The sequence below is a fragment of the Diceros bicornis genome, chromosome 7 (genome assembly GCF_020826845.1).
Source record: "Diceros bicornis minor isolate mBicDic1 chromosome 7, mDicBic1.mat.cur, whole genome shotgun sequence".
NCBI lineage: Eukaryota > Metazoa > Chordata > Mammalia > Perissodactyla > Rhinocerotidae > Diceros > Diceros bicornis.
In genome coordinates this window covers 75806934-75877574 of record NC_080746.1, presented here as the reverse complement: position 1 = coordinate 75877574, position 70641 = coordinate 75806934, and the positions used below count along the sequence as shown (strand labels likewise).

General features: G+C 43.9%; 4 protein-coding genes across 4 annotated transcripts; all 4 read left to right on the top strand.

Annotated features, from left to right (window-relative positions):
• Positions 1-16583: 16583 nt before the first annotated feature.
• Positions 16584-18916, top strand: LOC131409152 (serum amyloid A-4 protein-like). The gene is made up of 3 exons (XM_058546307.1): positions 16584-16631; positions 17000-17169; positions 18229-18916. Exons 1-3 carry the CDS (start codon positions 16584-16586, stop codon positions 18389-18391), a joined length of 381 nt encoding a protein of 126 aa, XP_058402290.1. The 3' UTR covers positions 18392-18916.
• Positions 18917-28943: 10027 nt separating this feature from the next.
• Positions 28944-32452, top strand: LOC131408915 (serum amyloid A protein-like). The gene is made up of 3 exons (XM_058546085.1): positions 28944-29035; positions 31613-31751; positions 32151-32452. The coding sequence occupies exons 1-3, from the start codon at positions 28945-28947 to the stop codon at positions 32311-32313; spliced, it is 393 nt and encodes a 130-aa protein (XP_058402068.1). The 5' UTR covers position 28944; the 3' UTR covers positions 32314-32452.
• Positions 32453-35676: 3224 nt separating this feature from the next.
• Positions 35677-46046, top strand: LOC131409151 (uncharacterized). The gene is made up of 5 exons (XM_058546306.1): positions 35677-35860; positions 43866-43885; positions 44232-44341; positions 44740-44880; positions 45271-46046. The coding sequence occupies exons 1-5, from the start codon at positions 35677-35679 to the stop codon at positions 45506-45508; spliced, it is 693 nt and encodes a 230-aa protein (XP_058402289.1). The 3' UTR covers positions 45509-46046.
• A 16522-nt stretch (positions 46047-62568) lies between these two features.
• On the top strand, positions 62569-66623 carry LOC131408916 (serum amyloid A protein). The gene is made up of 4 exons (XM_058546086.1): positions 62569-62622; positions 63204-63298; positions 65900-66038; positions 66433-66623. The coding sequence occupies exons 2-4, from the start codon at positions 63208-63210 to the stop codon at positions 66593-66595; spliced, it is 393 nt and encodes a 130-aa protein (XP_058402069.1). The 5' UTR covers positions 62569-62622; positions 63204-63207; the 3' UTR covers positions 66596-66623.
• Positions 66624-70641: the final 4018 nt, after the last annotated feature.

Genomic DNA, 70641 nt, shown 5'->3' with positions numbered 1-70641 from the left:
TGACAAGCCCTGCCACCCACAGATCCACACACACAGTCAACACAGTCCTGCCCTGTGTGCGTACTCCAACCGCCTGAAGTGGACCCAGTCTCTCCACGGCGGGAGCCCCACACACTCCACCACCACCCCACACTCTCCACCCGCTCCTTGTGCACACCGTGCCCCGCTAAAGTCGGCTCAGTTGCCAGGCTGCAGAGAATCCATTCACCAATCTATGCAGGCCCACAAGTTGCCTGAGGGCTTGTTGTTGGGTGGGGCCGGTCTCTAGGGTGGGCTGCCTGCCCTGGCTGAGCTGGATTAAATCGGTGCTCTAGAGGGTGGGGCAGACCTGGACTAGCAGGCCCCAGGGAGAATTCCAATGGCATCTGTGTCAGCACACCACTGTTGTGGCCGCTGCCAATGTCCCAGTCCCTGGAGAGGTCTCACCCCTCACCGAGATGCACTCAGGGCCTATTAGGTGAGTCTCTTTTCACCACACCACTGTGGACCTTTCTTTCTGGTGATTTTAGGATGCTTTCTGAAATGGGTGAGTTTGCGCATGGGCCCTTTAAGAGCCGGTTTTAGTTTCTTTGTGAACCAGCTTTTCTGGGGGTACTCCCCAATGTTTTAGTAGCAGGCAAAGTCAGATATTATGCCACTGGTCTCGATTGTGCTGGGTCCACAAAATACCCACAGCAGGGGTGCTCCCGGCTCAGGGCCCTGCGCCTCCAGGGAGGGCTGCGTGCCTGTGCGCTGCTCCCCGCGGCTGTGAAGCTTGCAGCATGTGAAGGAGGTATTTTTCCTCTCCAGAAGGCAGTCTCTGCCTCTTCCACCTCAATTAGGATTGTCTGTTGTTGCAGGAGTTCCTCTCATCCAGTTTTCAGTTCTGTTTCAGGGGTAATTTTTCCAGGAGTAGTTGTAAATTGGCTGTGTCCACGGGAGGAGGCGAGTTCCGAGTCTGCTTACGCCGCCATCTTGAGTTCATCTCCCCTCTATTTCTTCTTCATTCAGCTTTGGAACGTTGTATGAGTCTAAGAATTTATCCATTTCTAAACCCCATAAGGCTATCAGCTGACTTCTCAGCAGAAACCTTACAGACTAGAAGAGAATGGCACGATATATTTAAAGTGCTAAAAGGAAAAAACTTACAGCCAAGAATACTCTACCCAGCAAGGTTATCATTCAAAATGAAGGGAGAGATCAAAAATTTCCCAGATAAGCAAAAATTAAAGGAGTTTGTCACCAAGAAACCAGTACTACAAGAAATGTTAAAGGGACTGATTTAAGGGGAAAAGAGAAGACCACAAATAGGAAAAATTATCTATTTCCATGATAAGAACGTAATGGATACAAATGCACAAAAAAGAGGTTAGATATGATATCAAAAACATAAAAGGAGGGGAGTTAAAGAGTACAGCTTTCAGCCAGAGGTCAAACTAAAGTGACCATCAATTCTGTATAGAAGAAGAAAGGAACAGAGAAGGACTACTAAAACACTGAGAAAAAAAAAAGTTAAAAAATGGCAGTAAGTACATACTTATCAATAGCTACTTAACGTCAATGGACTAAGTGCTCCAATTAAAAGGCATAGGGTGGCTGACTGGATAAAAAAACAAGACTCATATATATGCTGCATACAAGAGACACACTTCAGACCTAAAGACACTCACAAACTGAAAGTGAAGGGATGGAAAAAGATACTCCACACAAATGGCAGTGAAAAGAAAGCTGGGGTAGCAGTACTCATATCAGACAAAATAGACTTTAAAACAAAACCTGTAAAGAGAGACAAAGAAGGGCATTACATAATGATCAAGGGAACAATCCAACAAGAGGATATAACACTTGTAAATATCGACGCACCCAGTGTAGGTGCACCTAAATATATAAAGCAACTATTAACAGACATAAAAACAGAAATAGACAGTAACACAATAATAGTAGGGGACTTTAACACTCCACTTACACCAACGGATAGATCATCCAAACAGAAGATCAATAAGGAAACATTGGCCTTAAACGACACACTAGAACAGATGGACCTAGTAGATATATACAGAGCATTCCATCCAAAAACCGAAGAATACACGTTCTTGTCAAATGCACATGGAACATTCTCCAGGATTGATCACATATTAGGCCACAAAACAAGTCTCCATAAATTTAAGAAGATTGAAATAATACCAAGCGTCTTTTCTGACCACAACGGTATGAAACTAGAAATCAACTATAGGAAGAAAATCAGAAAAGCCACAAATACGTGGAGATTAAACAAAATGCTACTGAACAACGACTGGGTTAACGAAGAAATCAAAGAAGAAATCAAAAAATACCTGGAGACAAATGAAAATGAAAATACGACATGCCAGAACTTATGGGATACAGCAAAAGCGGTTCTAAGAGGGAAGTTTATAGCGATACAGGCCTATCTCAACAAACAAGAAAAATCTCAAATAAACAATCTAACAATGCACCCAAAGGAACTGGAAAAAGAAGAACAAACAAAGCCCAAAATCAGTAGAAGAAGGGAAATCATAAAAATCAGAGCAGAAATAAATGAAATAGAGACCAAAGAAACAATAGAAAAAATTAATAAAACCAAGAGCTGGTTCTTTGAAAAGATCAACAAAATTGACAAACCTTTAGCTAGACTCACCAAGAAAAAAAGAGAGAAGGCACAAATAAGTAAAATCAGAAATGAAAGAGAGGTTACAACAGACACCTCAGAAATACAAAAGATTATAAGAGAATACTATGAAAAGCTATATGCCAACCAATTCGACAATCTGGAAGAAATGGATAAATTCTTAGAATCATACAACCTTCCAAAACTGGATCAAGAAGAAGTAGAGAATTTGAATAGACCAATCACCAGTAAGGAGATCGAAACAGTAATCACAAACCTCCCCAAAAATAAAAGTCCAGGACCAGACGGCTTCCCTGGTGAATTCTACCAAACATTCAAAGAAGACTTAATACCTACCCTTCTCAAACTCTTCCAAAAAATTGAGGAGAGGGGGAAGCTCCCTAACTCATTCTATGAAGCTGACATTACCCTGACATACCAAAACCAGACAAGGATAACACAAAAAAAGAAAATTACAGGCCAATATCACTGATGAACATCGATGCAAAAATCCTCCATTCCAGTGATGCCAGAGAGGGTCTCAGAGATTCACAGACCTTTTCAGGCATGGAGACAGCGGCCACGGAGCGGCAGACTCGAGGGCTGACCAGGCTGCCAATGAATGGGGCCGGAGTGGCAAAGACCCCAATCACTTCAGACCTGCTGGCCTGCCTCCCAAGTACTAAGCTTCCCCTTCACTCTGCTCTTGGGGGACGGGGCTGTGAGCCCCCTGAGGGCAGGGACACAGAGTTATTGAGTTCTGTGTCCACAGAAGCCAGTAGAGGGCACATAATTAGTGTCTAATAAACGCTTAAGAGCTTGAATTTATTGAAAACTGTGTGTTATTCTTTGGTTAAGGACTGCCCGTTTGTTCCCTAGGGGTGATGGATGGACACCCTCATGAAGGCCGAGCCTGTGTCTGTGGGTGTGGGTGTAGCGGAGACAACCTCAGCGTCATACAGGACAGACACCCTGCACCAACCCTCTCCAAATCAGACCCGCTCCCCTCTCCAGGCCCCTCTAGTTACATTAGTGCTATTTCCAGGTCCTCCTGTGTCCCGTTTTTCTCACTCCCTGTCAGTTGTGTCCTGTCACTTCTCTGCCTCAGGGTCTCGTCTCCTTAGTTCTGTTCCTCAGTGGTCTCTGTCTGGGGACAGGGGACACAGCCGGGGGAGGAGCCGACGTGGAATCCTGCTGCGGCAACTGCCATCTTGGTCTTCTGTTCATTTCTTAGCAACACCTACAAATCCAATTATTAACCCATTTCTGTCCATGTCGGCCAAGAAATGCCTCCAGAGCACTTTCCCTCCCCCTTATTTTCATCCCTTACACAAAAGTTCCCATAAACAAAACATGTCAAGAAATGGAGGGCTAGTGACAACATGTAGATGACATACTGGCAGACCTTCTATTGCATTGGATGTTGTGTGTCCTGAGAGGAGGTCATTTTCCCTTCCTGAGCCCTCTCCAACAGAGGGGATCCAGCAGCATGTTGTTTCTTATTGAGGAAAACAAGGTCAATAATGAAAAGGATTTGGGTCTGTGAGAGCACAGGAATTATGGATGACTCTCTAATCATGAATTCCTAGGTCAACCAAGAATCTTCACATAAAAATTTGTACACCAATGTTCATAGAAGCATTATTCAAAATAGCCAGAGTGGAAGCAACTAAAATATTTATCAATTAATGGGTATTTAACCAAAATGTGGCAAATTCGTACGATGCAATATTGTTCAATCGTAAAAGGAATGAAGTATTGATACAGGCTACAGCATGGATAAACCTGAAAAACATTATGCTAAGTGACAGAAGCCAGACACAAAAGGCCACATGTTATATGATTTTATGTGTAATGTCCAGAATTGGCAAATCCGAAGAGAGAGAAAGAAGATTAGCGGTGGTCAGGGGGTGGGGCAGGGGAATGTGGGGTGACTGCTAAAGGGTGTGAAGTTTCTCTCTGGGAAAACAGAAATGTCTGGAATTCAATACAGGTGAAGACTGCACAACCTTGTGAATATACTAAAAGATACCACTGAATTGTACACTGTAAGAGGGTGAATTTTACAATATGTGAATTAAAAAATTTTATGAGAACAAACTTTTGTAATAATAGACTAGGGTCCAGGGGAGAAAAAGGAGATGGTATTTATCAAACAATGTGTGCCAGAGCCCTAAAAGAGAATACTCTGCAGTCATTTAAGATAATATCCATATCAAATAGGAAAGTGTTTAACAGTTCTGTTTAGTACTACCTTGATAAGACAACAAAAGAATCACTTGTTCATCTTATGCATGGGGAATTTTCTAAAGAATATTATTATCATTATCTCCTTGTGAAAGAAGAAAAGCAGAACTCATGCTAAGTTTAGTGTAACATATTAATTATGTTTTGGTTAAAAAATAAAAACTAGGGATTCCCAAGATCGGCCAGAAGAATATGTGAATAATAACCATAGTGATAACAGCTAACATTTCTTGAACTTGTACTATTCTTAGTACATCACAAGGACTCCAGGACGTAGATCATCTTCAGGTGAGGACACTGGGGCACAGAGACTGAGTCATTTGCTCAGGGTCACAGAGCCAGTGAGAGGCAAAGCCAGGATCTGAATCCAGGCATGTAGCTTGAGCTCTTCCCTTACCCTGCACTCCTTCCACAAGTATGAGTATTGATGCATAATAATGAGACTCCCAGTCCTTTGAGGGGACACACGGGTAATGGCCAGGCCGGTGAGAGAAAAGACTCCACCACCGACGGAACTGCTGTGGGGAGAGATGGAGGCAAGACCCAGCCCCGTCCTGAGGGCAGGAGCTCAGCAGGGAGGCACTTGGACAGCCCCAGCCTGACCACAGCCTGGACTCTGCTGGGCATTTCATCTGCCCCATTCAGATGGTGCCGAGTCCCAACCCACCCCCTCCGCCAGCTCTTCCAGACGGTGCTGGGGAGCCCATCGCAGCCAAGGTGTGGTCCAGGTAGAGCTCCATACACCACCCTGCACAGGATGTGGCCAGTTCCAGGATCAGGGCAGGGGACAGGAGGATGGCAGTTGTGTCACTTCCTCACTTCCTTTTTATATTTACATCACTCAAAAATAGGCCACTTCAAGCCACCTCTGGTGGCCTAGTGGTTAAGTTCAGCCTGCTCTGCATCGGCGGCCTGGGTTCGGTTCCTGGGAGCAGACCTACACCACTGGGCTATCAGTGGCCATGCTGTGGTGGGAGTTCACATACAAAATAGAAGAAGATTGGCAACAGATGTTAGTTCAGGGCGAATCTTCCTCAGCAAAAAAAATAGTCCACTTCTTTGTTTATTTAGGTTCAAGTTCTTAAGGGGGCACAAAATGGTAGACTGCCAGTCTACACCCACTTTGGGCACCAGGTTGCCTGGACCCCAGGGTTGGGCTGTCCCCTGGATAACCCCAGGCCCCTTGGATCTCTCACTATGGGGAAGTGTGGACGTCCATTCTCCCCTATGTTCCAGATGGTAGTTGGGGGGTTGCCTAGAGATTAGAGATTGAGGAACCTTCAGTACTTTCTACACCAAGCCATGAGCTGGGCTGCATCTGCAGGTAGGGAGGTCAGGGGGCTCCACCGTGGGGACCTGGGGACACCAGAGTAGGGGAAGGGTGAGGAAGTGGGTTCTGTCAGGGGAGAGACAACCAGCCTATTATGATGGCTGAGAATCTACAGTTTCTTACCTAATGGACCCTTAACTTGGATGACAGACTAAGTCTAGGTGTTAAAGCCTCAGAGAAGAGAAGAATCCTCCCACCTCAGCCCTCCTCATCCCACCTCTACCCCACAGTTCTCCGTGTAGGTTCCCAGATATTTTATTTTGAAATGATCCCAGGGAGCAGAAGTGAGAGACGGGAGAGGAACACGAGGAAAGAGCAAGGCCAATATAAGGACAGATTACAGAGCAGCCAGGAGTCAGAACCTCACAGCTGGAGCTCAGTCCCCTGGGACCTTCTGAGGACTGTAGTGAAAACTGCCTCAGCTCCATGCACCAGGAGCAAGAAAAGAAATGCAACTGTCAACTGGCTTCCATCTCCATTGGTCAAGGCTGGGCCCCCCAATGTCAACTCCTGCATTTCTTGGTTGTGCACATGTGAGTGTCCAATGTGTTTCCCTGGGGCATGAAGTGGAAGGTCCCTGGAACAGACTCGAAGCAAGGCGCTGCCCGGTTGCTTCCCCATGAGATGGATCAAAACCACATGGAGCGTATCCCTGTAGCAGCGGCTGGAGAAGGGGGGGTCAGAGGGTCTGAAGCAGCGCATGAGGCATGTCAGATACCACACAACCCAGTGCTTATCTAAAGGTTATGGAGAAACACAGGCTCCCCAAGGCGTGGACACAGTAGACTCACTCGGGACTGAAAGACTGATTGGCTCTTAGACTGAGGATAAGAGAAAGAAGAGGAAAATACACTGGTTATCCAAGACGGGGAGAGAGTAGGGGCGATGGGGAAGGAACAAGAGGTGTAAACTACCGTGGACTTGGGAAATGAGCCAGCAGTGAACCTTGAGATCCACACGGACAGATGCCACCCACGGGGGACGGGGTCTGGAGCACAGCACTCCTTAAGACACTGGGAGTGCTGTGGGGCTTCGATAGGTTAGGGATAAAGTGGCATTCCTACCAACAAGATTATGTCTGCTACACACCACACAATATTTTGCTTAAAATAATGTTCTTTCTTTTCTTACAACAGAAGTAGTTAGAAGTTGAGGTAAAATTAGCATATAGGATGGATCTTACGGTTAGGGGATCCAGGAAACACATGAGCCACAGGGTCCCCAGTGGAGACAAGTCCCGAGGGCGATGACCAGCAGCTTTGTTAGCTACGGTTTGGACTCAAACTTCAAAACCGAACTCAGGAGAGCCCAGGCTGCATTGCCGAGTCTGGCTGGAAGTCTGTGTCTTCTCCTCTAATTCCAAACTCTGTCTCCAATTCCCAGCTCATAAAGGCCATTCAACCAGCACCCACTCCCATGGGAGGAGGGCAACCAGGGAGCCCGAGCTTCTATTTGACCCAGCTGGAGTCCAGTTCCTGGGCACACCTCACAGACAGCTCTTTCTCCAAAAGTATTTATGCCTAAATAAACTGAGAACAGAACAAGCTCTGAGACGACTTGCCCTACTTTGCTTCCTTTGGGTAGGGGAAGGCTAAATTGCTGTAACAAAAATACAGAAGCTTAAGGAATACGGAAATTGATGACTCACTTAACAGTCTGTTGTGAGTAATCCAGCTTCCAGGGGCCTCGGCTCAGGCTGTCTCTCAGATCCTTCCACGTGGCTGCCCTGCCTTCCCATAGACTGAGGCTTCTAGTCAAAGACGACCCAAGGACCAGAAGCCTCAGCATCACCTGGGATCTTGTCAGAAATGCACACTCTCAGGCTCCACCTCAGAGTTGCTGTGACAGCCAGGACCAGTCACGTGACATGTGGGTACAGTGCAAAATACAAACGTGGGTCCATGTCCAGAAATTATAAAGATCTCCACGATGGTGAAAGCAGGACATGAAACCCAGGCCAGGGCCCTGCTGGGCACGGGGCTCTCCACAGGCCTTATGCCATGAGGACGGCAGTCTACCAGAAAAAGCCACACAGCCGGGGGTAAAAACACCGAACCCTCATCAGTAACCCAGGCTGTGCCCACTAAGGTCAGATGTAAATAGTGCCTAGCTCACCAGAGGAATAGATGAACTTGAATATTCAGATTGGTTCAGAGAGTCGCCCATCTGAATAATGTATTACCTGGCAAGATGGGAAAACCACAGTCTGGGGAAACACGCTCTGTATTCAGGACACAGTGGGGCCCAAGAGTATTTTTCTGAACTCTCTGGAAGACCTACCAAGTGGGAAGTTTCCAGGCCTCTCTTGGGATCCACTAGACCAGGCTGATTGGACACTCCAGGCTCGTCGACTCCGCACAGCAGGGCTGTGTTGTAATTCCGCAGTGCTTTCAGAAAGTTTAGTGGTGTCCAGATTCTACTAAATGAAGGGGTGGGAAAAGCTGGTTTTAGCTCTGACCTCACTCTCATTTTACTGCACCTGACACTAGGGGAGATTTCAGCCCCTTGTTCTGCACACAAAATGGTTAAGATGGTAAATTTAATGTTATCTGTAATTTACAATTAAAAAAAAAATTTGACAGGTAGAACTTCATGAAAGGACAGGTCACTGGTGGAATTTCAGCAGGTGACACTGGGGCAAAGGGCACGTCAGGGTTGAGCAAGGGCACAGCCAGAGGACCAAGTACAGAGCATATCCAGGAAACAGAGAACCCAGGATGAGAGGCAAACTTGGGCTCTAAGTTCAGAAAAGGAATTTGGAAACAAGTCCTAGAGGGCCTTGAATGCCAAGCTCAAGGATTTGGGCTTTGTTCTGAAAGCAGAGAAGAGCCCCCGAAAGATTCTGATAGGGAAGAGGCACAATTAAGGCTGTGCCTCAAGGGGACGAGGATTCTGACAAGCAATCTCCAGGTAACTTCCCAGGAGACCGAGACAATCACTCTCTCAGGGGCCTTCGTTCATCTGTGAACTAGGATAACCCTACATCTGAATCTGGGAACAATGTGGGGGGAGGCAAGTTGAAAGAGGTTAAATTCATCCCTAAATCTACAGAGTCCAGGTCTGGGGCAGGACCCCTGGGATCTGTATCTTTCACAAGGTCTGGGGTGATTCTGATGGGCGGCAGTTTGTTTAATCTCCTGACTGGTGGTGCCTGACAGGCTGCTGACATTTTCATGTGCTGAGACTAGTGGTGGAGTGGGGAGGGCAGGGTTTAAAAGTGGAGAAGGAAAAGTCCCGAAGACAGCTGCAACTTTGTAGACAAGAAGTAATGAGAAGGTGGGCTGGAGGCAATAGAGAAGGGAAAAAAAATAACTAATTGAAACCCCCACCAACATAGAAATGAGAGAATTTATCTCCTAATTGGAAGTGAGGGTTGAGGAAGGGGAAGAGGCAGGGATGACTACAAGGTTTTGAAGAATGTAAATTATGTTAAAAATTTAATATGTTAACACCTTAAGGGGCAGTTGGGGCGAGTCTTCTATGAATAGAGTCTATCGATCCCAACTGACTCTGTTCGCGGAAGACTCACCCTAAACTGTTCAGAGAAAATTGAGAACAAGGGAGTGCTACAGAGGGATAAGTTTGGGAGGGTCGGGGTGGAGGGGGGCCAGATGGGGACATGTGTGTGCACCTTGATAGCTGTTTCGCGCCGTAGCAATTCGCGCCATAAAATGTAACTGTCTGAATGTTTTAAATTAACCAATCATGTAAAACCGCGCCAACCTTTTCCCGCTTTATGCTCCCAAATCCTATAAAAGAACTTGCCCCCTAAGGCTCGGGGTCGACCCCTCTGTCTCCTGCGAGGGACACGAGTCGACCCGGAGCTCCGTTCAATAAACCTCTTGCGTTTGCATCAAGTTCGGTCTTCTGTGTCTGTGGGCCCGCGTCATCCCGAGACCTGGTGAGTTGGGATTTCCCTCCCCTTCCCCTTGGGAATCCAACATTTGGGGGCTCGTCCGGGATCCACGCGGTAACCCCAGACTCCGAAGACCCCTTGGAGGTAGGCCTGAGTGACTGAGTGTGTGAGTGTGTGCGGCGCCGCAAAGTATTGTTTTATTGTTTTGGTTTCAGTATCGGGCAGCCGCCGCTTCGGGCCGTGAGGACCGAACGGCTGCAGTGGCAGACGTGCTAGGGACTGCAGGCTGCAACCCTGGGGGACGCCCCAAGGGATAAGGGGAGTCAGGAAAGCCTGACCAACCCCCCTTCCAGGTGGGAAAAGGAGCGATACCTTTTCCCGGGGAGGACTCGGAAACCCCTCCCGTCTGAAGCCGCCTTCGGCTGGCTTGTAGAGACGCCTTCCGGGCAGGGTTGTCTGTGTTTTAGTGTGTCTTTAGTGTTTATTGTTCTGTTTTTGTTCGTTACGTGGACTTCCTTTGACGGGATGGGACAGACTGTGACGACCCCCCTTTCCTTGACCCTAGACCACTGGACTGAAGTGCGAGCGAGAGCGCACGACTTATTGGTAGAAATAAAGAAAGGGCGTTGGCAGACTTTTTGCACCTCTGAGTGGCCCTCCCTCAATGTGGGTTGGCCCCCTGAGGGGACGTTTAATCTAACTGTTATCCTCGCGGTGAGGGCTATTGTTTTCCAGGAGAGACCGGGGTCCCATCCTGACCAACGACCATATATTACAGTGTGGCAGGATCTGGTGCAGAACCCACTCCCGTGGGTTAAGCCATGGGTAAAAGCAGAAAAACTAAGCCCCCGAGTCCTGGCGCTGCAGGATGCGGAGACACGGCAAAAATCGAAATCAACTCGAACAGCGGAGTCGGAGACCCCTTCGGCCCCCCCCGGGGTCTACCCTGAGATTGAGCCTCCTCCCGAATGGCCCCTTTCTCGCCTCCTCCTTACCCCTCCCCCGCTCCAGGATCGCAATCAGGACGGAGGGCGACTGGCTCGGGTCCCTCCGCTGGAACCCGAAGCCGCCGCGGAGCCACTCCGGACGGGCCTGATACCACGGTGGCGCTCCCGCTAAGAGAGTATGGAGCTCCTGCGGGGCCCAACCAGCTGTCACCCCTCCAGTCTGAAGGTAGGGAGGTGCTGTCCGTTTATCGCCGGGCTCTAGTGGCGGGTCTCCGGGGAGCCGCAAGGCGGCCCACCAATTTGGCTAAGGTAAGAGAGATCCAGCAGGGGCCCACTGAACCTCCCTCCGTTTTCCTAGAGCGATTGATGGAGGCTTATACGCCCTTCGACCCATCCTCGGAAGGGCAAAAGGCCTCTGTCATTACGACTTGCGGGACGTGGTAAAGGAGGCTGAAAAGGTGTATTATAAAAGAGAGAGTGAAGAGGAAAAGCGAGAGAGAGAGAGAAGGGAGGCTGAAGAGAGGGAAGATAAGAGAGATAGGAGACAAGAGAAGAAACTGACCAAAATACTGGCCGCAGTGATAAAGGCGACAGGGCCAGATCATAGGCAGTCAGGGAACCTGGGCAACGCCCCACGACCAGGCTCGCGCAGACGACAGCCCTAAGACAAGGACCAATGTGCCTATTATAAGGAGAGAGGACACTGGGCAAGGGAATGCCTGGTTCCTTGCCGGTCTCCTTGGAACACCCCTCTCCTGCCTGTAAAAAAGCCTGGAACTGCTGATTATAGGCCGGTCCAGGATTTGAGGGAAGTGAACAAGAGAGTGCAGGACTTACACCCTACTGTGCCAAACCCATATAACCTACTCAGCTCCCTCCCCCCATCACGGAAATGGTATACTGTCCTGGACCTGAAAGATGCATTCTTCTGTCTGCGGCTGCACCCAAAAAGCCAATTACTTTTTGCTTTCGAGTGGCGCGACCCTGATATGGGGATCGCTGGACTTGGACAAGACTGCCTCAAGGGTTTAAAAAACTCCCCCACCCTGTTCGATGAGGCCCTCCACAGGGATTTGACTGACTATAGGGTTAAAAACCCTCAAGTGACTCTTTTACAGTATGTAGATGATCTACTGTTGGCGGCGGAAACCCCGGGAGACTGTGAGGAAGGAACCAAGCGCCTCCTGGCCGAGTTGGGTGAGTTGGGGTACCGGACGTCAAAGAAGAAGGCACAATTGTGCCAGGAGAAAGTAGTCTACTTAGGCTACACACTAAAAGACGGCCAAAGGTGGTTAACCGACGCCCGGAAAAAGACTGTGACTCAGATCCCGGCCCCAACCTCCGCTCGCCAGGTAAGGGAATTCCTGGGGATGGCCGGTTTCTGCCGGTTGTGGATCCCAGGGTTTGCTACCCTGGCTGCTCCACTGTACCCATTGACTAAGGAAAATGGGAACTTTGTCTGGACTCTAGAGCACCAGAAGGCTTTTGAGACTCTAAAACGGGCATTATTAGAGGCACCCGCGTTGGCCCTACCAGATTTGACCAAGCCCTTCACCTTGTATGTAGATGAAAGAAAGGGAATCGCCCGGGGAGTCCTAACTCAAGCCCTTGGGCCCTGGAAGCGCCCAGTCGCATATCTATCAAAAAAACTGGATCCGGTAGCCAGTGGATGGCCCTCCTGCTTAAGGGCAATCGCCGCCACTGCCCAGCTGGTAAAAGATGCAGATAAGTTGACCCTGGGCCAACAGATAACCATAGTAGCCCCCCATGCTTTAGCGAGCATTATCAGACAACCGCCAGACCGATGGATGACTAACGCCCGGATGACTCACTACCAAAGCCTGCTCCTAACTGAAAGAATTATATACAGACAGCAGGTATGCATTTGCTACTGCCCATGTCCATGGGGCTATTTATAAACAAAGGGGGCTGCTTACACTTGCCCAAAAAGGTGGCAATCATCCATTGCCCGGGACATCAGAAAGGCACCGACCCCATAGCTCAAGGGAACCGCCTAGCCAAGCGGGCGGCACTAGGACCTATGGTCCTGACTCTCCAGGGAGCTAAGGTCAGCAAAGCTGCCTCCGGTGGGGAACTAACTAAAGAAGAGAAAGTCCTTTCCATTGCAGAAGGGCGAGAATATCTATCACATCTACATCGGCTAACCCACTTGAGCCCTCAGAAACTAATTGAAATTATCCAGGCCTCCCCGTACCAGGTACCAGATTTGAAAAAAACGGCTGAAGAAGTTTATAAAAATTGTAGAGCCTGCGCTCTCACAAACGCTGCAGTTTCCAAATGCAGCACGGGACACAGACTCCGGGGAAATAGGCCAGGAGCCTTTTGGGAGATAGACTTTACTGAAATCAGACCGGCCCGGTATGGAAATAAATATCTTCTAGTATTTGTAGATACCTTCTCGGGATGGGTAGAGGCTTTCCCCACCCGAAAAGAGACTGCCTCTGTAGTAGCCAAGAAGATATTGGAAGAAATCCTCCCGAGATTCGGGATCCCAAAGGTAATTGGATCTGACAACGGTCCTGCATTCGTTGCCCAGGTAAGTCAGGGACTGGCCAGTTAACTGGGGATCAATTGGAAATTACATTGTGCTTATAGACCCCAGAGCTCAGGCCAGGTAGAAAAGATGAATAGAACAATTAAAGAGACCCTAACTAAATTGTCCATAGAGACCGGCGATAGTGACTGGACAGCCCTCCTGCCCTTTGCCCTGTTCCGCATCCGGAACACCCCACAGGGACCCTTAAAACTTACACCCTTTGAAATCCTCTATGGAACCCCTCCCCCTTTGGCACAAATAGGGATACATGACCCTGACATTATACCTTCTATACCTTTGTCAGCCCGCTTGAAAGCACTCGAGGCCGTCAGGCGCGACATCTGGCACCAGCTAAAAGAGGCTTACCAGCCTGGTGATCTGCTCATCCCGCACCAATTCCAGGTTGGGGACTCTGTCCTTGTGAGACGACATCGGACGGGGTCATTAGAGCCACGTTGGAAGGGGCCCTACGTGGTGCTCCTCACTACGCCCACAGCAGTTAAAGTGGACGGTATAACTTCTTGGGTTCACGCCACACACGTGAAGAAGGCACCCCAGAATGCAGCAGATCTCTGGAAGGTGGAAAAGACTGATAACCCTCTTAAGCTGCGTTTGCGTCATGGGAACGGCAAGCAGGTTGTCCAATCCTAATCCCCACGCTCCTCAACTGCTCACGTGGCAAGTCGTCTCCCAGGTAGGAGATATAACCTGGTCAATCCAAAAAACTGCTTCCCCTTGGACATGGTGGCCGGACTTACACCCTGACCTTTGTAAACTGGCTATAGGAACCCCCGACTGGGATTTCATGGGTCGACGAGGGGGGGGGCAAAACAAGCCAGAGGATGCCACTCCCCCCATCGCAAGGGTAAACTAAAGGCATACCCCTATTTTTGCGTGCTTGTGCAGTTAGTGCCTAAAATTTACTATCATACTGCCAATAGTTTCGAAGATGAGTTTGATCAGAAATCTATACTAAGGAAAAGAGAACCAATATCCCTCACCCTAGCTGTGCTCCTGGGACTGGGAGTTGCCGCGGGCGTAGAAACCGGCACTGCAGCCTTAGTTGCAGGGGAGAAAGGATTAACTGCCCTGAGCAATGCTATAGATGAAGACCTCAGGACTTTAGAGCAGTCTATCTCTAAACTAGAAGAGTCCCTCACCTCCCTGTCTGAAGTAGTGCTCCAGAATAGAAGGGGATTAGATCTGTTGTTTTTAAGGGAGGGAGGGCTCTGTGCAGCTCTTAAAGAAGACTGCTGTTTCTATGCAGATCACACAGGAGTAGTCCGAGATTAAATGCAAAAATTAAAGAAGAGATTGGACATGAGGCAGCGAAGCAGGGAGGCCCAACAAAGCTGGTTTGAATCCTGGTTCACTAAGTCCCCCTGGGTGACGTCCTTACTATCCTCCCTAGCAGGGCCTTTGTTAATTCTTTATCTACTTTTGGTTTTTGGACCGTGTGTTTTCAATAGAATCACTACTTTCATAAGAAAAAGAGTCAATGCAGTGCATGCTATGATGCTCCAACGCCATTACCAAGCTCTCCCACGCCATGAGCCACTAATAGTAGACACCGAAAACTAAGTTCTAAGATTAGAACTAGGGACAAAAGAAGAAGTGGGGAATGAAGAATGTAAATTATGTTAAAAATTTAATATGTTAACACCTTAAGGGGCAGTTGGGGCGAGTCTTCTATGAATAGAGTCTATCGATCCCAACTGACTCTGTTCGCGGAAGACTCACCCTAAACTGTTCAGAGAAAATTGAGAACAAGGGAGTGCTACAGAGGGATAAGTTTGGGAGGGTCGGAATGGAGGGGGGCCAGATGGGGACATGTGTGTGCACCTTGATAGCTGTTTCGCGCCGTAGCAATTCGCGCCATAAAATGTAACTGTCTGAATGTTTTAAATTAACCAATCATGTAAAACCGCGCCAACCTTTTCCCGCTTTATGCTCCCAAATCCTATAAAAGAACTTGCCCCCTAAGGCTCGGGGTCGACCCCTCTGTCTCCTGCGAGGGACACGAGTCGACCCGGAGCTCCGTTCAATAAACCTCTTGCGTTTGCATCAAGTTCGGTCTTCTGTGTCTGTGGGCCCGCGTCATCCCGAGACCTGGTGAGTTGGGATTTCCCTCCCCTTCCCCTTGGGAATCCAACAGTTTGGAGCCTGGACCAGGGCAGTGACAAATTTAACACACGCAAGGAAGGAAATGATTAACTTCAGTCTTGATCTTCCCACTCTGATTCTTATAAACCGGTTCACACGGGTCTGATCACTGCTGGGTGAAAGACGGTCCAAACCTCTCAAACAACAGCTAACACTTATTACCCATAGAACATGTCATGGGCGCTGTGCTCTGCACTTCAGTCTCATTTAATTGTCACTACTGGGGAGCACTGACTCCAGTCTACGTGCTACACATTCACCGTCTCATTTAATCCTCAAAGTACCCTGAGTGCCACTTCAGCCCCATTTTACAGATGAGGAAACTGAGACAGAGAAACAGAGTTACTTCCCCAAGGTCATTGAGAAAAAGAGCAGACATACAAAGTCAGACAGTCTGCCTAAGAACCCAGGCTCTCAGCGGCTGTGCTCCCCTGTAGCCCTGTTACACAGGGTCAGGTCTGGACACAAAGGTGAGTGAGGCCACCATGAATCACAGGGTCTGTGCAGCATTTTCAGGCGAGTGAAAAATGCGAGTTGTATTTAGAAACAATGCCTAAAATCCAAGCAGACTGTTCAGATTCAAATGTTTAACTGAATGGGATTTTTTTTTTTGGTTTGTTTGCCTTGGATAATAAATTCAGATGATGTGATCCTTTTTGCAATACTAGAAAAGTCTCTGTACCCTTTTGGTAATGAGGATTGCTGTAACACGCCCTAGAAAGCTCTGTCGAGAAGTGATCGCACAGTTGTGCAGTTCAGGCCATCTCCTGAGATTTCCTCTGGGTCCTCTTTTGCACGGTCATTGTGCAATGACAGAAGCTGACAGACGGTGAAGGGAGAGCTCTCGCTCTTTATCTTAGCACAGACTCACATTCAACATGATCCAATACAGTAAAAATACAGCTGATGCTGGTGGGAAGGTGGAGGTGGGTATGATCCTCACAATGAAGGGTGAGGAGGCTGAAGCCTAATTAGCAGGACGGAGACTTAAACATGTATTTCCATGACTTACAGCTAAGTCTGATTACACAGGTCCTGTGGAGCTCCCTCACGCAATTCCACCTCATCTCTTACTGCCTGTTTCAACGTTTGTTCTGTGCCTTTTATGCCTGTCGTGTCAGATTTACTCAAGCCAGACTTGCCTGCGCTCAGCTGGAAAGGGTGTATTGTTCTTATGGGCCTTGGTAGATGGAAAAATGTGGAACCCCCTTCTCCTCTCACTACTTTGTCAAGAGTCACAATCTGAAAATGAGTGGACAATTTTCATTCCTTCACTTCTCCAATATCTCCCCAGGTTCATTTCAGTTGTTTTGTTTCCTTTCCAGGGGCTTGGGACTTGTTGGGAGCCTACTGGGACATGAGAGAAGCCAATTACCAACATTCAGCCAGATACTTCCATGCCCGCGGGAACTATGATGCTGCACAAAGGGGCCCTGGGGGCGTCTGGGCTGCTAAAGTGATCAGGTGACTCGGGTCCTGGGGAGGCCAGTGAGGGGGGAGCAGAGCTGTCTGTCTTCAGAGAGTCAGGAGGGCCTGTGGCCCCTCCTCCTCCTGCCCCTGCTCCTGGGGTCTGGGTTGTGTCAGGGGAAGAGGGAGAATCTCCCTCTGCCCTTTTCCTTAAGGTTCTTATGGCTGGCCAAATAATTAACAAGACAGGTTAGCAGGAGAAAATAATACCAAGTTTAGTAACATGTATACATAGAAGAAAGCAGGGACACTGCGTTTCTCAACACAATAGCAGAAATTCTCGTCTTAAATACCGTGTTCAGCCAAGGACAAAGGAGGATGTTGGGGGTGGGGGGAGTCAGTTACAGGAGATTACCACTAAAGCACAGCAAACAAGAGTAAGGTTATTATGCAGATTTAAGGCCTCACCTTCCACATTGATAAGTTTCTAGAAATGAGGTCATCCCCCCTCTTCCCAATACAGAGAGGGCGATACCTTTACAAATGGAGATTTCCCTTATAAATGTAAATGTTTGTCTGGCAACACCTTGCAGGGCCATCCAGAGAATGTGGCCAGAGAGACAGAACTTCCGATAAGATGGGCTTATTGGTGCCTTTCCTATTGTAACATTTATCCTACATGATCTTTACAGGCCATCGTGATAGAAGATCTGTTCCAGGAAGGAGCCACCATGTCAAATTCTTTAGGCAGTTAGTGGAGGAGGTCAAATGTCCCTCAGAGAAAACAATCAAGGTAAAGAGATATATTTTAGGATGACCAAATCTTGATCTCCCACAGTTGCCAGCAGAGCCAGAGCAGGGCTGGTATGGACATGTCTCTCTCACCCCTAAAGAGAAAGTGAGGAGTCTCTACAGAGCTCTGTTTATGGCACAGAAAGGACCAGCTGCCTTGGGCCTTTGCCCAAGAAGGTGCGTATTTTAGCCCTTCCTTCCTGAGCATAGGCTCTTCCAGCCTCCTCTGAAAGTCATTCCTTGAGTGGAAGGGGAGTAGGGAATTGGGAGGTGGAGCTGTCTAGAGTGACCCAGGAGATAATCTCCCATCTCCCTTCCTTCCAGCAATGTCAGGGAATATCTTCAAGGACTCTTAAACCAGGATTACTTTGGAAGCAGCAGCTATGAATGGGAGGACTTGATGTCCAACCGGAAAGCTGAGGAATGGGGCCGCAGTGGCAACGACCCCGAGCACTTCAGACCTGCTGGGCTGCCTGAGAAATACTGAGCTCCCTGCTCCCTCTGCTGTCACGGGACGAGGCTGTGAGCCACACACCTCTCCCCCCAAACAGGGCAGAGTTCGCTGAGCTTTGTGTCCCCAGGGCACCTAGAGGTGCCCAATGCATGTTTGTCAAACTGAATTTCTTGATGAAAACTGGAATCTTTGAGACGGATTCTCTGGAATAATGGCCATCTGGTGTCACATGGAAGATACACAGCACTGTGGAGGATGAGCCCGTGACTGTGGGGGCCCAGGGACCCCCACCTGACCTGTAACCATGCTGTGTCCTCACATGACACCACTGAACACCCTTAGTCCTTAGTGGCCCCAGTTTCTCCTCCTGAGTAAGCTGAGCTGGCAGAGCATTGGCGATCATGCCAGGCTCCTCAATGGCTGGAGGTGTGGCTGTGGCACAAGTCCTGGGCAGCCCCACCCGCCACTTCTTCTTCCGTCATGACCAGGCCTTCTCAGTTATTTTGTTGCTGTGCCCACGCCTCTGTGTCCAGACTCTTTACTGCCCAATCAGTTGCATCCTGCCCCTCTCTGCCTCCAGGCCTTGTCCCCAGGGACCTCTTTCCAAATCAAGAGGGTACATTGCTTTGGGAAGCCTAATCCCAGGATGCCTACCCTGGAAACTTCCATCTTGGACTCCAGCTTATTTCTCCTCAACTCCAGCCTGCCCCTGACTCAACTGTTAACCAGTTCCTGCTCATTTTCCCTAAGGAATGGTTCTCACATTAGTTTCCCTTATCTTTATTCTCGCCCTCTTAGTTCAGATAAAATACTACTTTCAGTTCTAGAGGGGAAGTCAGATATGTAGATAGACAGTTACAGCACAATTTCATAAGGGCCTCCACAGAAGCACACGCTGGAGGCAATCCTAACTCTGCTGGGGGGTGGGAGGCTGGTGAACAGTAATTGGAGTAACTTCCGTTTTCTTTAACTGCCAGTGCCAGAAGTGCTCTATACTTTACAGGCCTTATTTGATTTAAGCCACAGAGAAAGTCTTTTCAGTTCTTAGTTGGAGCAATTGAGGTTTTTTCCATTAAGTAATATGTTTGCTATAACTTTTTGGCGTATAATCTTATAAAACGTAAGAACATTCCCTTGATAAGCAGTTTTCTAAAGGATTTTTTTTTACACCATAAGTATGTCTTGAGCTTTATCAAATTATTTTTTTAATCAATTGAGATAATATTACTTTTCTCCTTTAGGCTATTAATGTGGTGAATTACATTCATTGGTGTCATATATGTTGGCCTATTTTTGCATTTCAAGAATAAACCCCACTCAATCATGAGGCAGTTTTAATACTCAGTTTTAATAACACTATATTTTATTTTGAATTATTGTGCCTTTGAAAGCAAATGGGACTATTGTTTTATTTTCTTGTATTTTCTGTCTCTTGTTTTGGAATCAAGATTACTCTAGTTTCTTTAAAATGGTCTGGACAACCTCATTCTTTAGCTGTTTTCTACAACAATTTGTATAAATAGAATTAACTGTCCCCTGAGGTTCTAGAAGAACTCTCCTGAGAAACCATCCAGCCTCAGCAGGGGATGTTGGGGAGGAAAGATCTTTGACAACTACTTCAATTTATCTAATACTTATGTGGCTTCCTAAAGATGTCTATGTCTCTTGTATCAAAAAGATGTCTTATTTAAACAAATACCTTTGGTGGTATTATTTCATCTAAATTAACAAATAGTGTGTCACTGTGAGTCGGGTAAATTGAGATCTGAGAACAGTGACTCCACATTCAGCCCAAACTTCAACCAGGAAAGGGGAACTCAGATTAACCTCATTTGGGTCTGTATGGGGAGTCTGTCTGCCTCTGAGAACTGGTTCTAACCAGCTCAGAATCATGATGCTGAAGAGCTTTATGCTGAGAAACGCTATAGTCATTGGAAGGTAGAATAATTGTGGGGGTGTCGTGTTGTGTTGTGTTGTGTCGTAGTTATTGCTGTTGTTGACTGCTGTCCTGAGTCTTCTCCCAGAAGTCATTGTGCACACCCAGGGAACACAGGTGTGGTCTCACCTGTGAGCCACAACAGTTGGCTCGGAGGAGAAACACTGTGGATCTGTTCTCTTAAATGACTGTTTCTAGGTTTGATGGTTGGGTGAGACTTGTCTGTGGTTCTAGGAAAGTCGGTCATCTTTCTCTAGGACACTTGTGGTCCAGTGGAGAGCATTGTCCCACACTCCTGGACCTGGGCAGAGGGAGGAGCCGCGCAGAGCAGAAACCACCCACTGCCTTAGCAGGGTGCCTCCCCTCAGAATAATCAGGGGGCTGCTGCCCTCAACAGATAAACGTAGGCGAAGGTCCTGGTCTCAGGAAGTTCAGAGCAGCTGCGTAAACGTGTTTTCTTTTCTGGTGTATGCATCCCCCTCTCCTCCCAATGGTTGTTTTTCTTGGGGAGAAAATGCGGCTGTCTAATCAACAGTGTACACAAGAATTTAACAATTTCTGCAGTTGTTTGAATGTAATGCTCTCTTTTAATCTCCCTGAGTGAACTGAAGAATGGGAAGTCGGCAAACCAGCCTTTTTGGTGCTGAAGCTGTGTCTTTGCAGCAGCTGTCCATTCCTCAAGTATCGGTTTGTCTGTGCCTAGAAGGACAAAGGAAAGGGTTTGTAGAACTTGGGATTGGAAGGAGTAGTCCCAGGCATGTGCTGGGAATGTTTAACAACTTGCCCTGGAAGAAAAAAGTAAAGCCCGACTTACAGTGTTTGTCAGTTTCCATGGCGTAAATACTCGCACTGATACCGGCTCAAGACAAGGTTGACATAAGGGAAGCCATATTGCAGAAAAGAAAAACCCTATTGTACCTTTGAATGACCTCTGACAAACTAACCCAGCTGGATCTGCACCCTCCAGGAGATCTAACTGCTCTATAGATTTTATGACCCCTGCTTGTGCACGTACCTCCCAGCTGCGATAAGACGATAACTTTATATATTTTTTTTTTGAGTTCCTTAGGAATGTGATGACCCCTGAACAGAGAATCTATGCTGATAGCCATCATCAGTGAAAACTGAAAGACCTGGTGTGGCACTCCCGGTCTGTAACACCAGAAGGTCAATATTCCTAACCCCCTCCCCCATAACCCAATGGCCTATATAACTGCTGTAAGATTTCGTGCCCCCTTAAGATGGTTCTTTTGGACATGAGTCAGCCATCTTCCCTCTTGCTAGCAAGCTGTAATAAAAAAGTCCTTTTTCTCCTACAACCTTGCCTCTTGACTATTGGCATGTCTTGCGGTGAGCAGAAGGCCCCACGTTGTGCGGTAACAGGTCACCACCACAGCATGGGCGCCGACAAGGTCCACACCTGAGAACAAAACCCCGGGCTGCCGAAGCAGAGTGCACCAAACTTAACCACTAGGCCACAGGGCTGGCCTAGGAAAACACAAATTTAAACTATAACGTGATACTATTTCTCACTCATCAACTCAACATAAAAACAAGTCTGGCCTAGAATGTGGAGCAGGGGCCACTCATCCATTGCTTGTGGGAACATAAACTAGTGCAACCATTTTGGAAAAACAACTTGGCATTATCAATTCAACTCTATTATACTTTATTCCACTCCTGGGTCTGTGCCCATAGAAACTCTTGTACCCAGACACTTGTATAAGATCGTTAGAAGCAATGCTGTTTGTAATAGCAAAAAAGAAACAACTCAAATGTCAAAATAAGCTGTGAGATATACATACTGTGGAATAGTATTCAGCACTGAAAATGAAAGAAGCCCTACAACACACATCAACACGCCAGTATCTGAGGACATATCACTGAGCAAAATAAGCAAGTCACCAGTGAATCCATACAATGTAATTCTGTTTACAGAAAGTTCAAAAACAGGCAAAGCCTAAAAAGTAAATTGCTTAAGAATACAAATGTGATCAAAACAGTTTTCAAAAAGCAAGGGAACAACAAGCACAAAGTTTAGGAGAGGGGCTACCTTTGGAAAAAGAGCAGGGAGGAACGTGCAGCCAGAGAGAGGGCACAGGAGCTTCTGGGATGTGAGTAACAGCCTGTTTCTTGGGTTACTTGGGGGACTTACACAAGGGTGATTGTCCAAAAATTTTATCTGGTAAAGTAATATAAATTAACATATGAAATGTTAATATATTGAATTTTAATATTCTGCTGCTGCTTCTCCATATGAACAAAGGTATGTAAATTCTAAAGCTTCTCACCAAAACGTATGCTGGTAGCACACGTTGTTCCTCAAATCATTCTAATAGTCTCCAAATAATGTGTTGATGTTTTGGTTGGTGTGTGTGTTCTTTCCCACAGCTGTCAGTAGTCAAGTGATGCCTTTCTGGGCTTTGATTGACACGGAGGAGCATGTGTGCTCTTCATCGACGTCCCCATCAAACTGATAGTCATTAGGTGATGTGAGGTCTCAACAGGTAGAGAAAGAAAAGGTTTGTGGTGCTGAATCCCTCCTGAGCCTGTGAGGTAACATATTCACGGGGTCTAGGGATTAGGATGTGGACATCTTTGGTGGGGGACATTATTTTGTCTACCACACTAATATACTCTTTCAGCTAAAGTTTTCTTGACTCAAAATTTTTTCCTTCTTTATTTATTTTTATTGAGCTATAATTGACATATAACATTATATTAGTTTCATCTGTGCAACATAATGATTTGATATTTATATATACGTCAAAATGATAACCACAATAATTCTAGTTAACATCCATCACTACACACAGTTACTATTTTTTATGTGTGATGAGAGCTTTTAAGATCTAGTATCTTAGCAACTTTCAAAGATGCAATACAGTATTATTAACTACAGTAATCATGCTGTACGTTACATCCCCAGGATTAAATTATTTTATAACTGGAAGTTTGTACCTTTTGACCCCTTCATCCATTTTGCCCACCCCTCATGTCCTGCCTCAGGCAACCACCAATTTGTTCTCTGTATTATGAGTTTGGCTTTTTTTTTTTTTAATTGCACAAATAAGTGAGATCCTGCAGTATTTGTCTTTCACTGACTTATTTCACTTAGCAAAATGCCCTCAGGGTCCATCTATGTTGTCGCAAATGGCAAGATTTTCTCTTTTTTATGGCTGAATCTATTCCTATGTGTCTGTATATCACATTTTCTTTATCCATTCATCCATTGATGGACACTCAGATTACTTCCATGTCTTGACTATTGTCAATAACACTGCAATGAACATGAGGGTGCATATACCTCTTCAAGTTAGTGTTTTCGTTTCCTTCAGATAAATACTCAGAGGTGGAACTACTAGATCATTTAGTTCTATTTTTAAAACTAATATTTTTGGTAGTTCTATATTTAATGTTTTGAGGAACATTCATACTGTTTTCCATATTGACTGTACCAATTTACATTGCCACCAACAGTGCACAAGAGTTCCCTTTTCTCCACTCATCTCCAACACTTGTTATTTCTTGTCTTTTTGATAATAACTGTTCTAATAGGCATGAGGTGATATCTCGCTGTAGTTTTGATTTGCATTTCCCTGATCATTAGTGATGCTAAGCACCTTTTCATATACCTGTTGTCCATCCAATAGATGTGAGGTGATATCTCGCTGTAGTTTTGATTTGCATTTCCCTGATTGTTGGTGATGCTAAGCACCTTTTCATAAACCTGTTGGCCATCTGTATGTCTTCTTTGGGAAAATGTCTATTCAGATCCCATTTTTAAATCAGGTTGCTTGTTTTTTATTCCCATTGAATTGTTTGAGTTCTTTATAAATTTTGAATATTAACTCCTTGTAAGATATATGATTTGCAAATATTTTCCCCCTTTTGGTAGGTTGCTTTTTCATTTTGTTGATGGTTTCCTTTGCTATGCAGAAGCTTCTAGTTTGATGTAGTCCCACTTGTTTATTTTTGCTTTTGTTGCCTCTGCTTTTGATGTTAAATCCAAAAAATCTTTGCCAAGACCAATGTCAAGGAGCTTACCACTTTTGTTTTCTTCTAGGAGTTTTATGGTTTCAGGACTTATGTTCGTCGTTAATCCCTTTTAAGTTAATTTTTATGCATGGTGGAAGATAGGGATGCAGTTTCATTCTTTTGCATGTGTCTGTCCAGTTTTCCCACCACCATTTATTGAAGAGACTGTCCTTTCCCCGTTGTATATTCCTGGCTCCTTTGTCATAAATTAATTGAGTTAATTCTGGGCTCTCTATTCCGTTCCATTGATCTATGTGTCTGTTTTTATGCCAATATCATACAGATCACTATAGCTTTGTCATATAGTTTGACATCAGGAAATGTCATGCCTCCAACTTTGTTTTTCTTTCTCAATATTGCTTCAGCTCTTCGGGTTTTTCTAAACTGTTCCATTCAAATTTTAGGATTCCATGCAAATTTTAGAATAGATTGTTCTATTTCTGTGAAAAATGCCTTTGGAATTTTGGTAGAGATTGTGTTGAATCTCTAGGTTGTTTTGAGAAGTATGAACATTTTAACAATATTAATTCTTCCAATCAATCAGCACTGAAATTTTTTTAAAAAGTATTTTCATGACGCTGGATATAATACTTATTTTTAAAAGCAGTAATATTTTAAATAGCACATGAATTGTAGCCTTAAAGGATGCCACAAATATTCTCACCTGGATACTAAACAGGTAGTTCATATTAGAAAATGAAATCTGAAGAGTAAGACAAAAAGAACTCATGCAAATGGAAATCCAGATGAAGTTTAGAAAAATGGGGGACTTTAGCTGCAAAAGATTATACACTCAATACTCCACCTGTTCACAATCTTCCTTTGGCCTCGTCTTTCCTCATCGTGAGTTCTGAGCAACTTAAGCCCATCTCTCTCTCTCTCTCTCTGTCTCTCTCATACTGTCTAGCGGAATTCCAGTCTCAGCCCTAGAAAACCTGCAGGACCTCCTAACTGCTGGAGACAGATGTCCTGCCAAGGTCAGGAGAGAATGTTCCCTATTCTCTTGCAGCTGCAAGAAATGCAGATGATTTCCTGCGTCAAAGACACTCTCCTTGCAACAGCTATTTCTAACAAAGGAATCTAGAAAGACACCCAAACTTCAGAGAATGTTGCCATGTCCTGTAAAATTAAACTTTGATCTTTAAAACTGCATTCTGATTGGTAATCTTACTAATTAATGTGTCAATAATGTGTGGTCTTGGTAATAATGTATTAATTAATCTTTCTGTCTTCTGCAAAGTATAAATTATTACGAATTTCGTTGGTTGAGCTAGAAGAACTAAATTTAAGTGCTTTGCACGCGCCCAGAACTGGTCCAACCCCCTTTCAGCGTTAATCATGTCATCCTGACAACAACCCCGTGACCTCAGTGTCATTATTTCCTCATTTTATACTCACGGACCTGCTCATCCTTCTTCCTGCTGTCCCTCTGAATCTGGGACTTGGGCCTCAGGTACCATTCTTGGTCAGGCTGTCCTGTTACGCATTCTCTTTTTTTTTACTTTGGTTTCTAAAAGGCTTAAGAGCCTTAGTGATCTTCTCTTCCACTTACATTAATTTTAACAGAAGAAATGGAGGCATCTCAGGCCTCTCAACAGCCTGGTCACACATGACTCGTAGAGTAGGGGTCCATCTAGTTTATCATGAAAACCAAGTCACTTCTGACAGTGGAAGGGGGAGTCACTAGTAACAAGTAAGCTGGAACAATAGACCCCAACAGAGACCGTCTCCACAAACAGGGACACAGTGACTCATGGAGACTCTTGGCAAATCCCTTTGAGGCCTGGAGACCCTGACATCACCATGACAGGGTAGCTTCTATTTGCAGAAGAAACAAGTGAAAAAGGCAGACTGCCACTACTGTCTGCTGCTCCAAGCATGGCCCCAAGTGTCCCTTCCCAGAAGACAGAAGACATTGAGTAACAAAGGAAGCGAACTTGCAGTGCTGGTCAAAGTCCCTGTGAGGAGTTCCTCTGGCATCTAGAAATTGTACCTACTTTCTCTCCAATGATTCTATCCTAGAAGAGAACGACTTGAGTGAGGTGAGAAAGTGGGGAGTGGATTTCCAACAATGAATGACCCCAGAGGGAGTAAAGGAATTATAAGAGGAGGTGATGACTGGACGATGATTTCTGCCCCAACGAAGGTAGGAGAAAAGTGGTCTGAACATCACATGCCCTCTTCTATGAAGCAGCCCCCCAGCACACCCATGACCGATGGCTGTGGAGGGTTGACAACTCTCCCTTCCCCACCAGGTCTACTCCTAGGACCAAGAGAGCCAAGGCAGCTCAGGGACCCTGACCACCCACCCACAGGGAATCCACCTTTCCCAAGGAAGGAAGTTGTCTATGGAATATCTGGATGTTGCTTAGCATTGCCTTCATAAGAACCAAAAGCACAGGGAAATTCTTGACAGTTATCTGCCCTACAACTTCCATCTCATTATACCTATGAGAATTAAAATATGACCAAGAGCCATCACTCCTAATTTTGGCAGGATCTCATCTAAGACAATGGCTCCCACACTCTAGTGGAATCTTTGCTGACTTGTTTCATCCTGGGTCACTCCTCCTCTTTCGAATGTCCTACTCAAAATCCTCTAGTCTTATAACAAATTGGGAGTCCTTCATCCTTGTTGTTCTCTGGGTTACTACTGGAGCACAAGGTCGCCGTCCTTCATGACTGTTGTTATCATCTTCCAACATCTCCACTAGCAAGTCTCCATGATGCGCTTGCATCAGTCTTGGAGATTCCTTCCCTAGTATCTCCAATACACTACTCACGTTCCTTGTCTCCCAGAAACACTCCAGGCACAAATCCTGAGCTGGTATTGTCTGGGCTGGGCCTTACTTGCCCTACGCTGTCCTCAGGCTCCAGCCCAGGGTCCCACTGTGAGAAGGATCAGATCTGTCCTCTGGGTCCCCCATTATCTCTGCCACACTAAACATCGTCGTTTCTTCTCTATGGAAATGCAACTGCTTTTACAATTTCTCTTTTGAATGAAGAGGTGGGAATGGGGCAGGGAGTGAACCATGGACACCATACCCCTGTTGGCACCTGCATGCAATTTCTTCCCAAGATTATCCTAGTAAACTCAGATAATAAAGCCCAGTCCTGCTTTTCTTGTTGAAACAGCTGTTTTCTATCATCACATCCTCCCAGCATTCTTGTGCTGCACCCCAGGTTTCTCTAAATCCTTCCTGAATCTCCTATTTTTATAATTTAGCAGCCATTGGGCCATTTTCTGCTCATTTTATGGTATGTTATTTCTACATGTTGTTGCAAATTTCTACACTGCAGTGTTCCTAGGGTACAGCATCCTCCAAATATAACCTGCCATTATGACCCTCGTAGCAACTGATGGTGAATGCACCTGAGTCTGGAGGACTCCCTTTTCCAGTGCTGAGTCCACCCACCTGGGTGCTGGGAGTTTTATTTTCCTGGGTGGTCTATCTCCTTCCTTTTCTAGTCCTGTGCCCTGGGGTTCCAGCTTCCTCCTGAGCTGTCCCTTCAATGAAGCCTGTTCTACTTGTCCTTTTGGCCTGTGTTATTATATTTTTTAATCAAATCACAGCAAATGTCAGTACATTTTTGTGTGGGGGCAAAAACCCTGTCCCCACATGGAGTGAGACTGGGAACAGGGCAGAAAATCTGACTTGCTACATTCCTGAAAGGTACCAGATTGCACAATCTGGGAAAATTGGACATCTGTGAAGAATAGCCAATATTTTGGATGCTGTGTGCTTGCCAAGAGGAATTTCCTAAATTTCTTCTTTTTGCTTCACAGCTGTGTTTCCATTGGTTCCCCTAGCAAAGTATCAGTATATATAGCACCAGCCACATCTCCCAGGCAGGCAGCACAGGAAGCTCAGCTCACCAGGAGCCCAGCGGGAAAAGACAGCCACAGGTGAGGTGCTAGAACTTTCCAGCAGCTTTCCTCTTTTGAGATTCTCTTTCCCCACCAGCATCCTTCTGCTGCATCCCAGCTCTCTGCCTCCTTCCTGAGTCTACTGTTCTGACAATCAGAATTCCCCAATGTGAATATTTGGTGGGAGGGATTCTGTTGTATGCTTCTTCTGTGTGGAGTCAGTGACGGGTAGAGCAGGCTTCTGCAAATATTGTGGATGGTTTAACTCATCTCACATTACAGAGAGGTGTGTGGTCACAAAGTCCCCAAATGCCTCTCTGGGAACTTTCTCTACAGTGGGTTTCAGAGCTGATAGGAGGTGATTGAAATGGAAAGTGGTTTACTCTAGATCCCATTGCAATCTCTCATCTAGTAAATCACCAGGATTCCAATGAGACAACGGAAATGGAGAACTGGGCTCTCCGAAATTCTATCTATCTATCTATCTATCTATCTATCTATCTATCTATCTGTCTATCTATCATCTGTCTCTCTTTCTCTCTATGTATATATATTCACATACATATGTGTGTATATATGTATATAGAGATGTAAATTTTAGATAGAGACATAGATGTAGATTAAATTGATGGTGGTTTATTTTGGAAATACAAGAATGGGTCACCATTACTCCCTGAAACATCCAAACCAAAATAAATCAAAAATGTATGTCGTCCTTGTGTGTCTCCTTGACTCTGCAGCAGGATGAAGCTTTCCATCGGCATCGTTTTCTGCACCCTGGTCCTGGGCGTCAGCAGCCAAGGATTTTTTTCATTCCTCAGGGAAGCTGGTCAAGGTAAGGACCAAAGGATGGGGGTCGGGGAGAGGCCACAGCTAACTGCCCCCAGGATTCACCTGAGCAGAGGCCACATGCCCACAGGGCAAAGGCCACAAGTGGGTAGATAAGGAGCTCGGTTTCCATGGTAGCAGTTCCCCAGGTGTTTTTTGTTTCAACTGAAATGTATTTGACATATAACATTGCTTAAATTTAAGGTGTACAACATTTGAATTTGACACATTTATATATTTTAACTTGATTGTCATTGTAGCAAAAATTAGCACATCTATCATGTTACATAATTATCCTTTCCTTTTAGTCATTGGAATAATTCAGTTCCTGTCTCTCAACAAGTGTGATGATTATAACACAATATTGTTTATATTCACTGTACTGTGCATCAGATCTCTAGGGCTTATTTACCACTCATTGTTAGTTTGTACCCTTAAACAACATCTGTCCTGTCCCTCCAGCCCCAGGCCTTTCTGGGCAGGTTTTCACTCTTCTGTGGGGAGCCCCAGGCCAAGGTCATAAGATTTGGGCCCCAATTTTCAGCAGGAGTGAGGAGGAAAGCTGAATTCAGCAGTGCATGTTCCCTAAATATGCATGCGGCTCTAGTGCCGCCTAGTGGGGACTCAAGGACGGCTCGCGTCTATGTCTCAGGAGCCATGAAGTGGGTGCATCACACGTGTGGGGTCTGTTCCCACTCCCCATCCGCTTAGTAATTACAACCAAAATTCGTGAGCTTTTAATACATCCCAGGCACTCTTCTAAGGGCTTTACATGGAGAATGAACTCGTTGTCATCCTCAGGCTTTTAATTCTTTTATCCTGTGATGTAGGTACCATTATCCTTTAAAAGGCAAACTGAGGCACAAAGAGCAGAGCAGGATTTAGCTCAGGTCGTCGTGCTACCCAGACCTGGTTATTAACCAGGTACCACACTGCCTCCCCAACAAGAGTATACCTGGGAGAGCAAGGGATTTGTGAACACACACCTGATCTTATCTGAGCAAATGGCCAAGAGTGGGGATGTGTGTCTCTGGAAGACAACTCTGTAGGGCTCCTCTCCCCACAATAAAAGGCACAATGAATTCCTGATGACGGTTCTAGTGGGGCTGAGACCTGGCCAGGAAACCGAGAGCAAGAGATATTTACCTCACTAGCCATAGTAAGGTGGCAAATATTTGTTCATTTCACAAAATTATTTTGTGTTGTTTTTTTCTCATAGTTAGTGATTAATTGTTTTAAGAGTTTGCAGTTAATCCTCTCTAAATCTCCCAGACCCAGCAAAAAATGTCTTTTCCTCTCTTAGGTCACTGTTTCTCAAAGGGTTGTTCTAGGACTACTCACATGAAATCCCCTGGGTCTGGGCACTTTGTGAAATGCAGACACCCAGGTCCACACACTCCCCTCCCTGAATCACAGTCTCTGGGCTGAGCTGGAATCTGGCCTTTACCAATCCCCTCGGGTGATGTTTGTGCACTAAAGGCTGAGAACCACTCCCTCGGGTTCTGCCCTCTAAGGGACAAAATGTCTCAGGGATTTTGGAAGGACTTTTTATGCAAGTCTGGACTCCACAGATCTATTTAAATCAGTAAGTGGGAGGGAATAAGTACAGTAAGAAAGTCATAGCTCTCAACACAACTATCATCTAAATACCAGGAATAATAAAGACATAAAATGAAGATAAGTTATCTCATGGGGGTATTACATAAACTAAGATTACAGCTCTAGGTTAGGTTATTCTCTTTGTCCTAATCAGTTATTATAAATCTTTGCCATTTTATTCTAACTTGATCAGATTTCTTCCCTCCATAACTCCCTGCTCCTCATCTTGGTTGAGTATCTTGACTTTTTTATCCCACCCTCCCGAAGGACCAGGAAAGTGATGTTATATTGAGCACCTGCAATGTTCTAGAAGTTATACCTGTATCTTCTCAGTCCTTCTGCATAACCACCTGAGAGAGGCCCCGCTTCTCCACTTCACTGGGGAAGACAGTTGCCTTTAGAGCTGGTGGTCAGTTGCCCTTTGTCTGCATCTGATCACCCAGGTTCTTTAAAGCTCTCCTAGGGACTCGCCTTTATCGCCTGCTGATTGAATTCTGGCATTCGTCCAGGTGCAAATGCGCCCGGACATTCAGATGTACTCAGGACTGAGTGGTCCTCACGCTGCCCACAGGGATGAAGTTCTCCCGTGAAGAGATTGGGTGCACCATGGGTTCCCAGCCTCCCTCAGAGTCGCTTTTGTTCTCAGGCTCTGGTCAGAGGGTTCCCTGCATCTTTCCAGGTAGAGGCTCATTGTACAACCACACATCCCCTCAGGACCATCCCACCTCTTCCTCACACGCATCACACACAGCCCAAAACAAAGGAGCAACAGATCTTGGAATGAGACAGAATAAAACTTGCACCTGGTCTGATTCTCATCACATTAACCAGGGAGTGAAAAGTAAAGAGTGTTCATCTCAAGCCATATCATCTCCAAGGGCTTTGTAAAGGTCGAAATCTCAGAATCAGTGGGAGGAAAATTTCTTATTTCTCTACTTTGCCAAGATGTGATCACCTTCTTCTCACCATTTTCTTTCCCTTCCAGGGGCTAAAGACATGTGGAGAGCCTACTCTGACATGAGAGAAGCCAATTACAAAGATTCTGACAAATACTTCCATGCCCGCGGGAACTATGATGCTGCAAAAAGGGGCCCTGGGGGCGAATGGGCTGCTAAAGTGATCAGGTGACTCGGGTCCTAGGGGTGTGGGGGTGGGTGGGCAGAGCTGGGCTGCCTTGGACAGCAGGAGGGGCCATGGCCTGGAGAAGTTTCCTCTGGAGGCTGAGGCCCCTCCTCCTGTGGCCCACCCTTCCCCTCTGTGCCCAGTGTGGGGTCTGAGTGGTGATAGAGCCAGAGCAGGGCTGGTGGGATTGGGCGATTCCCAGCCTCCTCTCTGGTGCTATTCACCCAGCACCAGGGGCATCAGCGGGGCTGAGTGGGCTGTGCCCTGGCAGCCTCAGTGTTTTAGCCCCTCTCTCCTGGGCTCCTCTCAGAGCCATCCCTGGGAAAGAGGACAGACAGGGAGGGTGGGGCTGTTGCTCATCAGCCCCAGATTAATCTCCTACCTGCCCTCCTCCATTCCAGCGATGCCAGAGAGGGTTCTCAGAGATTCACAGACCTTTTCAGGCATGGAGACAGCGGCCACGGAGCGGCAGACTCGAGGGCTGACCAGGCTGCCAATGAATGGGGCCGGAGTGGCAAAGACCCCAATCACTTCAGACCTGCTGGCCTGCCTGACAAGTACTGAGCTTTCCCTTCTCTCTGCTCTCAGGAGACGGGGCTGTGAGCCCCCTGAGGGCTGGGACACCGAGTTATTGACTTCTATGTCCACAAAAGCCAGTAGAGGGCACATAATTAGTGTCTAATAAATGTTTAAGAGATTGAATTTGCTGAAAACTGTGTGTTATTCTTCTGTCTAAGGATTTCCCGTTTGTTCCCTAGGGTTGATGGATGGACACCCATGTGATGGTCGAGTCTGTGCCTGTGGGTGTGGGTGTAGGGGAGACAATCTCAGCGTCATACAAGACAGACTCCCTTACCAACCCTTCCCTGAATCAGACCCACTCCCCGCTGCAGCCCCTCTGGTTACATTGGTGCTATTTCCAGGTCCTTCCATGTCCAGGCCTCCTCACTCTCTCTCAGTTGTGTCCTGTCTCCTTCTCTGCCCCCAGGGTCTAGTCCCTTTAGTTTTGTTTCTCAGTGGTCTCTGTCTGGAGGCAGGAGACACAACCATGGGAGGAGTGAACCATGGAAACTTGCTCCAGAAACTCCCACCTTGGTCTTCTGTTCATTACCCAGGAACACCTACAAATCCAATTATTAACCAATTTCTGTCCATGTCAGCCAAGAAATGCCTCCAGAACAGTTTCCCTCCACCTTATGTTCATCCCTTACACAAAAGTTCCCAGAAACAAAACATGTCAAGAAGGGCTAGTGACAACATGTAGATGACATACCGGCAGACCTTGTATTGCAGTGGATATGTTGTGTGTCCTGAGAGGAGGGCATTTTCCCTTCCTGAGCCCTCTCCAACAGAGGGGAGCCAGCAGCATGTTATGTCTTATTGAGGAAAACAGAGTCAATAATGAAAAGGATTTGGGTCTGTGAGAGCACAGGAATTATGGATGACTCTATAAATCATGAATTCCTAGGTCAACCAAGAATCTTCACATAAAAATTTGTACACCAATGTTCACAGCAGCATTATTCAAAATAGCCAAAAAGCGGAAGTAACAAAAACAGTTATCGATGAATGGGTGTTTAAACAAAATGTGGTAAATTCATACAATGGAATATTATTCAGCCGTAAAAGGAATGAAGTACTGATACAGGCTACAACACAGATAAACCTTGAAAACAGTATGCAAAATAAAAGAAGTCAGACACAAGAGGCCACATGTTATATGATTTTATTTATATGAAATGTCCAGAATTGACAAATCCAAAGAGAAAGAAAGAAGATTAGTAGCTATCGTGGTCTAGAAGGAGCGGAATGAGGAAAGACTGCTAGAGGATATGAGGTATCTTTCTGGGATGATGAAAATGTTCTGGAATTACATACAGGTGAAGACGGCACAACCTTGTGAATATACTAAAAACCCACTGAGTTGTATACTTTAATAGGGTGAATTTTGTAGTATGTGAATTGTATCTCAAGTAATAAATTGTATGAGAACAAATATTTATGTAATAGACTAAGGTCCAGGGGAAAAAAAGAAGAGGGCATTCATTAAATAATGTGTGCCAAAGCCCTAAAAGAGAGTACTCTGCAGTCATTTAAGATAATATCCATATCAGGTAGGAGAGTTTCTAACAGTTCTGTTTAGTATTATCTTGATAAGACAACAAAAGAATCAGTTGTTTATCTTATGCACGGGGAATGAGGACTATAGTGAAATTGCCTCAGCTCCATTCACCGGGAGCCAGAAAAGAAAAGCAACTGTCAAAAGATTCTAAAGATTATTAATTCTAAAGATTATTATTATCATTATCTCCTTATGAAAGAAGAAAAGTAGAACTCATGCTAAGTTTCGTGTGAGATATTAATTATGTTTTGGTTAAATAATTAAAACTAGGGATTCCCGAGACTGGCCAGAATAATATGTGAGTAATAATAATAGTCATAATGGCTAACATTTCTTGAACTTGTGCTATTCTTACTGGGTCACAACTACTCTAGGATGTAGATCATTTTCAGATAAGGACACCTGGAACAGAGACGGAATCACTTGCTCAGGGTCACAGAGCCAGAGAGAGGCAACGCCAGGATCTGAACCCAGGCATGTAGCTTGAGGCTCTTCCCTTACCCTGCACTCCTTCCATAAGTATGAGTATTGATAAATAATAGTGAGACTCCCCAGTCCTCTGAGGAGGCTCACAGGTAACAGCCAGTGAGAGAAAAGCCTCCATCGCTGATGGAACTGTTGTGGGGAGAGATGGAGGCAAGACCCAGCCCCATCCTGAGGGCAGGAACTCAGCAGAGAGGCACATGGACAGCCCCAGCGTGGCCACAGCCTGGACTCCGCTGGACATTTCATCCGCCCCATTCAGGTGGTACCGAGTCCCAACCCACCCCCTCCTGCTCTGCCGGACGGTGCTGGGGAGCCCATTGCAGCCAAGGTGTGGTCCAGGAAGAGCTCCATACACCATCCTGGGAGGGAGAATGCCTGCACAGGATGTGGCCAGTTCCAGGGTCAGGGCAGGGGGACAAGAGGACAGGAGTTGGTGTTACTTGCTTTTCATATTTACATCACTCACAAAATAGGCCACTTCTTTTTTTCTTGAAGTTCATGGTCTTAAGGGGGCTCAAAATGGTAGAGCGCCAGTTGGTGTACCCTCTTTGGGCACCAGGTTGCCTGGACCTCTAGGTTGGGCTGTCCCCTGGGTAACCCTGGGCTCCTTTGGTCTCTCACTATGGGGAAGTGTGGATGTCCATTCTCCCCTATGCCCCAGATGGTAGTTGCGGGGTTGCCTAGAGATTAGAGATTGAGGATCTTTCAGTACTTTCTACACCAAGCCATGAGCTAGGCTGCATCTCCATGTAGGAGGCTTGGGGGCTCTGATATGGGGACCTGGGGACATCAGAGTGGGGAAAGGGTGAGAAAGTGAGTTCTGTTGGGAGAGAGACCACCCAGCCCGTGATGATGGCTGAGAATCTACTGCTTCTTACCTAACGGACACTTAACTTGGATGACAGACTAACTCTAGGTGATAAAGCTTCAGAGAACAGAAGAATCCTCCCACCTCATCCCCTCCCCACCCCACCTCCTCCCCACAGTTCTTAGCCTAGGTTCCCAGGTATTTTATTTGGAAACGATCCCAGGGAGCAGAAGTGAGAGACGGGAGAGGAACACGGGGAAAGAGCAAGGCCAATATAAGGACGGATTACAGAGCAGCCACGAGTCAGAGCCTCACAGCTGGAGCTCAGTCCCCTGGGACCTTCTGAGGACTGCAGTGAAATTGCCTCAGCTCCATGCACCGGGAGCCAGAAAAGAAAAGCAACAGTCAACTGGCTTCCGTCTCCATTGGTCAAGGCTGGGCCCTCCAATGTCAACTTTCCCTGCATTTCTTGGTTGTGCACATGTGAGTGCCCAGTGGGTTTCCCCTGGGCATGAAGTGGAAGGTCCGCAGAGCAGATCCAAAGCAAGGCGCTGCCAGGGTGACCCTGCGTGAGATGGATCAAAACCACGAGCAGCTCACTGCCGTAGCAGCGGCTGGAGAAGGGGAGGGCGGAGGGTCTGAAGCAGCGCAGAAGAGTATCAGATACCTCACGCCCCGGTACTTGTCTAAAGCGTGTGAGAAACACAGGCTCCTCAAGACATGGACACAGTAAGTTCACTCCAGAATGAAGGACTGATTGGCTCTTAGACTGAGAATAAGAGAGAGAAGAGGAAAATACACTGGTTATCCAAGAAGGGGAGAGAGCAGGGGCAATTGGGAAGGACAGAGAAGGGTAAACTACCGTGGACTTGGGAAATGAACCAGCTGTGAACCTGAGATCCACAGGGAGAGATGTCACCCCCAGGGGACAGGGTCTGGAGCACAGTGCTCCATAAGACACTGGGAGTGCTGCAGGGCTTCAATATGTTAGGGACATGGTGGCATTCCTACCAACAAGATTATGTCTGCTACACACCACACAATATTTTGCTTAAAATAACTTGCTTTTGTTTTCTTACAACAAGTAGTTTGTAGAAGTTGAGGTAAAATTAGCATATAGGATGACCATTACAGTTAGGGGATCCAAGGAATACACGAGCCACAGGGTCCCCAGTGGAGACAAGCCCCGAGGGCAATGACCAGCAACTTTGTTAGCTGGGGTTTGGCCCCAAACCTCAAAACCGAACTCTAGTGAGCCCAGGCTTCATTGCCAAGTCTGGTTGGAATTCTGAGTGTCTTCTTCTCCTCTAATTTCAAACTCAGTCTCCAATTCCCCAGCTCATAAATGCCATTCAATCAGCACCCACTCCCATGGGAGGAGGGCAACCAGAGATGCTGAGCTTCTGTTTGACCCAGCTGGAGTCCAGTTCCCAGGCACACCTCACAGAAAGCTGTTTCTCCAAAATTATTTAGGCCTAAATAAACTGAGAACAGGATATGAGACTTGCTCTACTTCACTTCCTTTAGTTCGAGTAAAGCTAAATTGCTGTAACAAAAATATAGAAGCTTAAGGAATACGGAAATTTATGACTCACTTAATGGTTTGTCTTGAGTGATCCAGCTGCCAGGGGCCTCTGCTCATGCTGTCTCTCAGATTGCTTCCACGTGGCTGCCCTCCCATCCCGTAGACTGAACCTTGCTACTCACAGGTGATCAATCCAAGGACCAGAAGCCCCAGCGTCACCTGGGATCTTGTCAGAAATGCACACTCTCAGGCTCCACCTCAGAGCTACTGTGGCAGCCAGGACCAGTTACACAACGTGTGGGTACAATGTGTAGGAGAGGAAGAGAATTCCTCTACCCTCTGGGTCCTTCTGACTGCACTACAAATTAAATTGACATGAGACAGAATAACTGGAGAAAATCAAACAAACCTTTATTACTTGTATACATGAGAGAAACCCAGGAAAAACTGAGCAACTCATCAGAATGGCTGAAGCTGCCAGTTTAAATATCATCTTCAGCTAAAGATAAAGGAGGATTGTGGGTAGTGATTTGGGACTTCAAAGGGGAAGAAGGCAATTTATCTGGAAATGGAAAAGCAAATACTCAGTAGATAAGAATGGGCTTGGCAAGGACCCTCACAGTCCGCCCAGTGTTATCTATGGTGATGGCCTGTCCTGGGGACAGGCCTTCCATCTCAAATTCTTTTTGGTAGTTAGAGAGAAAATCAAAGTTTCTTTCAGTCTTTTGTTCTGTCAAGGCAAAGAGACACAATTTGGGGTGGCCAATTTTGATCGCCCACAGTCTCACCTTTGAAACTTTAAGACGTTTCAGAGTCCTTTGAAACTTTAAGAAGTTTCATAGTCTAAAAGTTGAGTTGGTAGATTGTTCAATCTCACTGAATACATTTCTTAGCCCTGATACTAGATTAATCTAGTTAAATTCATTTTAGAAGGTGGTGATGCAGGTGGGCTTCCAAAGTTAGGCCTATATTATGGAAGCAAGCAATCAGGCATTTAATAAGAAGCATTTCTATGGAAACACAAAGAAAAACAAAGTTAATGGTTGGAGCAAATTATAAACCAGTTTCTGAGTTCAGAGGATAGCCAGTTAAGAAGATTTCCAGGTGTCAGTGTCGAAGCATCTTTTGCAGCTTAAAATGTCTCTGATGATGTCACCTGGTGTTCAGGTATCATTTTGAGTGGCTTACATAGCAACAAGGATGCTATCATGATCTTTCTTAAGTTTATATCAAACTATCTTGCTTCAGTTTGCAGGGCTTTAGGAAAATGGGTGGTTTCAGTTCTCAATGATTTCAAATAAAAATGATGGAAAAAATTGAAAATGTTAGTTTGGAGATTTGTAGCCAGATATTTCATTAGACTAGAAGAAATCAGGATCCAGTCCAGTTTACAGGTAGAAAACAAAAACCTCAACAACAATTAACAGAACTAGGATCTAACATCCACAAATGTATATTGTAATTTCTACTGAAATATAATTTTTCTCTCTAAAATCACCCTAATTTTTACCAAAGATAGCCAAGTTAAGACTAATGGGTTTGCAAAATAAGTCTAGTTTTAGTAAATTTGGCCCAATCATTTACATAAGTACAGCAAGAATAGCAATTGATCATATAGGCTCTTTTAAATCTGTTTTTCTAGAACTTTTTATAAGGAATCTCAGATTGAACTTAAGGACCTCTCAAGGCCAGGAAATCCAAGGACTTATCAGACAAAGTCTGTAATACCTACAGATTTGGGTGAATTGTTCTCTTCTTTTGAGGTTCCCCAAAATATTGAGGTTCCAGGTACCTGCCAGATAAGTAACCTTCCTTAATTACCCAGTAAGGTTGCTGGGAACACTGTAAACAAGGTACCAGGTCAATGTTTCCAAGTGGCTTTGTTCCATATAGTCTAATCTTTGTTTCTTAAAAGCTGTCTGGTCACATCTGAGTCTATGCATGTTTCTCTCAAATATGACTTTCCAGTTAAAACTTTGGTAATATAACCCATGTTTCCAATTGTGTCCTGTTATAAGGAGAACAGATTCTTATTGAACTTATGCAAATAACTATATGGCCATGAAATAAGAATACTCACTGAGAGTTTCCAAATTCTGGGGGGATCAGGTAGAGAGAAAAAGATAAATGTTTCAATTCTGCTTACAAAATTATAATTTACCAAATTGCTATAAGTCATAGTTAACTTAAGAGAAAAGACAAAAAGTTTTCCTTAAATCTGAAAAAACAAAACATTTTTAAAAATCAGCAATATTTCAAACAAAAGTCGTAAAAATTTGTAATCATCTTCATCAGTTCATTCAGTCCCATGTAACCAACTTTGGATCTTGATCTTTTGTTAGCAGTTTCATGAAGTCATTAGTTTCTCCATTAGAGTTCTGTAATTTCTTACCCAGTTCCGTTTTATAATCTGAAAGTTTATCAGAAACCTGTATTCTAAAGTAAGTGTCAAAATCCTTTCCATGAATCTCTCTGAAGATGAAATATTTGCAAAAGCATCAGAGTAAAACAACAACTGTCTGTAAATGCCAAAAGACTTAACAATGACAATTGTCAAAGAAACTTGGTTATTTCTGTGACATATAACACTTTAAGATAATAAGTAGAATTATGACTGACAAACAGGACATCAGAATTCTAGGAACGTTATATAATTTTTAAAACACTTACATCAATAACATTTACCCACACAATATCCTAGGTCCCTATGAAACAATGCTTAGTTATCCTTTAACCATGTTGACAAGTAAAGATTTTTAGGTGAATGCAGAAGATTAAATAGTTGTAAGAAAAGCCTTAGCACCTGTGATTAAAGACCTGATAAAAAAAATATAGGAAATTTATTTTGATAAAACACAGAATCCTTACCCTTTTGGTAGACTACTCAAAGAAAAAAGCCTTTCATAATCTGTTTTCCAAGAGTAGACTAAAAGTTTAAGAAAATTACCCTTTTAAGAGAGAGGGGAAAAAAATAAATTCTAATTTTGCATTAGTTTTCTTTGGATATTAAAACTTATTTACTTAATTAGATTCATCTTAATCTTAGCCAACTTGACCATGCAAAACTCTTTTCTCAGGGTTCCTCCTCCACAAACCTTCTATAACTTTCTTTTTTTACATTTAGAATTTGTCCCATGCCTTCTTTTTTCCTCCTAGTACTGTGAGGACAAATTTTTCTTTCTTAACCAAACAAAAAATATATTTTCAATCTTTATACCTTCTTTACTGAAAACATACATTTTACTTTCCTTGAATACAAACATATTTTCCTTAATTAATTTTTAGCAGCTTTAATCACATATTAGAATTTTAACCCTTAGAACCCCCAACTTCTAAGTAAAAACTAAGTAAGCAATTATAAATTTTCTTTTACTTTAGCATTCTGTGGCTTGACAAATTTGTAAATACTTTTTATAATTTTAGAAACATGTTACTTTGTAGTACAATCTTTTAAGAAAACACAGGACACGTTTACCAATAGACTCAAAACACCTTTTAGTTTTTCTGTAATAAGAATCCAAAAGTAGATAAGCTTATATTTAGTAATTAATGTCTAATATTTTATCTTATTTAGAAATAATGTAGATATTCAATGAATTTTCCATCATTTAATTGAGCAAAACTTCAAAATTTCAAGTTACTAAAGAGATTTTGGAAGTTATTAAATATATGTCATCAAATATAATTATTGCTAAAAGTTTATCTATAAACTCTTATATCACTTACATCTAAATCGTTTTCTCCCAACAATTATGTTGAGATTATCCAAGAAAACTTCATGAGACATTGGACAAAATTAGCTATCATATTAAGTTATTAAGTTGACAGATTTGTAACAGGGATAACATGAGCTTATTTGACAAGTAAACCCAGGCTGCATGTCTGCATCATAGCCAATGCCAATAACTCTGAGGACATGCCCATTTTAAGCAAACAAACTTAAATAAGCTTTTATTTACCAAAGATATTTCATATCACGTTCACTTGAAAGACACGTAAGTGCTTACTTTAAGTCACTTGAACAGAAGTCTTAATTTTGGCCATACCATCTAAAGGGAAAATATCACATACATGTAACATACATAGAGACACACATAAACATGCAGGTAGACACAGATGGAGACATTAAATTTTTGTTATGAATCAGGGGCAATACAAAACTCACTAGTTTCTGAGAAACATTTGCATTTCAAAGAACGGCTCTTAGGTCCTAGAGTAGATGGGAGCAGAAAATCTATATCATAAAGGCACAGAGAAGCAGTCAAATTTTCTTCAAGATGGAGTTTCTGGGGCATATTTGTCTTATCAGTTTCAAAAGAAAAGTGAACTTGTCTCAATCTTTTGTCTCAATCAATATATAGGAGCATTTTGAGGAAGAGAGGAGGATTTGGGGTTGGCAAAAGACAAGTGAACTTTGAACTGCTTTCTGGAGCCATACTTCCCATCTTGCAGAGATTTGTAAGACAAAGACAGTTGCTTTCAGTTCCCCAAAGAACTGGATTACAGCTTGACAAAAGAGGCTGATTCATCCCTCCAGCTACACCTTTCCAATTGCTTCTTTATATCAGGGAAATTTTTAACTTGAGAGATGAATCAAAGATTTGTATGTTCTAAAACATTCAGGACAATGTATCAAACTTTTAAAAGTCTGCACAAAGCATGTAACAAAGGCCCCCTTTTTTTTCTAAGTGCACAATTTAACCCTAGACCAATTTACCTGGGGGGCTTTTATTATCTTTTTTATTAGCACCTGATATTAGCCTCTAGTTTTTATCTCATACTGTGTGGGTTCAAGCAACTCTATTGGTTTCCCTTTAGTGTGTTTAATTAACACTGTGTGAAGGGCAGATTTATATGCTGTCTTACAATCAGGCGGGGGAAACGTTACCTTTCCCCAGTGAGACACAATGTCTATCCCCACAATACAATCTATAATACAATGAGGCAAAAAGAGAGACAATCACTTCACATAAAAGCCCGTAAATATATCAATTTTCCTACAAAATTTCATCTGAATTCCCTCAACTCTTACATCTCTAATCATAATTTTCATGAGGACTTTATCTACAGGTCTTGGCCTTATAATTTTGGACAGGCGAAGCATTTCTAGTCAGACATTTTAAAACATACTCAGCCAAAGATGAGATAACTTCTTTATATAAAATTAGCTCAAACATTCCAACCTTTATAATCTTATCAACATTTATACTTTTATATTTTCTCAATTTAATTGTACCCTTAGTCAGGGTCTTTTTTTTTGTTTTTGTTTTTTGTGAGGAAGATTAGCCCTGAGCTAACATCCATTGCCAATCCTCCTCCTCGTTTTTTTTCCCTCTTTTTCTCCCCAAAGCCCCAGTAAATAGTTGTATGTCATAGTTGCACATCCTTCTAGTTGCTGTATGTGGGACGCCACCTCAGTATGGCGGGACAAGCGGTGCGTAGGTGCACGCCCAGGATCTGAACCCTGGCCGCCAGTAACGGAGCGCACGCACTTAACTGCTAAGCCACGGGGCCGGCCCCTGAGTCAGGGTCTTAAGCATAGTCATTAAGTTTAAAGGCTAGGCCTCTATTTTTCTGAACCCTCTGGGAAGAACTACCAAGTGGGAACTTTCCAGGCCTCTCTTGGGATCCATTAGACCAGGGTTAACTAGACACTCCAGGCTTGTCATCTCCGCACAGCAGCACCGTGTTGTAATCCTGGAGTATTTTCAGGAAGTTTAGTGGTATCCAGATTTCTACTACATGAAGGGGTGGGAAAAGTGGGTTTGAACTCTGACTTCAGTCTCAAGTTACTTCTCCTGACATGAGGGGAGATTTCAGCCCTTTGTTCTGCCAAAAAATGGTTAAGATGGTAATTTTATGTGATCTGTAATTTACAATTGAAAAAAAAAGTATACATGTAGAACTTCGTGAAGGGACAGAACCCTGGTGGGATCTCAGCAGGTGGCACTGGGGCAAAGGGCACGTCAGGATTGAACAGTGCACAGCCAGAGGACCAAGTGCAGAACATCTAAGGAACAGAGAACCCAGGATGAGAGGCAACCTTGGGCTCTGAAAAAGAGTTTGGAAACAAGCCATAGAGGGCCTTGAATGCCAAGCTCAAGGATTTGGGCTTTATTCTGAAGGCAGAGGGGAGCCACCAAAAGTTTCTGATTGGGGAGAGGCACGATTAAGGCTGTGCCTCAAGGGGACAAGGATTCTGATAACGAATCTCCAATTAACTTCCCAGGAGACAGAGACAATCACTCTCTCTTAGGGTCCTTGGTTCATCTGTGAACTAGGATAACTTGACATCTGAATCTGGGAACAACGTGGGGGGAGGCAAGTTGAAAGAGGTTAAATTCATCCCTAAAACTACAAAGTCCAGATCTGGGGCAGGACCCCTGGGATCCATATCCTTCACAAGGGCTGGGGTGATTCTGATGGGTGGCAGTTTGTGAATCTCCTGACTGGTGGTGCCTGACAGGCTGCTGACATTTTCATGTGCTGAGACTAGTGGTGGAGTGGGGAGGGCAGGGTTTAAAGATGAGGAAAGAACGGTCTCTGAGACGGCTGCAACTGTCTAGGCAAGAAGTAATGAGAAGGTGGGCTGGAGGCAATAGAGAATGGGAAAAAAATAACTAATGGAAACCCCACCAACATAGAGTAGAGAGGATTTACCTCGTAACCGGAAGTGAGGGTTGAGGAGGGGGAAGAGGCAAGGCTGACTACACGGTTTTGAGCCTGGACCAAGGCAGTGACAAATTTAACACAGGCAAGGAAGGAAATTATTAACTTCAGTCTTGGTCTTCCCGCTCTGATTCTAATAACCAGTTCACATGGGTCTGACCACCACTGGGTGAAAGATGGGTCAAACCTCTCAAAAAATAGCTAACACTTATTACCCATAGACCATGTCATGGGCGCTGCACTCTACACTTCAGTCTCATTTAACTGTCAATACCAGGGAGCTCTAACCCCAGTCTACGTGCTGCACGCTCATCGTCTCATTTAATCTTCAAACTACCTAAGTGAGTGCTATTACAGCCCCATTTTACAGATGAGGAAACTGAGACAGAGAAACAGAGTAACCTCTCCAAGGTCATTGAGCAAAAGAGCAGACATTCAAAGTCAGACAGTTTGCCTGAGAACCCAGACTCTCAGCGGCTGTGCTCCCCTGTAGCCCTGTTACACAGGGTCAGGTCTGGACACAAAGGTGAGTGAGGCGACCATGAATCACAGTTTGTGTAGCATTTTCAAGCAAGTGAAGGATACGAGTTGTATTTAAAAACACTCCCTAATACCCGAGCAGAATGTTCAAATTCAAATGTTTGACTGTAGGGGATTTTTGGTTTTTTGGTTGGTTTGCCTTGGATAATAAATTCAGATGATGTGATTCTTTTTGCAATACTAGAAAAGTCTCTGTACTCTTTTGGTAATGAGGATTGCTGTAACACGCCCTAGAAAGCTCTGTCAGGAAGTGATTGCACGCTTGTGCAGTTTAGGCCATCTCCTGAGATTTCCTCTGGGTCCTCTTTCGCACGGTCATTGTGCAATGACAGAAGCTGAGGGACGGTGAAGGGAGAGCTCTCGCTCTTTATCTTAGCACAGACTCACATTCATCACGATCTGATACAGCCAAAATCCAGGTGATGCTGGTGGGAAAGTGGAGGTGGGTATGATCCTCACAATGAAGGGTGAGGAGGCTGAAGCCTAATTAGCAGGACAGAGACTTAAACACGTATGTCCATGCCTTACAGCTAAATCTGATTACACAGGTCCTGTGGAGCTCCCTCACGCAATTCCACCTCATCTCTTACTGCCTGTTTCGACGTTTGTTCTGTGCCTTTTATGCCTGTCGTGTCAGATTTGCTCAAGCCAGACTTGCCTGCGCTCAGCTGGAAAGGATGTATTACTCTTATGGGCGGTGGTAGATAAAAAAATGTGGAATCCCCTTCTCCTATCACTGCTTTGTCAAGAGCCGCAATCTGAAAAGAGTAGACACTTTTCATTCTTTTACTTATCCAATACGTCACCAGGTTCATTTTGGTTATTTTGTTTCCTTTCCAGGGGCTTGGGACTTGTTGGGAGCCTACTGGGACATGAGAGAAGCCAATTACCAACATTCAGCCAGATACTTCCATGCCCTGGCGGGAGCTATGATGCTGCACAAAGGGGCCCTGGGGGCGTCTGGGCTGCTAAAGTGATCAGGTGACTCGGGTCCTGGGGAGGCCAGTGAGGGGGGAGCAGAGCTGTCTGTCTCCACAGAGTCAGGAGGGCCCGTGGCCCCTCCTCCTCCTGCCCCTGCTCCTGGGGTCTGGGCTGCCAGCAGAGCCAGAGCAGGGCTGGTGTGGACATGTCTCCCTCACCCCTAAAGAGAAAGTGAGGGGTCTCTACAGAACTCTGTTGCAGGGCATAGAAAGGGCAAGCTGATTTAGGCCTTTGCCCAAGAGGGTGCATATTTGAGCCCCTCCTTCCTGAGCATGGGTTCTTACAGCCTCCTCTGAAAGTCATTCCTTGGGTGGAAGGGGAGTAGGGAATTGGGAGGTGGAGCTGTATAGAGTGACCCAGGAGATAATCTCCTCCCTCCTTTCCTTCCAGCAATGTCAGGGAATATCTTCAAGGACTCTTAAACCAGGATTACTTTGGAAGCAGCAGCTATGGGTTGCGGGACTTGAAGTCCAATCAGAAAGCTGAGGAATGGGGCCGCAGTGGCAACGACCCCGAGCACTTCCGACCTGCTGGCCTGGCTGAGAAATACCGAGCTCCCAGCTCCCTCTGCTGTCACGAGGCTGTGAGCCACACACCTCTCCCCGCAAACAGGGCACAGTGTTGCTGAGCTTTGTGTCCCCAGGGCACCCAGCAGTGCCCAATACATGTTTCTCAAATTGAATTTGGTTTTTTTGTGTGTTTTTTTCTCAAGATATTTTTTATTGAGGTACCATTGGTTTGTAACATTATATAAATTTTGGGTGTGTATCGTTATATTTCGATTTCTGTGTAGATTACATAACGTTCACCACCCAAAGACTAGTTACAATCCATCACCACACACATGTGCCTTATCACCCTTTTCACCCTCTGCCCTACCCCCTTCCCCTCTGGTAACCACCAATCCAACCTCTGTGTCTATGTCTTTGTTTGTTGTTGTTTTTATCTTCTATTTATGACTGAGATCATACAGTATTTGACTTTCTCCCTTTGACTTACTTCGCTTAACATAATACCCTCAAGGTCCATCCGTGTTGTCACAAATGATAAGATTTCATTTTGTTTTATGGCTGAGTGGTATTCCATTGTGTATATTTACCATATCTTCTTTATCTGTTCATCCCTTGATGGGCACTTAGGTTGCTTCCAAGTCTTGGCTATTGTGAATAACGCTGCAATAAACGTAGGGGCACCATGTATCTTTATGCATTTGTGTCTTCGTGTTCTCTGGATAAACGTTCAGCAGTGGAATAGCTGGATCATAGGGTAGTTTTATTCTTTATTTTTTGAGGAATCTCCATAGTGTTTTCCAGAGTGGCTGCACCAGTTTGTACTCCAACCAGCAGTGTATGAGAGTTCCCTTCTCTCCACATCCTCTCCAACACTTGTTTCCTGTCTTGTTAATTATAGCCATTCTGACATGTGTGAGGTGATAGCTCATTGTAGTTCTGATTTGCATTTCCCTGATAATTAGGGATATTGAACATCTTTTCATGTGCCTGTGTTATGAGAGGTTCGGGGATTCGATCGGAGACGTAAAAGACACTTTTCATTCCAAACAAATGGACTGGAGGTATATTTTATTATATAGAGGATAGTAAAGGTGACAGTCTGTAAACAGATCCAAATAGGTCAAATATTAAGAGGGAAAAAAAATATCAGCCCGACTGGAAAGGGAAAACACCCACATCGGCTGAAGAGAAATGACACAAATCAACCAGAAGGAGAAACACCAGGTTGACCGAAAAGAGAACACATCAAATCAATTACTTCATATCAAATCAATTACTTCACATCAAATCAGTTACTCACAATATCCATGTTTCACTGCCGGGAGAGCCCTGTCAATCGACGCGGCTGGGCAAGGATCATATGTCCTGGGCGAGGTGTCCCTTCCATAGGTGGAACTCTCATTGGGTCTCAGTTTCCAGCAGTTTTTATACCATCAGTAATTTTCAGAGTAAGCAATTACAGAGTTTGCAGAGCAAGCATTTAGTGTTTCCATGCACAAATGGTTATCAGTGGCGTGTGTGCATTGAGCCCCCTGGTTAATGTCCCAGCCCAGTAGTTGTGTACGTGCATTGTTCTCTTTGGTTATTGTCTTAGCCCGGCACAGATGGCCAGTCCATCCCTTGCTATGACGCTCCAAGAGCCTTGAAATGTTACAACTTGCAACTCTCTCCGTGGGGGAAAGGCCAGTTCCCGGGAAAAGGCCAGTTCCCACCACACAGAAAGCGGCTTTGTATTTCTTTTTTGTGCTGGTGGCTGTAGGTCAATGGAGCGGCCAAACATGGTTGTACTCATGTCAAGACATATTCGGTTGTGGCCGTCTCCATTAACCATAAGACACCATATGCACAATGAACTTCGTACACAAGTACATAAGGCACATCCAAGGATCCAAAATCCAATGACTACAATAATTATAAAACTATCTCGCAATAAAGGACCCAAACCCCAAGGTAACCAATCAAATAACCAATGAAATATTATTAACTTGATTTTGCAAATCATGCATAGCATCAAAGATAACATTAGATAAGGTAACACTTAGGCCTAACAAATTAGCTTGTAGAAGTTTAGATCAGCTCCCACTATGGAGGGTAGCAGAAGGCTGGGCAATAGAGAAATTATCTTATATTGAGAAGTTGCTTGATGTTTCTGAGATCAAACTTTTTGGCCATTCGTAGTCCAGGTTATAGGCCCCACTGGTGTAGAGCAGTTGGTCTAACAGTGCAGGGTCAAAGGTTGTCCTACAGAGGCAACTAATGCCTCTGTGTGTAGGTCTGCAGCAGACATGGAGGTGCAGCACAGCATAGTGAACATAGCAGGAGTATCTATTCATGCAAAGAAACAGAATTTTTAGGAACATGATATAACCGTTGATTTCCTGGATACATAACTATGAGTGTTGCAGTGGGCCTTTGGGCCACTACTTCTGCAGCACGGGGAGCTGCATTGGATGGATGTGTCATCCATATTTTTGCTTCAGGTTTCCATCCATCTGTAGACCCAAATCCTTGTATTCCTCTTTTAGTTAATTCACTTGGAGGCTGTCCTTGTGACACATTTGGAGTCAAGAGGGGAAGCACCAATAATTGTCCCATTTGTTCTCCAGACTCTACAGTTAGTACTGTGTCATTACCATTATATAATATAAATTTTGGTTTTTCTTGGTAATCTGGATCAATGACTCCTCCCAGTACATCAATACCTTTTGCTGCCAGTCCAGAGCGTCCTTTTAACAAACCAAAGGTATTTTTGGGAAATTGTACCTTTATCCCAGTAGGGACTATAGACTGCTTCTTAGGGGGCAATTGAATAGAATGAACAGTAGATAAATCCAATCCAGCCGCTTCGGCCGTGGCACGAAAAGGCGGTTTAGCAGACTGAGTTAGGGGCCAATAGGTTAAGGTCATAAGCTCATGGGTGGTGGCTGCCACTTCTGTAATCTTTGCTAGTAACAACCTTGACAGAGGAGTCTCATTAGGGCCTAGTGGCCTGTTATTTAACATATTTAGAGCAGTACTTAGATGGTTGTGTCACCCCTTTAATGAGCCATGACCAAGTTTCCTCAATTGTTGTTTAAGCAATCCATTCATTTGTTTTATGAGGCCTGCAGCTTGGGGGTAATAAGGTATATGATAAATCCATTCTATATAATTTTCCTTGGTATAAGTTTGAATCAACTTACCTGTAAAGTGGGAACCGTTGTCACTCTGAATTTGCCTTGGTGTTCCATAATATAACTTAATTATATCTAATAATTTTATGGCATTCTGTTGGGTGGCCACTTTAGCTGGCATAGCCAATAAATAACCAGAATATGTATCAACAGCAGTGCAGGCATAAGTATATCCACAAGAATTTGGCAATGGTCCAATAAAATCTATTTGCCATGTATGGGCGGGAAATAATCCCTTTTGGATATGACCTTGGTAGGAGTGTGGAACTCCCCGTTTATTTAATTGTTGGCATAACTGACATTGTTTTACTGAAGTGGCAATATCATCATGGGTGACAAGGATTCCCCTTTGTTTTGCCCACCTGTATGAAGTTTATTCTCCCAAGTGTCCATTCTTTTCGTGGATTCATTGTGTTAAGCCTGGGTTGTGTGTTGCATGACTTTGTATCAGCTGATCAGCATAAGAGTTATATTTTTGTTCTGTAGAAATTACAGAACTGTGAGCATCAACATGAAATACAGTAACAATTGTATTTTGGCATTATAATCATATGTCTTTTTGTAATTTCTTTTTTAAGTTAAAAAAACTTTAATTTCGGCAGAAGTTCATCAAAAATATCAAAAGATTTTAAAACATTTGGTCAAATAGGAAACAATGCCTAGTTATTTATTTAATCAAGTTGACAACAGAAACAGTTAAAGGCAAATAGAGAGTTAAAACAGTCAAAAAACAAAAACAAAAACCTTAAGGGAGAGACTTCAGTCCTTTTGAACATAGGAAATTATTTTAACAAAACATAGATGTTTTGTCTTTTACATAGACTTACTCAAAAGAACATCTTTTAATCTTTATGTAAAGAGCAGACCAAAAGTTTAAGAAAATTACCTTTATAAGAGAGAAAGCCAAATTTTAATTTTTTATCAGCTTACTTTAGCCAATTTGATTATGTGTAAAACTCCTCAGGGCTTTATTTTTATAAACCTTCTGTCACTTATTTTTTACATTTAGAATTTGTCTTATGCCTTTTTTCTTTTCTTAGTACTTTAGGACAAATTTATTTTTCTTAACAAAACAAACATAAATATCTCTATTCTTTATACCTTCTTTATGGACAACATACCTTTTGCTTTTTTTGTATATAGACTTTTCAGAAATGTGTACTTTTTTATAGAAAATTCTTCAATATGCACATAACATGTTTATCAATAAATGTAAGCATCTTTCAGTTTTTTTTTTTTGAGATAAGAAACCATAGGCAGACAAATTTATGCTTAGTAACCAATTTTTAATGTTTTATCTTATGTGGAAATGACCCAGAGACTCAATAAATTTTTATCAACTTAATTTAGCAAAACTCTAAAGCTTCAAGTTACCAAAAAGATTTTGGAAGCTGTTTTTGAAATAACTTTGTCTTTTAGAAGTCTCTGTGTATTAATTAAAGATTGCATTTCATCGTGAGAGGTTTTGAATCCTCTCTTTTAAGGGTGACCCTTAAGGTGAACTCATCTGAAACAGATTCTCCAGAATAGCAATCTCAATTTCAAATTACTTCAAAAGTTTATTTATTTTCACTTGCTTAATTTTAGATCAGGAATTCCGGGGGAGTTGAAGCGGGGAAGTTCAGCAAGAGAGGGGAGGGGAGCAGCAGATTCAGCTTAGGCTGTTGGCATGTTTAATTGTTTAATTATTTTCTCTTAAAGAGGTAGTACAGTATTTCTAATTTTGTTTAAAAACTTCAAAAGATTAAAATAGGCTTCCCATTAGTGGTTTAACTTTTTAGTTGGCTTTTTCCAATTGCACAAGCAAATACATCAGTTTGGTAAATTGAAATTACCCCATTTTGGTTATTTTTTCTCTCTGGAGTCTATGGAATATTGTGGCAATGTGGTGTTACAATAAAAAACTTATCTTCTTGGATATGGGCTCCTAGCTGAATATAGCCTATTTAGCCAAGAGGTGGCCTAGAGGGCTCTCCTTGGGGAGAGATGGAACTTCCCCCCTTCAAAATTACAAACATACAGAATAGACAGTTAAATGGGATCCCAAACAGAACAGATAGATGCATCTAACAGATTCCGGGTAAAAGTCCTACAATTATTCCCACTCCAGTAGGGATAGCCCTGCCTCTTAAAGAGATAGGACTCCAGATGGAGGGGAAGGGAGTTGTTGGTGTAAGCAAAAACAAACAAATAGGCAAACAAACAAATAATTCTAGAGGCTGTTTCCCTGTCATAAGAAAATGTGCCCAGGGTCAGCGGTGCCAGGTCAGATGGAAAGCATTGGGAGCAGTCCCCAGGGCAAATCACCTAGGCAGCTGCTGGACTGTTTCCCAGGACATCCCACCCGGCCCAGACCCATCGAGCCATGGACAAAGAGCCTCCCGGCTGGCTCGCCAAATTATTATTGGATACACATTTAGGCTCACTATTTGTCATTTAAGAGGGGCCAAATAAAACTAGAATGCCAGGCTCACAGCAAGGAAAGAGTTTATTTTGGGTGACATCAGCCGGGACTGTAAATTTGAAACTTCTTTTTTCAAGAGTACATTCTCCCTTGTATTTTATCCCTATCTTCCATAGCCCGACGATAAGCAGTCAATAAACATTAACCTCGCCGTGCCAGAAAAGAAATATTATCTCTTTTTTCCTGCTGTCTGCAAAGTTTTGGTCACATCCAATGATTCATATCTTGCAGATGAACATCCCAAGATTCATGTAATCCTGACCTATGAGTTCACTCCCCAGCCAGAGTGCAAAAGGGAGGGTCCTCCCATCCTGGGATCTCTTCCATTTTGGCTTCAGTTACCCTTTGTTTGAACAGGAAAGCCATCTCCTTAATCGAATCCTGCTCACAGCGCCAATTATGTTATGAGAGGTTCGGGGATTCGATCGGAGACGTAAAAGACACTTTCCACTCCAAACAAATGGACTGGAGGTATATTTTATTATATAGAGGATAGTAAAGGTGACAGTCTGTAAACAGATCCAAATAGGTCAAATATTAAGAGGGAAAAAAACATCAGCCCGACTGGAAAGGGAAAACACCCACATCGGCTGAAGAGAAATGACACAAATCAACCAGAAGGAGAAACACCAGGTTGACCGAAAAGAGAACACATCAAATCAATTACTTCATATCAAATCAATTACTTCACATCAAATCAGTTACTCACAACATCCACGCCCCACTGCCGGGAGAGCCCTGTCAATCGACGCGGCTGGGCAAGGATCACACGTCCTGGGCGAGGTGTCCCTTCCATAGGTGGAACTCTCACCGGGTCTCAGTTTCCAGCAGTTTTTATACCATCAGTAATTTTCAGAGTAAGCAATTACAGAGTTTGCAGAGCAAGCATTTAGTGTTTCCATGCACAAATGGTTATCAGTGGCGTACGTGCACTGAGCCCCCTGGCTAGTGTCCCATCCCAGTAGTTGTGTACGTGCATTGTTCTCTTTGGTTATTGTCCTAGCCCGGCACAGATGGCCAGTCCATCCCTTGCTATGACGCTCCAAGAGCCTTGAAATGTTACAACTTGCAACTCTCTCCGTGGGGGAAAGGCCAGTTCCCGGGAAAAGGCCAGTTCCCACCACACAGAAAGCGGCTTTGTATTTCTTTTTTGTGCTGGTGGCTGTAGGTCAATGGAGCGGCCAAACATGGCTGTACTCATGTCAAGACAGCCTGTTGGCCATCTGTATATCTTCTTTGGAGAAATGTCTGTTCAGATCTTTTGCCCATTTTTTAATTGCATTGCTAGCTTTTTTGTTGTTGAGATGTATGTGTTCTCTAATATTTTGGATATTGGTTGATGGAAACTGGAATCTTTGAGACAGACTCTCTGGAAGGATGGCCATCTTGTGCCATATGGAAGATAAGTGGCACTGTGGAGGTTCAGACTGTGAATGTGGGGCCCAGGGACCCCCACCTGAACTGTAACTATGCCATGTCCTCATGTGACCCTACTGAGCCCCTCTTGCCCTTAGTGGCCCCAGTTTCTCCTCCTGAGTAAGCTGAGGTGGCAGAGCATTGGCTGTCATGCTGGGCTCCTCAATGGCTGGAGGCGTAGCTGTGGCACAAATTCTGGGCAGTCCCCAGCCCCCACTTCTTCTTCCGTCATGACCAGGCCTCCCTGGTTATTTTGTTGCTGTGCCCTGGCCTCTCTGTATCCAGATTCTTCACTGCCCAATCAGTTGCATCCTGCCCTTCTCTGCCTCCAGGCCTTGTCCTCTCGTGACCTCTTTGCAATTTTGGGGGAAGCCTAATCCCAGGAAGCCTACCCTGGAAACTTCCATCTTGAACTGAAGCTTATTTCTCGTCAACATCAGAGCCTACTCCTGACTCAATTGTTAACCAGTCCCTGCTCATTTTACCTAAGGAATAGTTCTCATATTCATTTCAGTTATCTTGAGTCTCACTATCTTTAGTTCAGTTAAACTCTACCTCCAGTTCTAGAGGGGCAGTCAGATGTGGGTAGACTTAAACACACGTTAATAAGAGCATCAACAGAAGCACACACTGATGACAATACTAACTGCTGTGGTGCAGGAGGCTGGTGAACAGTAATTGGAGTAGCTTGTTTTCTTTCATTGCAAACGCCAGAATGTGCTCTATACTTTACAGCCCTTCTTTGATTTAAGCCACAGAGAAAGGCTTTGCAGTTCTCAGTAGGAGCAACTGGAGTTTTCCCTTTAAATAATATGTTTACTATAACTTTTGGCATAGAATCTTATAAAAGTTAAGAACATTCCCTTTGATGTGCAGTTTTCTAAAGGATTTTTTTAAGCCATAAATATGTCTTGAGCTTTATAAAATGATTTTTTTGATCAATTGAGGTAATATTATTTTTCTCCTTTAGGCTATCAATATGGTGAATTACCTTGATTGATGTAATGTTGACCTATTTTTGCATTTCAAGAATAAAACACACTCAATCATGAGGCAGTTTTAATACTCAGAATTGGTTAGTTAATACTATATTTTATTTTGAATTATTGTGCCCTTGAAAGCAAAATGGGACTATTGTTTTATTTTCTTGTATTGCCCATCTCTGGTTTTGAATCAAGATTACTCTAACATCTTTAAATGGGCTGGACAACTTCATTCTTTATCTGTTTTCTACAACAACTTGTATAACATAGAATTAACTGTCCCCTGAGATTTTAGCAGACTCACCTGAAAAACCATCTGGTCTCAGTGGGAGATATTGGGGAGGAAAGATCTTTGACAATCACTTCAATTTATCTTATACTTATGTGGCTTCCTAAAGATGTCTATGCCTCTTGCATCAAAAAGATGTCTTTCTTACTCAGATGCTTTGAGTGTGTTAGTCCATCTGCCTTAACAAATGACGTGTCATCATGAGTTGATTAAATTGAGATCTGAGAACAGTGACTCCACATTCAGCCCAAACTTCAACCAGGAAAGGGGAACTCAGATTAACCTCATTTGGGTCTTTATGAGGAGTCTGTCTGCCTCTGAGAACTGGTTCTAACCGGCTCAGAATCACGCTGCTGAAGAGCTTTATGCTGAGAAACGCTATAGTCATTGGAAGGTAGAATAATTGTGGGAGTGTTGTGTTGTGTCGTAGTTATTGCCGTTGTTGACTGCTGTTCTATGTCTTCTCCCAGAAGTCACTGCGCGCACACCCAGGAAACGCAGGTGTAGTCTCACCTGTGAGCCATCAGCAGTTGGCTCAGAGGAGAAACACTGTGGATCTGTTCTCTTAAATGACCGTTTTTGGGTTTGATAGTCGCGTTAGACTTGTATATGATTCTAGGAAAGTCGGTCATCTTTCTCTACGACACTTGTGGTCCAGTGGAGAGCATTGTCCCACACTCCTGGACCTGGGGCAGAGGGAGGAGCCATGCAGAGCAGAAACCACCCACTGCCTTAGCAGGGTGTCTACCCCAAGAAGAATCTGGGAGCTGCTGCCCTCAACAGATAAATGTAGAGGTGAAAGTGCTGGTCTTAGGAAGCTCAGAGCTGCTGTGTAAACGTGTTTTCCTTTCTGGTGTATGCATCCCCCTCTCCCCACCAATGTGTGTTTTCTTGGGGAGAAAATGCGGCCATATAATCAACAGCGTACACAAGAATTTAATAATTTCTTCAGTTGTTTGAATGTGATGTTCTCTTTTAATCTCCCTGAGTGAATTGAAGAATAGGGGGTGAGGAATCCAGCCTTTTTGGTGCTGAAGCTGTGTATTTGTAGTAGCTGCCCATTCCTCAAGTGTTGGTTTGTGCCTAGAAGGACAAAGGAAAGGGTTTGTGGAACTTGGGACTGAAAGGAGTAGTCTCAGGCATGTGCTGGGAATTGTTTACAGTTGGCTGGAAGAAAAATATAAAGTCCTGACTTAGAGTGTTTGTCAGTTTCCACAGTGTAAATACTCCCACCATGGCTCATTTCACATGACCAGTGACATAACACTCAGGTCACAAAATCCCTGAAAATTTGACAATGGCTCTCCTGAGCTGGTCTGAGCCTCTGCAGCACACCACAGAGCAGTCCACCTACAAGGAGTAGAGACGACCAGCTGTACATTTGAATCTAAGCTGAGAGTTTCAAAGATTCTCCAGGAGAAAAAAAGAAGCACAACAAAACTTCTAATCCTTTGCAAAAGTGCTCACTTTTTAAGAAAATTCTCAAGCTTAAGAGAAAAATGAAGGTAGAGCTCTGACAACGCCTGCATTGATAGCTGAGCCATAAATGACATACTCTGTACTAAGAGCAAACACATTAAATGGGTTATAGAAATTGGTCATCAGAGCACTGAATAAAATAGTGGTCTACTGTAAAAGATAGTTCCAAATGGAAGAAAAAACTAGGACAAAGTTAAGAATTGGTGTTCATCAAAAGATACCATAAGAAACGTTAAAAAAAAAAAAAAGGCAAAGTTTACTGGAGACCTTTTGTGGTTGCTAGGATTATAACTCCTTATTCTAAAAATTAATAGACAAATGGAAAAAATAACACATTTAAAGAGAATTAGTGCATGTCAGAAAAAAATATAATTTTGTTAAGTTACGAGTTTGTTAAATATAAAACCAAATACATTTACTTCCGTAAAGAGACTGAAAATAGAGGGATAATTAAAGCCACAAACTGGGGGAATATATTTGCAACATGCATAATCAAAGAGGCCTTGTATCAAGTGTGTAAAGAACTCCTACTAATCAATAAAAAAAGACAAAAGAAATGAGTAGATATTTCACAGAAGAGGAAGTACAAATGGCTCATCAACATATAAAAATGGTGAATATGATTAATAACCAGGAAAGCACAAATTTAAACTATAATGTGACACTATTTATCACTCACCAACTCGACATAAAAACAAGTCTGGCCTAGAATGTGGAGCAGGGGCCACTCATCCATTGCTTGTGGGAACATAAACTAGTGCACGCATTTTGGAAAAACAACCTGGCATTATCAACTCAAGTTCAACACCTCATATTCTATTCCAGTTCTGAGTCCGTGCCCATAGGAACTCTTGTGCCTGGACATGGGTACAAGATGGTTAGAAGCAACACTGTTTGTATAGCAAAAAAGAAACAACCAAATGTCAAAATAAGCTGTGATATACATATATATTCATTCTGTGGAAGAGTATTCAGCACTGAAAATGAAAGAAGGACTACAACAGACAGCAACACGCCCGTATCTAAGGACATATCATTGAGCAAAATCAGCAAGTGACCAGTGAATCCAGACAGTATGATTCTGTTTACAGAAAGGTCAAAAACAGGCAAAGGCTAAATAGTAAATTGCTTATGAATACGCACACGTGATAAAAACAACTTTAAAAAAACCAGGGGAATGATAAGCACAGAGTTTAGGAGGGGAGTTACCTTTGGAGAAAGGGCAGGGAGGAGCGTGCTGCCAGAGAGAGGGCACAGGAGCTTCTGGAGTGTGAGTAACAGTTTGTTTCTTGGGTTGCTTGGGGGTATTCAATGGGGTGATAGTCCAAAAATTTTATCTGGTGAAGTAATATAAATTAATATACTAAGCATTAATACATTAAATTTTAAAATTCTGCCAGTGCTCCTCCCTTATGAACAAAAGTACATAAGTTCTCAAACTTCTCACCAAAAGATATGCTTATAGCACACATTGTTCCTCAAATCATTCTAATAGTTTCCAAATAATGTGTTGATGTTTTGGATGGTCTGTGTGTTCTTTCCCACAGCTGTCACTAGTCAAGTGATGCCTTTCTGGGCCTTGATTGACACGGAGGAGCATGTGTGCTCTTCAACGATGTCCCCATCAAACTGATAGTCAATGGATGATGTGAGGTCTCAACGGATGGAGAAAGAAATGATCTGTGACACTGAAATCTTCCTGTGCCTGTGAGGTGACATAGTTACGGGTTCCAGGGATTAGGATATGGACATCTTTGGTGGGGAACATTATTTTGTCTACCACGCTAATATACTCTTTCAGCTAAGGTTTTCTTGACTCAAAATTTTTTCCTTATTCATTTATTTTTTTATTGAGCCTTAATTGACATATAACATTATATTAGTTTCATCAGTAGAACATAATGATTTGATATTTGTGTATATTTCAAAATGATCACCACAATAAGTCTAGTTAACATCCATCACCACACATACTTACAATTTTTTGTGTGTGATGAGAACTTTTAAGATCTACTCTCTTAGCTACTTTCAAATATGCAATACAGTATTATTAACTATAGTCACCTTACCATACATTACATTCCCAAGACTTAATTATTTTATAACTGGAAGTTTGTACCTTTTGACCCCTTCATCCATTTTGTTCCACCCCACCTGCCTCTGGCAACCACCAATCTGTTATCTGTATTACGAGTTTGGCTTTTGGGTTCTTTTTAGATTCTACACATAAGTGAGATCATATGGTACTGTCTGACATTTCACTTAGCAAAATGCCCTCAAGTTCCATCTATGTGTCGCAAATGGCATGATTTCCTTCTTTTTATGGCTGAATAATATTCCATTGTGTGTGTGTGTGTGTGAGTGTGTGTGTGTGTGTATTAGTTTTCCCTATCCATTCATCCATTGATGGACACTTAGGTTGCTTTCATGTCTTGACTATTGTAAATAATGCTGTAATGAACATGGGAGTGCATATATCTTTTCAAGTGGGTGGTTTGTTTCCTTCAGATAAATACTCAGAATTGCAATTACTAGATCATTTAGTTCTACTTTTAAAACTAATATTTTATTTTATTTTTTTAAACAGTTTTATTTATTTATTTATTTACTTTTGTGAGGAAGATCAGCCCTGAGCTAACCTCCACGCTAATCTTCCTCTTTTTGCTGAGAAAGACCGGCTCTGAGCTAACATCTGTTGCCAATCCTCCTCCTTTATTTTTTTCCCCAAAGCCCCAGTAGATAGCTGTATGTCATAGTTGCACATCCTTCTAGTTGCATGCATGTGGGACACGGCCTCAGCACAGCTGGAGAAGCGGTGTGTCGGTGTGCACCCAGGATCCAAACCCGAGCCGCCAGTAGCAGAGCACACGCACTTAACCGATAAGCCCCGGGGCCGGCCCCTAAAACTAATATTTTAGGTAGTTCTATTTTTAATTTTTTGAGGAACCTCCATACTGTTTTCCATACTGACTGTACTAATTTACATTCCCACCAACAGTGTAACAGGGTTCCCTTCTCTCCACATCCTCTCCAACACTTGTTATTTCTTGTCTTTTTGATGATAGGTGTTCTACTGGTGAGGTGATATCCTATTGTGGTTTTGATTTGCATTTCCCTGATGATTAGTGATGCTAAGCACCCTTTCATATATCTGTTGGCCATCTGTATGTCTTCTTTGAAAAAATGTGTGTTCAGATCCTCTGATCATTTTTAAATCAGATGTGTTTGAGGTTTTTTGCTATTAAATTGTATGAGTTCATTATAAATTTTGGATATTAACCCCTTATTATATATATGATATGCAAATATTTTCCCCCTTTTGGTAGGTTACCTTTTCATTTTGCTGATGGTTTCCTTTGCTGTGCAGAAGCTCTTAGTTTGATGCAGTCCCATTTGTTTATTTTTGCCTTTGTTGCCTCTGCTTTTGGTGTTAAATCCAAAAAAATCTTTGCCAAGACTGATGTCAAGGAGGTTACTGCCTATATTTTCTTCTAGGAGTTTTATGGTTTCAGGTCTTATGTTCAAGTCTTTAACCCATTTTGAGTTAATTTTTGTGTATGGTGTAAGATAGGGGTCAAATCTCATGCTTTGCATGTGTCTGTTCAGTTTTCCAACACCATTTATTGAAGAAACTATCCTTTCCCCAATGTATATTCTTGGCTCCTTTGTTGTAAATTAATTGACCATATATACGAGAGTTTGTTTCTGGGCTCTCTATTCTGTTCCATTGATCTATGTGTCCATTTTTATGCCAATACCATACTGTTGTTTGGATTACTATAGCTTTATAATATAACTTCAAATCAGGAAATGTGATGTCTCCCACTTTGTTCTTTCTCAATATTGCTTTGGCTATTTGGGGTCTTTTGTTCCATTCAAATTTTAGGATTCCATACAAATTTAAGTTCCATACAAATTTCAGGGTTGTTTGTTCTGTTTCTGTGAAAAATGCCATTGGAATTTTGATAGGGGTTGCATTGAATCTGCAGATTGCTCCGGGTAGTAAGGAGATTTTAACAACATTAATTCTTCCCATCCATGAGCACTGAAATTTTCTAAAAAGGTATTTTCATGATGTTGGATATAATAATTGTTTTAAACCAGTAATATTTTAAAGAGCAGTGAATGGTAGTATTAAAGGGTGCCCACAGATGTTTTCATCTGGATACTAAACAGGTAGTTCATATGTGAAATTGAAATCTGGAGAGGAAGAGAAAAAGAACTCATGCAGACGGAAATCCAGATAAAGTGTTGTTTAACTTTAACAAAATGGGGGACGTTAGATGCAAAAGATTACACACTCAACACTCCAGCTGTTCACAATCCTCCTTTGGCCCTGTATTTCCTTGTGGTGAGTTCTGAGCTCCTCCAGCCCATCTTTCTCTCTCATACTGTCTAGCGGAATTCCAGGCTTAGCCTTAGAAAACCTGCAGGACCATCTAACTGCTGGAGACAGAAGTCCTGCCAAGGTCAGGAGAGAATGTTCCCTCTTCTCTCGCAGCTGCAAAAAATGCAGATGGTTTCCTGCATCAAAAACACTCTCCTTGCAACAATTATTTCTAACAAAGGGATCTTGAAAGAGATTCAGAGACTTCAGAGAATGTTGCTGTGACCTGTAAAATTAAAGCTTGATCTTTAAAACTGCATTCTGATTGGTAATCTTACTAGTTAATGCGTTAACAATGTGTGGCCTTGGTAACAATACAGTAATTAATCTTTCTGTCTTCTGCAAAGTATAAAATATTATGATTTTTCTTGGCTGAGCCAGAAGAGCTAAATTTAAGTGCTTTACATGTGCCCAGAATTCGTCCAAGCCCCTTTGAGCGTCACTCATGTCATCCTGACAACAACCTCGTGAGCTCGGTGTCATTATCTCCTCATTTTACACTCGTGGACCTGCTCATCCTTCTTCCTGCTGTCCCTCTGAATCTGGGACTTGGGCCTCAGGTGCCATTCTTGGTCAGGCTATCCTCTGGGGCTTTTTTTCACTTTGGTTTCTGATCTTAAGAGCCTTGGTGATCTTCTCTTCCACTTATATTAATTGTAACAGAAGAAATGGAGGTGTTTCAGGCAACTCAACAGCCTGGTCAGTAGAGTGGGGGTCCAACTAGTTTATCGTGAAAACCAAGTCACTTTCGAGAGTGGAAGGGGGTGTCACTATTAACTATTAAGCTGGGACAATAGGCACTAACAGAGACCATCTCTGCAAACTGGGACACAGAGACTCACGAGAGACTCTTGGGAAATCCCTTTAAGGCCTGGAGACCCTGATATCACCATGACAGTGTAGCTTCCTTTTGTAGGAGAAGCAAGTGAAAAAGGCAGACTGACACTACTGTCTACTGCTCTGAGTATGGCCCTGCAAGGAACTGTGTGTCCCTTCCCGGAAGACAGAACACATTGAGTAACAAAGCGAAGAGAACTTGCAGTGTTGGTTAGAGTCCCTGTGAAGAGTTCCTCTTGGTGTCTAGAAATTGTACCTGCTTTCTCTGTAATGATTCCTTCAAAGAAGAGAATGACTTGAATGACATGAGAAAGTGGGGAGTGGATTTCCAGCATTGAATGGCCCCAGAGGGAGTAAAAGAATTATAATAGGATGTGATCACTGGCTGACAATTTCTGCCCAGAGGAACGTGGAAAAAGGGGGTCTGAATATCACATGCCCTTCTCTATGAAGCAACCTCCCAGCATGCCCATGACCAATGGCTGTGGAGGGTTGACAACTCTCTCTTCCCCACCAGGTCTACTCCTAGGACCAAGAGAGCCAAGCCAGCTCAGGGACCCTGACCACCCACCCACAGGGAATCCACCTTTCCCAAGGAAGGAAGTTGTCTGTGGAATATCTGTATGTTGCTTAACATTGCCTTTATAAGAACCAAAGGCACAGGGAAATCCTTGACAGTTATCTGCCTTTCAACTTTCATCTCATTATACCTACAAGAATTAAAATATGACCAAGATCCAGAAAGAGCCATCACTCCTAATTTTGGTAGGCTCTAATCTAAGATAATGACTCCCAAACACTAGTGGAATCTTTGTTGACTTGCTTCATCCTGGGTCACTGCTCCTCTTTTGAATGTCCTACTCAAATTTCTCTGGTCTTGTAAAACATTGGAAGGACCTCATCCTTGTTGTTCTCTGGGTTACTATTGGAGCACAAGGTTGCCGTCCTTCATGACTGTTCTTTCCGTCTTCCAACATCTCGACTAGCAAGTCTCCATGATGTGCTTGCATCAGTCTTGGAGATTCCTTCCCTAGTATCTCCAATGCGCTACTCACATTCCTTGTCGCCCAGAAACACTCCAGGCACAAATCCTGAGCTGGTACAGCCCGAGCTGGGCCTTACTTGCCCTACGCTGTCCTCAGGCTCCGGCCCACAGTCCCATTGTGAGAAGGACCAGATCTGTCCTCTAATCCTCCATCATCTCTGCCATGTTGCACACACATCATCTTTCTTCTTGGGGATATCCAACTGCTTTTACAATTTCCCCTTTGGATGAAGTGGCAGGGATGGGGCAGGGAGTGAACCAGGGACATCATCCCCCTGTTGGCACCTGCACGCAATTTCTTCCCAAGATTATCTTAGTAAACTCAGATAATAAAGCCCAATCCTGCTTTTCTGGTTGAAACAGCTGTACTCTATCATCACACCCTACAGCGTGCTGCATCCAAGCTTTCTATGCATCCTTCCTGAATCTTCTATGCTGATAATTTAGCAGCCATTGGGCCATTTCCTGCTTATTTTTATAGTTTGTCATTTCTACACGACATTGTAGCAAATTTCTATACTACAACCTTCCTGGGTTACAGCATCCTCCCAATATAACCTGCCCATATGACCTTCAATAGAAACTGATCGTGAATACACTTGAGTTGAATTACTCCCTTTTCCAGTGCTGAGACCACCCCATGTGGCTGCTCTTAATTTTATCTTCCTGGGTGGTCTATCTCCTTCCTTTCCTACTCCTGTGCCCTGGGGTTCCAGCTTCATCCTGAGCTTCCTCCCATGGAGCCTGTTCTGCTGGTCCCTGTGGCCTGTTTTGCTCATTTTTAAATCAAATCTCTTTTTATAATATTGGTTTCCCTTCACAGAAAATGTCAGTACATTATTTTGCGGGGGGAAAAACCTGGTCCCCACCAGGAGTGAGGCTGGAAATGGGCAGAAAATCCAACTTACTACACTCCTGAAAGCTACCAGATTGCACAATCTGGGAAAATTGGATGTGTGTGAAGAATAACCCTGATGTTCTGAACGCTGTGTTCTGCCCAAGAGGAAATTCCCAAATTTCATTTGTTGGCTTCACATCTGTGTCCCCATTCATTCCCCTAGCAAAATGTCAGTATATATAGCACCAGCCACATCTCCCAGGCAGGCAGCACAGGCAGCTCAGCTCACCAGGAGCCCAGCAAGAAGAGACAGCCACAGGTGAGGTGCTAGAACTTTCCAGCAGCTTTCCTCTTTGGAGATTCTCTTTCCCCACCAGCATCCTTGCGCTGCATCCCCGCTCTCTGCCTCCTTCCTGAGTTACTATTCTGACAATCAGAATTCACCAGATGTGAATACTTTGGGGGAGGGATTCTGTTGTATGCTTCTTCTATGTGGAGTCAGTGATGGGTAGAGCAGGCTTCTGCGAATATTGTGGATGGTTTAACTCATCTCACATTACCGAGAGGTGTGTGGTCACAAAATCCCCAAATGCCTCTCTGGAAACGTTTTGTACGGTGGGTTGCAGAGCTGAAAGGGGATGATTGAAATGGAAAGTTGTTTATTCTAAAAGCCCGTTGCAATCTCTCATCCAGTAAATCACCGGGATTCCAATGAGACAATGGAAATGGAGAACTGGACCCTCTGAAATACAATCTATGTATCCATCAGTATAGATAGACATACATATACGTATACATGTATAAAATTGAGTGGGATTTATTTTTGGAATGTAAGGTGGATCAACATTATCAAAAATAAAAACCTGTCAACCTTTGTTGTGTCTGCTTGACTGTCTGCAGCAAGATGAAGCTTTCCATCGGCATCATTTTTTGCTCCCTGGTCCTAGGAGTCAGCAGTCGAGGATGGTTTTCATTCCTCAAGGAAGCTGGTCAAGGTAAGGACCAAAAAGGATGGGGGTGAGGGGAAGGCTGCAACTGGCAGTCCCCAAGATTCACCTGAGTAGAGGCCACATATCCACAGGGCAAGGGCCACAAGCGGCTAGAAAAGGAGCACGGTTTTCATGACAGCAGTTCCCCAGGCTTTTCTGCACAGCTTTGCACTCTTCTGTGGGGATCCCCAGACCCGAGGTCATAAGGTTTGGGCCTCAACTTTCAGCAGGAGTGAGGAGGAGACCTGAGTTCAGGGGTGCATGTTGCCTAAATATGCGTGGGGCTCTACTGCTGCCTAGTGGGGAGTCAGGGACAGCTCACGTCTATGTTTCAGGAGCCATGAAGTGGGTGCATCAAAGGTGTGGGGTGTGTGCCCACTTCCCATCCGCTTAGTAATTACAACCAAAGTAACTGAGCTTTTAATATGTCCTAGGCACGGTTCTAAGAGCTTTACATGGACAAATGAACTCATTTTCATCTTCAGGTTTTAATCCTTTCATCCTGAGATGTAGGTACCATTATCCCTTAACAGGGAAACTGAAAGATTCAGATGCCTAACAAAGTCCCAAAGCAGAGCAGGATTTAGCCCAGGTTGTCGAGCTCCCCAGACCTGGCTATTAACCAGGTACCACACTGCCTCCCAGATAAGAGTGCACATGGGAGAGCGAGGGATTTGTAAACACACCCTGTTCTTATCTGAGCAAATGGCCAGGAGTGGGGATGTGTGTCTTTGGAAGGCAACTCCGTAGGGCTTCTCTCCCTGCAATAAAAGGTGCAATGAAGTATCTTGATGATGGTTCTAGTGGGGCTGAAATCTGGCCAGGAAACCGAGAGCAAGAGATAGTTACCGGGGCCGGCCCCGTGGCTTAGTGGTTAAGTGCACGCACTCCGATACTGGCGGTCCGGGTTCGGATCCCGGGCGCGCACCAACGCACTGCTTCTCCGGCCATGCTGAGGCCACATCCCACATACAGCAACTAGAAGGATGTGCAACTATGACATACAACTATCTACCGGGGCTTTGGGGAAAAAAAAAGGAGGAGGATTGGCAATAGATGTTAGCTCAGAGCCAGTCTTCCTCAGCAAAAAGAGGAGGATTAGCACGGATGTTAGCTCAGGACTGATCTTCCTCACACACACACAAAAAATAGATAGTTACCTCATTACCATAGTGAAGTGGCAAAAAATTGTTTATTTCACAAAATTATTTTGTGGGTTTTTTTCTGATAGTCTCTGAGGAATTGTTTTAAGAGTTTGCTGTTAATCCTATCTTAATTCTTGCACACCTGGCTAAAAATCTCTTTTCATCTCTCAGGTCAATGTTTCTCAAAGGGTTGTTCTAAGACCACCCACATGAAATTCCATGGGTCTGGGTGCTTTGTGAAATGCAGATGCCCAGGTCCACACACTCCCCTCCCTGAATCAGTCTCTGGGGCTGAGCTGGAATCTGGCCTTTACCAAGCCCCCCAGGTGATGTCTGTGCACTGAAGGCTGAGAACCACTCCCTCCGGTTCTGCCCCCTCAAGTGACCAAATGTGTCAGGCATTTTGGAAGGACTTATTATGCAAGTCTGGACTCCACGCATCTATTTAAGTCAGTAACTCAGAGGAAATAAGTATAGTAAGAAAGTCATAGCTCTCAACACAAGTATCATCTGAACACCAGGAATAATGAAGACATAAAATGAAGACAAGTTATCTCATGGGGATATTACATAAGCTAGGATTACAACTCTACGTTAGGTTTTTCTCTGTTTCCTAATCAGTTAATTTTTTAAAATCTTTGCCATTTTATTCTAGCTTGGTCAGATTTCTTTCATGCATAACTCCCTGCTCCTCATCTTAGTTCATTCTTTTTCTTCCTTTTGTGCCACGCTCTCAAAGGACCAGAGAAGTGATGGTATATTGAGCATGTAGAATGTTCTAGAAGTTATACCTGTATCTTCCCCATCCTTCTACATAACCACTCTGAGGGAGGCCCCACTCCTCCACTTCACTGGAGAGGACACGGACCTTTAGAGCTGGTGGGTCAGTTGCCCTTTGTCTGCATCTGATCACCCAGGTTCTTTAAAGCTCTCTTAGGGACTCACCTTTATCACCTGCCAGTTGAATTCTGACAGTCGTCCAGGCGCAAATGTACCTGGACGTTCAGATGTACTCAGGACCAAGTGGTCCTCACGCTGCCCACAGGGATGAAGTTCTCCCGTGGCTAGGTTGGGAGCACCGTGGGTTCCCAGCCTCCCTCAGAGTCGCCTTTGTTCTCAGGCCCCGGTCGGAGGGCTCCCTGCATCTTTCCAGGTAGAGGCTCATTGTACAACCACACATCCCCTAAGGACCATCCTACCTCTTCCTCACACGCATCACACACACCCTAAAACAAAGGAGCAACAGAACTTGGAATAGAATCAGACAGAATAAAATTTGCACCTGGTGTGATTCTCATCACATTAACCAGGGAGTGAAAAGTAAAGGAATGTTCATCTCAAGCCGTATCATCTCCAAGGGCTTTGTCAAAGGATGATGTCTCAGAACCACTGAGAGGAAAATTGATTTCTCTATTTGCCAAGATGTGATCACCTTCATCTCATCATTTTCTTTCCCTTCCAGGGGCTAAAGACATGTGGAGAGCCTACTCTGACATGAGAGAAGCCAATTACAAAGATTCCGACAAATACTTCCATGCCCGAGGGAACTACGATGCTGCACAAAGGGGCCCTGGGGGCGCCTGGGCTGCTAAAGTGATCAGGTGACTCGGGTGCGGGGGGTGGGTGGGCAGAGCTGGGCTGCCTTGGACAACAGGAGGGGCCACGCCCTGGGGAAGTTTCCTGTAGAGACTGTGGCCCCTCATCTTCTGGCCCACCCCACCCCCTCTGTGCCCAGTGTGGGGTCTGAGTGGTGACAGAGCCAGAGCAGGACTGGTGGGAATGGGCGATTCCCAGCCTTCCCTTCTGGGTGCTGTTCATCCAGCACCAGGGGCATCAGCGGGGCTGAGTGGGCTGTGACCAGGCAGCCTCAATGTTTTAGCCCCACTCTCCTGGGCTCCTCTCAGAGCCATCCCTGGGAAAGAGGACAGACAGGGAGGGTAGGACTGTTACTCATAAGCCCTGGATTAATCTCCTACCTGCCCACCTCCATTCCAGCGATGCCAGAGAGGGTTCTCAGAGAGTCACAGACCTTTTCAAGTTTGGAGACAGCGGCCACGGAGCGGCAGACTCGAGGGCTGACCAGGCTGCCAATGAATGGGGCCGGAGTGGCAAAGACCCCAATCACTTCAGACCTGCTGGCCTGCCTGACAAGTACTGAGCTTCCCCTTCACTCTGCTCTCGGGAGGTGGGGCTGTGAGTCTCCCGAGGGCAGGGACAATTGCTGATCTCGTATTACTGAATTCTATATCCCTAGTAGTTGATGCTTGATAAAGAGCATATAAAAGTGTTTAATAAATGCTTGTGAAATCCCATTTGTTGTTAGCATCTGCAAACAGAACATGACGATGTTCCCTACTTAAAAAGAATGAGCCTATGCCTATTTAATATCGCGAGGATGATCAATAAACATCATCACTTTTATTTTTAAAAAGGAGATAAGGCACTAATAAACAATAGTATTAAATTGGGGTAAAACTATATGTCCATAACACAGACCGTACTATATAGACCTTGTGTGGACCATTACATGGACCAATTATCAGTCCATAACTCTATGTTCCAGAACATAGAAAAGATAAAAGAGAATACTATGAACAACTTCAGCAATAAAGCTGAAAACTGGACAAAAATCAACAAATTATTTGAAAAACAATTTAAAAAAACTGACTCAAGAAGAAATGAAAACTTGGATTATCCTATCATTATTATAAAAGATCAAATCTTCCCACAAAGAACACAGCAGGCCCAAATGGTTCTACAGACAAATTTAACCCTTTAAAAACGCAAATCAGGGGGCGGGCCCAGTGGCGCAGCGGTTAAGTGCACACGCTCCGCTTCCGTAGCCCGGGGTTTGTAGGTTCGGATCCTGGGCGCGCACCAACGCACTGCTTGTCATGCCATGCTGTTGCGGTGTCCCATATAAAGTAGAGGAAGATGGACACGGCTGTTAGCCCAGGGTCCATCTTCCTCAGCAAAAAAAGAGGAGGATTGGCAACAGATGTTAGCTCAGGGCTAATCTTCCTCATAAAAAAAATTAAAAAATAAATAAATAAACAAACAAACAAATCATTCCAATTTTGTACAAAGAATTCCAGAGAGTAGAAGAGAAAATAATCCCCAATCCTTACCATGAGGGTAGGAAAATTTGATGTCAAAAAAAAATCAAAGGAAAGTATAAAAAAGGACTCTGAGGTACCATGGATTCACCCCAGCAGCGACCATCTCCTTGGGGTCAAAGTATAGCCTGAGTTATCTCTCTTACATAACCCCAGAAGATCCTGAAATCTTGTAGAAGTCTATTCAGTCTCATACAACGCACAGTTTCTTTTCCAAACCAGACCCTCTCCTCTGGGTCCTGCTGGCCCCAGTGTCTCTGGTTACAATGGACTGTTTCTATGCCCCTCTGTGTCCAGATTTCCTCTCTGCCCAGACAGCTGTGTCCTTTCCTCTTCTCTGCCTCCCAAGAATCTGGGTCCCTCGGTGGTCTCTCTCCCTGCCATGGAGACTAGTCCCAGGAGGCTTTCTCCTCTCCCATCCTCTCCCTCCAGATTGTTGTTAACCAGTCCCTGTGCATGGTGCTGGGAAACATCTTTCAAAGTCATGTCCCTTCACTCTTTCCCTGCTAGGTGGTTCAGGTTGTATAGAACACCAGGTCCTCAGCACATCATAACCATCAGCCTCAAAACATTTATGTTTAACACTAAATGCCTGAATAGCATTTTGTTCATGCCTTCTTGGGAATCTGCATCCATCCCTGTTAGAGTTAGTGGGTTGTAGGTCAGTCCTCTTGCTGGTTGGTTTTTAAGCTCCTCTAACACTAGTTAATAGTAGGATGATAATGATATGACAGCTAACATTCAGCGAGGAGTTAACTATGGGCCAGGCATAACTCTAAGTGTTTTCTTGTGTTATCCCATTGGATCCTCACACTTTAAATATCCTTATTTTATAGCTGAGGAAACTTGAGGCACAAAAAGTTCTTGCATTTGCATTTGGTTGCAAATAATGCATCCAACTCACATTGCTAGCTTGGCACCAGACCCAAAATCCTTAACCTTTTGCTATAACTAGCATTTGTATTGCAGTTTAGAGCTTACAAAACACTTTTGTATGTATTAGTTCCCTTAGTCACTCCTTCAATGAATGTATTCCATGTACCACCCCAGTTGATCCTCACAACAAGTCTATGAGGTAAATCTATATGGGGGGGGACCAGAGCCAATAAAGGGCTGAGGAAAAAGCAAGTGACAATTTGGAGGAGATTACATCATTGTGACAAGGGAACCGTAGAAAGAGGTATGTAGCCACCTCCTTAGAGGATGGCATTAACATAATTCTTCCCCAAACTTGTCAGTCCCTGGGACAGAGAGAGATCTAGACCCTAGTTCTCAACAGGGACAGCATTGATCCCACCCCCAACCCCACTCCAGGTTTTGGACATCTCTGGGGACATTTTTGGTTGGCACAATGATTGGAGGACATTTAGCAGATGGGCCAGAGATATATGCATCTTACAATTTATGAGACAGTGCTGCAAACAAAGGATCATCCTGCATTCTGCATGGCTTTTGTAATGTCCTATCAGACATGCAGGTAGGCAGAGTCCGATTTACTGTGAAACTGATGAAGCTTAAGCTTCAAAGGCTCCTCACTTATATGGGACTTTTCCATGGCCCTGGGAGAGGCCCTAGAAAAGTGTTCACATGGTCAAATATTTTAGTGAAATCTGAAAAAGTAAAATATTTTTTTATTGATATCTTAATAGTTTATAACATTGTGAAATTTTTGTTGTACACTATTGTTTGTCAGTCACCATATAAATGCCTCCCTTCACCCCTTGTGCCCACCCCCCAACCCCCCTGCCCGTGGTAACCACTATACAGTTCTCTCTGTCCGTATGTTGGTTTATATTCCACATACGAGTGAAATAATGCGGTGTTTGTCTTTCTCTTTCTGGCTTATTTCACTTAACATAATACCCTCCAGGTCCATCCATGTTGTTGCAAATGGGATGATTTTGTCTTTTTTTAATGGCTGAGTAGTATTCCATTATATATATATATATATATATATATATATATATATATATATATATATACCACATCTTCTTGATCCAGTCATCAGTCAAAGGACACTTGTGTTGCTTCTACTTCTTGGCTATAGTGAATGATGCTGCAATGAACATAAGGGTGCACAAGTCTCTTTGGATTGTTGATTTCAGGTTCGTTGGATAGATTCCCAGTAGTGGGATAGCTGGCTCATAGGATAGGAAAAAGTAAGATGTTTTAACTGCAAGCAGTTAATGCCTCTAACTCTGTCCAGTCCAACGTCCCACCATCACATTTCCATTTGTGTTGAGTGCCACCAGGGTGGTTACAGGCATCTTGGGGATCTGACTAAGGAAAAGTTGAGTTGGGACTACAATCGGTTTGCATTTAGTGGGACATATTCATGTGGTTTGTGGTCACTACCAAGTATAATTAAGTCATTGATTGCTATCCTGGAGTAGGAATGGCTTCTAGGTATGCTTCTACCACCTACTGAGGTGACTCCTAGGTGCAGGAGCAGAGGTCATATGGCAAAATGAACATGTCCTGTAGAGCCCAGCACAGGGTATGTGGGTAGTTGGGGAGAAACAACTCTGAAATGCACAAAGTCAGGTGTGAGTCTATGGAGAACTGTAAGATCATAAGTGGAAGACTTTATTCTCATAGAATCTTAGCCACAATGAAAGTTCTCCTCCAGAGAGAGGTTTTCACAAATTTGACAGCTGTCACAACTTTACATAATATTACCAATAATAAGTTGTGAAGGTGAAAGAAACTTCCCTAACTACCAATAATAACTTTAAAAAATTCAAACAACCATACTAAAGACAGAATTATCTTTCTATTTTTCACTATAGAAAACGATCTTACAAGGTCATTGTCATAAAAAGAGATGATCAGAGAGAACTTAGCAAAATATATTAAAAAAGGATTGTAAATAGGGGGACCACAGAAGATTTTTAGGGCAGTGAAAATACTCTGTATGATACTATAATGGTGGATATATGTCATTATAAATTTGTCCAAACCCATAGAACGTACAACACCAAGAGTGAACCCTAATGTAAACGATGGATTCTCGGTGATAATGATGTGCCAATGTAGGTTCATCAACTATATCAAATGCACCACTGTGGTGGGGAATGTTGACCGGGGG

What these genes read in the sequence shown, in the direction of transcription:
- LOC131409152 (XM_058546307.1), top strand. Translation starts at nt 16,584, where the DNA reads ATGATCCAATACAGTAAAAATACAGCTGATGCTGGTGGGAAGGTGGAG. An exon ending in ATGCTGGTGGGAAGGTGGAG is followed by an intron (nt 16,632 to 16,999) that starts GTGGGTATGATC and finishes ATATCTCCCCAG; the next exon opens with GTTCATTTCAGTTGTTTTGT. An exon ending in TGGGCTGCTAAAGTGATCAG is followed by an intron (nt 17,170 to 18,228) that starts GTGACTCGGGTC and finishes CCTTCCTTCCAG; the next exon opens with CAATGTCAGGGAATATCTTC.
- LOC131408915 (XM_058546085.1), top strand. Translation starts at nt 28,945, where the DNA reads ATGAAGCTTTCCATCGGCATCGTTTTCTGCACCCTGGTCCTGGGCGTC. An exon ending in CCTCAGGGAAGCTGGTCAAG is followed by an intron (nt 29,036 to 31,612) that starts GTAAGGACCAAA and finishes TTTCCCTTCCAG; the next exon opens with GGGCTAAAGACATGTGGAGA. An exon ending in TGGGCTGCTAAAGTGATCAG is followed by an intron (nt 31,752 to 32,150) that starts GTGACTCGGGTC and finishes CCTCCATTCCAG; the next exon opens with CGATGCCAGAGAGGGTTCTC.
- LOC131409151 (XM_058546306.1), top strand. Translation starts at nt 35,677, where the DNA reads ATGAAGTGGAAGGTCCGCAGAGCAGATCCAAAGCAAGGCGCTGCCAGG. An exon ending in GGTCAGGTCTGGACACAAAG is followed by an intron (nt 43,886 to 44,231) that starts GTGAGTGAGGCG and finishes GTGCAATGACAG; the next exon opens with AAGCTGAGGGACGGTGAAGG. An exon ending in TGGGCTGCTAAAGTGATCAG is followed by an intron (nt 44,881 to 45,270) that starts GTGACTCGGGTC and finishes CTTTCCTTCCAG; the next exon opens with CAATGTCAGGGAATATCTTC.
- LOC131408916 (XM_058546086.1), top strand. Translation starts at nt 63,208, where the DNA reads ATGAAGCTTTCCATCGGCATCATTTTTTGCTCCCTGGTCCTAGGAGTC. An exon ending in CCTCAAGGAAGCTGGTCAAG is followed by an intron (nt 63,299 to 65,899) that starts GTAAGGACCAAA and finishes TTTCCCTTCCAG; the next exon opens with GGGCTAAAGACATGTGGAGA. An exon ending in TGGGCTGCTAAAGTGATCAG is followed by an intron (nt 66,039 to 66,432) that starts GTGACTCGGGTG and finishes CCTCCATTCCAG; the next exon opens with CGATGCCAGAGAGGGTTCTC.